The sequence below is a fragment of the Molothrus ater genome, chromosome 3 (assembly GCF_012460135.2).
Source record: "Molothrus ater isolate BHLD 08-10-18 breed brown headed cowbird chromosome 3, BPBGC_Mater_1.1, whole genome shotgun sequence".
In the NCBI taxonomy this organism is placed as follows: Eukaryota; Metazoa; Chordata; class Aves; order Passeriformes; family Icteridae; genus Molothrus; species Molothrus ater.
Window position 1 is genome coordinate 44,349,565 of NC_050480.2, and position 71,629 is coordinate 44,421,193.

General features: G+C 39.6%; 1 protein-coding gene across 1 annotated transcript; it reads right to left on the minus strand.

Annotated features, from left to right (window-relative positions):
- Window positions 1-8,142: 8,142 nt before the first annotated feature.
- Window positions 8,143-51,419, minus strand: NID1 (nidogen 1). Its single transcript, XM_036380906.1, has 20 exons — window positions 51,213-51,419; window positions 44,447-44,746; window positions 43,096-43,325; window positions 42,028-42,455; window positions 40,957-41,106; window positions 39,464-39,715; window positions 38,143-38,343; window positions 36,134-36,379; window positions 35,031-35,174; window positions 33,815-33,943; window positions 30,851-30,994; window positions 30,001-30,123; window positions 22,077-22,301; window positions 21,290-21,462; window positions 19,208-19,334; window positions 15,153-15,324; window positions 14,194-14,351; window positions 12,772-12,895; window positions 11,471-11,583; window positions 8,143-9,991 (listed from the first exon to the last, which is right to left on the minus strand). The coding sequence occupies exons 1-20, from the start codon at window positions 51,417-51,419 to the stop codon at window positions 9,870-9,872; spliced, it is 3,768 nt and encodes a 1,255-aa protein (XP_036236799.1). The 3' UTR covers window positions 8,143-9,869.
- Between the last annotated feature and the right edge of the window lie 20,210 nt (window positions 51,420-71,629).

Genomic DNA, 71,629 nt, shown 5'->3' on the forward strand with positions numbered 1-71,629 from the left:
GGAAAATTGGAGTAAAATGACAAGAAAAGTGACTCGAACTCAGTCCTTATCTGTGCATTGCAAGTTTCAAAGTACGGTTTCATGGTGGAAAAATAACAAATCTCTCTTACTGCTATCAAAATGGGGGATGGAGGGATTTAAAATTGAGTTTTTAAAAAGTGTATTTGAGACTCTTTAATCAGCTCAAGTGTTGAGGGTGTTGGGAGCTACCTGTGCTGTGTGTGAAGGAAGTCTAGTCAGTGATGAAACTCATGAGTTCAGGGATGTTTAGCCATAATTTAAGAGAGCCCTCTTTGAGCTTTTCCTCAGTGATACTGCACATACAAGCACAAAGCAGACTCTTATTCTACAAGAATATTACAAATCAGTGCACTCACCACAATTTCTTTTCACTGATGTCAGTCAGGTTGCATGTAGTCTCTCCCACACATCTGGAGCTTGTAACTTAGCACACTTGAAACCATTCAACAGCTGCCTGGCAATAAGATTAATTCAAAGTAACATTTTCTACAGAATGACTTGAATTTTGCTTTCTTTTTTTTTCTCTAAAACACAAGAATTACAGCCATTTGAGCACTGTAAGGAGACTGCCCAGCAAAGTAATAGGGTTGTGGGATCCAATTACAAGCAACCTAAAAAAAACCCCAAACCTTCTCTGATGTCCAATCTATTTTCCATTTGAGGCAGCTGCAGCTGGATGCATCTTGGGAGTTCAAGGCAGCACACTGATCCAAGATACAAAGAATAAAACATTGTTCTCTTGCACAACTCTGGGAAGCTTCTCAAGTCATGAAAACAAACAGAAAACTGTACTTGAAGGCTCTCCCTTTGGAATTAGTGACTTGCCTAACCACCTGAAATGCTGAATCAGAAATTATTGTAATTTAAGTGATACTGGGCAGTTTTGCATTAAGAAAGTTATACCTGAGCCATGTGCAATGTTATAGCTAACTTGAATATAATAAACTGTAGTTAGATGGCTATTAACTAATTATACTAATACAGTACTTAAAGTTTAAAACATTAGTCACGTTTTACAACTTGATGGTATACATTGGCAGTAAGGAATAAATTCTGAGGTTTGCCAGAAGGTATTACTGCACTCAGAAGTATTTTGCTGCTGAATATTTCAGCATCTCATGACTGGACTCACTGTCTTTTAAACATTCCACGAGACCAATGGCAACCTAGAGCAGAACAAATGCAGAATCTGAAATACAGAGAGATACAGAATATAAGAGATCTCATCTCCAGCATAGCCTGCTGTGATACAGCAGCAGTTCTTCGTTTTCCAAACCCACGATTATCATTCAGATTTCTTTATTAAAATCATTATTCATATTATGCCTTGTTAGTAATCAAAATGAATATTTAATTTACATGTTTCATAAGGCTCCCTTTCCAATGAAAACATTAATCCTGACTTCAACATAGTATCAATCATTTTGATGAAGGTCCTTCTTGTCCTACTGATTTAGTCCCCATCCTGCATTTGCATCACCTGTAACTTGCAGCAAATTCTGAGGGCTGTGCTTTTGAACTTCATGATTCAAGACTGTGGCCTGACAGGTGAGCTGCTCACCCGATACCTAGGTCAATAGCCTTGCTTTTAAACCACCTAAATTATGGAAATTTTCACATCCTACCAGTGAGCTTAAAGCTGCTGATATTGCCTTGTACCAAATATTTGTAAGCACACAGTAATTTGGCACAGAATGTCTCTTGACACTGAATAATGCTGTTAGCCATCAGTGCTCAGCGAATTGCACAAAAGGAATGAGGAGCAGATCCAGAAGGCGTCTTACTCATCATAGCTGTGGCATTGAGACCTTCATATCCCCTCCTGCACAGTCAGTCACTACAAGGTCCAAATTTCACCTGGTGCATACGCAGCTCAATAGTTTGACCCTGTCTAGGGCCCAGCAGAACTTCAGAACAATCACCTGTTTGTGTGTCTCACAGCACCCATCCCAGTGAAGCTCCCTCTAAGTACTCCTGCCTTCCTGTATCCAGAAGCCTTTCAGCTGCAGTTTGACAGTGGGAAGACTCCTGTGTTTGTGTCAGTCCTTCTAAAGTTGAAGTTTGGTGGATTAATTCCCCTCTCACATGGGGTATGAATACAGCTCATTTTTCAAGGCTTCTCCCAGTCCTAAGGCTTTCAGGGGACAGGGGTTGTAGTTCAAAGAATTCAATCGAGGACCAGCAAATGCACAAATAGCTATTTTGTGTGCTGGAATAGGGCTCATATAAGACAGAAATGCCAACAGCCATGAAGAATAACATACTTTCAGAATGACCAGGAAAAGAAAGGACACCAACTCTCCCAGCTTCCAACACACATACTCCCTTAAAGGCAACCTTGGTGTAAAGTCTTCTTACCACCTAAAGAAAGGGCCTAGAACCAAACCCTTCTGGGGAAATGACAAGCAATGGCCACTAGTCACATTAAAGGAATTTCCCATTGGACTTGGACTGAAGTGGTTCAGGGCTGAAATGCTGCCCAGAGAGGCTGTTGCATCTCCATCTTTGGGGATTTCAGCAGCTGACTGGACAAGGTCCTAAGCGATCTGCTCTTACATGGAAGTTGTACCAGCTTTGAGCTGAAGACTTGACATGCTCCTTACAAAGCTGCCTTACAATCAAAATTTCTCCATGAATTTTCTAAGAATGTGTATAGTTAACAAACTGGAGAAATAGTACCATGTGTGTTGGTAATTTTATTTGCCTTTTGAAGCCAAGGTTATTGAGGGTCATGTGTATAAAAGCTATGGTTCTAGAAGAAAAAAATATTCTGGATAAAAATTTGTGAAAGAAACTCTTCCTGTGTGTTTAACTGTTGTACATTTGTTGCTTATTAAAACAACGTCTGAAGAAGGGCTTTTTATATAAGAACATGCTCATTCTCCTTTTACAATTCTTCATTAAAGTAAAAACCAAGCTCAAAATGAAAGAAATAGGAATTGCATAACTGCAGGAACATAAATTTGTCACAGCACCAGAGAATGAAAATGAAGCTAAATTTTCTTGCTCCACGAGTAATAGAATAATATTTCAGAACAAATGTGCAGTCTACAGAGGTTTTGAGACCCTAATGTCATTTCTCACAGGCAGCCAATCTAACAGACAAAGTAAGAAACAGACAGACAAGTATGAGTACCACCAAGTTGTCCTTGAAAAGCTTGGATTCCAGGGAACACCTAGTGAGGACTGAACTTTCACAGGGAGCACATAAATCCCACAAGAGAAGCAATTACCTCCTTTCTATCTTAATCAATGGGTAACATTAAAAACATTTACTGGCATATTCCAGGCTCCAGGTCCATAAAATTAATCAGCAAAACATAGCAGAGAGATGGGTACCACAGGCAGCTAGGATAAAGCACATGAAGAACACAGACATCTGTCATTACTGAAAGTTTGCCTGCCATGACAGAGCACAGACGTGTCTGTCTGGAGGAGATACATCATGCCAAATGTTTTTGGACCAGATCCAAATACACTTTATTTAATAGATACAAGAGACCATATCAGAAGTCATCCTCTGACTTATTAGCTGAGTGTAACAGTAGAGAATGTAGCAGACATGTCAGGATTTAGGCTGAAACACCTATAAAGCAAAACCCATAGGTTCTTCAGGTTAAGGTCAAATAAAAATGACAGTGTGGCCTGTCTATAGGATCTACAGAAATCCTATAAGCACAGAAATTGATTGCAGTATATCAGCCTTGTACTGTTTTCAAGAAATCAGTGCCATGGTCACATTGTCACTTGGGAAACAAAATCCTGGCAGGATACTCTGCCTAGAAGAGGATGAAATGTGTGGCTTGCCATCTCCCATACGTGTATGCTTGAAATTACAACAGACCACTAAAAATAAATTATCAATTACAGTGCCATCCCTTAAAAAATACACCAGATGCATTTTCTCAAATATTAATCACTAATAAGACTGCTGTAATTCAACACAAGGGGATAAATCTCATGCTTACAAATGCATCAAGGGGGACCTCTGGATTCAAGCTGCTGGATAGGTTTACCAGCTTCTTAGCACACTGGTACTTTGCTGCTGTTTGGTATTAAAGGAGGTCCCTGTAACACAGTTGCTGTACAGTTAATATGCACAGATAGTCATAGCTAGAGGACCTAGTCCTAGAAAAGGTGGTGCAGGTGGGTATTAGTTGGGAGTACCAACTTGAGAGAGCAGCTGCACCATGAAATGCCAGCAGTGGCTCACTAGGGTTATCTGGGGCTGTGTCAGAAATGAGGGAAGTTATGCTCAGCATCCTGCTCTTGCTCTGGTTGGGAGCTGGATGGACTATTACTGTCTTCTGGCTTATCTGGTTAGGTGTCTTATCTGCAGAGAACAGAGATGTAAAAAAGAACACCTCCTGCTCTTGGTTTTGCCTTCAAACAGAAGGGTCTGAAATCAACAGTGCCTGAAGTGCCTGGGATAGTATGGTTCTAGTGGGAAAGGAAGAAACTGGAAAGGTTTCTGAAATCCAGTGTAACACAGTTACTCTGCATCTGAGTTTCCCACCCAGCTGAACTGACTGAAAACCTCAAGTACACAGTACAACCATCATCTTGCTAATTGCTTACCCCACCTCCCAAACTTCACACACTTCTGCATCCACTGCCATAAAACCTTCAGCTGCCTTCCACAACATTTTCCCCTTCACTATAACCCTGGGAAGATTTCCTCAATGCCTGCTGTGCAAGTTACTGGGTAAGATCCAGAAGCACCATGTGCCACAGCCCACTGACATCCGTACAGCTGACCAATTTCCTCATGCCGAAGGCCCTGCACTACACAGCTCCTCTGTGTGCTTCCTGTGTGTTCCAGAGACCCCATGGAGTAGGAAACACTACCTGCTTGGAGTGAGCAACACCACCACAAACCAAATGGATTCTGGTGAATACTGAAGACTCAGAAGCCAAAGGCTGAAACACAGCATATCCTGGTTATTTGTGGGAATGGCAGTTTGTCCCCATTCATCAGCTCCAGAATCCTGGTCAAAACCCCCATTAAGTTACTGCAGTCCCATCTGCTTTGCCACAAAGCAGCAGGGAAGCTCGCTCACTGCATTCCACTGCCAGCTGAGCCTTTTGTGTGTCAAGCAAAACTCCAGTCTCATCAGTATCATCAATACGTACATTTGTAGGACGCAATACACTGACCTTTCACCAATTTTACTGCCATGCTGTCCTAAACTTATAAATAAGATAAAGGACAGACTTCAATTAGACTAGAATTTAAACAAAGAAAGTGATTCAATCAGCTCATAAACAATCTCCTGCCACATCCCAGCTGGGCACTCAGGTTCTGGAGGTAATATTTCATTCATACAGACAGGGTAAGCAGGAGTCTTCTCACAACTGTATTCCCTATAGCCATACCTGTTTCACATCCTGTTGGCTTTTTTTTGGTTTTGTTGTTGGCTTTTTTTGTTAGTTTTGGGGCTTTCTGTTTTGTTTTTTTCCTTCCCAGCAAATTCTCCAAGGAATACATTATTAAATACTACACAAAAGCCCCCAGTTTGCATTTAACCATAGGTTAAACTGATGCATTGTGACACTGCCATGGAGGGACCATTATCCTTTAGTAATCATCTGTCATTTTTAATCATATGCAGGCAAGTTAAAAATCTAATATGTTGTGACAAAACTGTACTAGTGGATAACTGCAGAGTAAGCTGTTTGTCAGCCTGGTACAACACACTGGTCAGGATGCTGAGCTTCAGAAAGCCACACTGAATTTTCACCATGAGGAAGGTTATTTGCAAGTTAAAAAGTGAGTTAAATTTGGGGTTTCAAACACCCTTCAGATGGAAAGGTAGCCAAACCATCAATTAAGCCATAAGGAAGCCACCCCTACTTTCAGTAGCTTCCACTATTTCTATTATTTTCTATTATTAAAAGATTGGTAAACATCATTAATAATCTTATCAGTAAGTGTTTTCATGTGTGCTGGAAGATCTGAACAGATGCATTCAAGAAAACATTTAACTTACCTCTGGAATAGCTCTAGGAAGTATTTTGTCTTTTCTTTAAACATTGAAGGAATTGTTCTTCATTCCTGGAAAACCTGGGAATCTACAGATTTTTGTAGCAAAAAAACCCATGAACTGCAGTTACACAGAATCTTTTCTTCAACCAGAGACCGATATGACTACCAGTCCCAGCCTATCAGAATAATAATAAAAATAAAAATAAATATAACATCAACGTTTCCATTATCTCTTTAACCTCAAACAAAATGTAAAAATATATCTGAAATCGACTTGCTCCTGAGGCAAGTCTAGCAAGAAAGAGGACAGAGTAGGTGAATTAGACCCAGATCAGCAGGAGAAAACCCTGTCTAATAGAAAGATACCATTAAGTCTCTGGGGTTAGAAGAAGGAAACCAAAACTTCAGTATTTTCAGCATCCAAAATACTTGTGAACTTTGAAGTGGAAAAACATGATAGACACAGGAAGAATATCCTCAAGTGGATAATGCTAAATATGTCATCAAAAATTGACATTCTTGGCCAGACTGATTAAAATAAGGAACTCAACACCACTGATCATTTTTAGAGGCCAACGATTTAGCAAGATTCACTGAGAAAGCAAACAGATAGAGGAATAGAGAACTCTGGAGTGCCAGCACACAGAGACCACCCAAGCACCACCAGCATAGCTGGCTATGCAAGGCCAACCAGTTAACAAAAGGTGTGAAGAAAACTTGAGGGAACTTCAGCAGACAGCCCATCCTCAAACAGCTCTGTTGGGAGTTCTCAGCAAAGGCAACCCTTTTTCTCTGCTGTTAAACACTGCTTTAAAGCTGGGGCTCTCACCCTGGTACTTGCCTGAGCCGTGCCACAGCCAGGAGCTCCATTGATTCAGGTCCTGGCCAACTTCCCAGTGTGGCTGTGGGCCTGTCTCACCACAGTGCACTTGGCTGGCAATCACAGATCCTGGTCACTATGCCCAAACCTGATTATGATCTATGATCCTGACTCAGTTTCCCAGCTTGACATCAGACCTACCCTTTCCACTGCAGATTTGCTGGTGTTCTGGCCCCTGGCTGAACCCAGCTACCCTCACTGGCACTGTCAGCCTCACTTGGGGTACAGTGGGACTGGTCCATGACTGGAAAGGCCACAGCTACTACTGGCCTCCCCTCCCTGAGGGAACAGCTTTACCCTTGCTGCACACTGGCATTGAGCTACAACAGTTGAATTTAACAGAAGCATTAGCTGAGAAACAAAACATCATGCTAGAGTTTTTAAAAGTTCCTCATTTCTAGGGACTGGAATGCTGAAGTTGTACAAACTTTGAAGTTTTGCAAACTGCCACATCTACACCACTGACATGGATCTGCTGAAGCTTCCCCTTGTTTAGTGCTATCTACTCCCAGATATGATACCTGAGGCTAAAAAACTCACTCCACAGTAATACTGTTTCTCTCTTTGTGCTACAGACTACTCAGAGGCTCGCACAACAACACTAGAAGTTCTGCTGATGTATATTTTCTTTGGTATCTTTGTCATTGCTGATTGATTTGCATAGCATTAGTTTAGTAGTGTTTAGGAAGTTAACAACCATCATAATGCAAGAAGCATAAATTAAAAAAAAAAAATCAATGCATACAGTCCAATTCCATGTGCAGTCCCCAGAAAAGATCACCAACAATCTCCTGCTGTAACTCCAAATGCCACCCTTTGGATCCCATAATATTCTCCTTGCAAAGCACCCTATCACCCAGAAACCCAGCACCATTTGAGCATAGGGATAAATTCTACCCCTTTTTATTCTCCTCTTTGTTCTATATTTTCACTATTAAAAGTCTGAAGTATGGGATAACTGAATTATGCTTACTTGACCAAAGGTTAACAAGAATTTACAACCAGCAAAAAGATTCAGCCAAAACAATCTGAATTGAAGGCCCTATATTCTTCAAGCACTCTCATATGTATTTGTTTTGAAGTATCCTACTGCTTCCAGAATACAAAGCCCCAAAAGCAGTTTTTTTCCGAGTGTGATGCTGCATCTTGGAAGAGAATTACCATATGAGTTAGCTAAAACCCAGAACACAACAAGAAAATATATTTGAGACGCCGTATATCACTTCCTTCTGCAAGCACAACATTATTTTGTAGAGAAAATAAAAACCAACCATTTTTATTGACTGTACTGCAGATACCTGTACAGAGTGTAAACTTTAATATTTCACCAGATATGTGAATACTTCTGGAGAAAGAGTTATCAAGCACCTTCATTTCAACAAATTTTTGATATTTACAGTAAGACATACCTGATTAAGTGTATGAATAGAATGAATTAAGAGTTATAAAAAGTTATACAAAAAGATCTTTAAAATGTTTATATGTTTTGTTATTTTATGATAAATATACAATTAAAGAGGAAGATGTCACACAGTTAAGACCCAGAATTGGCTCTGTTTAAAACTGTCACCATTGTGTCTGAAGAGAGAGTGAGGAAATGGGGATGGTTAGCTTACTGCTCTGATCATGACACACGGTGAAATGTGCTCTGGCAGGAGCCTCACAAGCCCGTTTTCCTCTGCTACAGGTTGGTTTGCAGGCAAGCTTCCTTCCCAACACAGTGGGGAAACCAAACTTCACTTCCAGATTTATTCTGCTAATTTGACATATAAGAATGCATTTAGATTTTCCCTCTCCAAACTTACTGGTGATGACGAAAACATCAACTTCACTTTGATTTTCAGATCACCGTTTTTGCTGTTACTGAACACTGGCACATAAATGGGGCATCAGAATCTCTTTTTCTTTTAAGCACCAAACCAGAGGTGAGCTTTTTGAAAATCAGATTTTAACTGCCATGGTTTCTTATGGTCCATAAAAAGGCATGGCATGGTTTGCTAAAGAAGAAAGATTACTAAGATAGAATTCAGAGACCACTTTGAGGCTTATAGGATCAAACATAGAAATACTATTTTAAAACCTCTCAGAAAACAAATGTGACTATCTCTTTAAAACCCCTTGTCTCCCAATGAATCAACATCCATTCTTTGATGACCTATCAGCAATTGTTCAAAATATGTAAATTTTGTTTAGTGGATTTTAGGGAACTACTCAGGAATCCACCTCAAACAGAAGAAAGATAAATCTCTTAAAATCTAACAAAAACTTCAAATATATCCACTAAACTGTGTTGATTATCTATAACAAATCATGTGCTATAGAAAAGGATCACATGAGCCAGGGTGAGAATTATAATCCTTACAACACATGGATAAAATACTTCTGCTAGTACAGAAGTCAAAAGTTGAGATTCAGGTTTTTGAAGTGGAAGGACTGGTAGTGAGACGGAATGTGGTTGGGCAGTAAATATGTGCTATTGCTGGGTATTCCCCCTCATCTGTTCAACCTTGTGACCCCCCTGATTATTTCTCAGCTAGAGATAATCCCAGCCACAAATATGATGGGCCAACCATATCACCTCTGCAGAAAACTGCTGCTCACTCCAAGGTACAATTCAGTCTCAGGATTTGAGTAGTTCCATTCTCGTTACTCTGTTCTGTGTTTATTTACTTCAATTTTGCCAAGAGACACATCCTCCTTGTCTGGAGCAGATGCAACTATGGCCTCCACATTTACGTTTAAAAGCAAAGAGATAATTTTAGAGAAATAAGGTGAATTTGGATCCAATATGGGCAGCTCTGTCTTACTTAACAGCTACAAAAAACAGCCTCTGTGTGTGCGTGTGTGTCTGCATATGTGCATAGTGGCTTGCTGTCAGCAGCATGGAGCACTTATCTTTAGGGCCTAATTGTGTTGATAGGAGTGAATTGTTTACAGCACATTTCCAAAAGGTGTCTGCTGCTCTAAAGCTTATTTTAATGCTCAGTTTCTTTCTATACAATCTACTCCAACTGTGTTGTCAGGGCAGCGGCAAGTGCGGCCTCCTGGGGTAGCCAAGCAGAGGTGAGTACAACCACCATTATTCACAGTACAGTAGTTATGTCCTGGAAAAAAAAACAGAGATGCAAAACCTTAGAGAAAAGCAAATGCACACCCACAATAAAAGCTGAAAAAGACATGCTCAGGAGACGTTAAGATTTATGGCTATGCTAGGGAAACAAGCCATAATGAGATTAGGAGTAGAAGAAAACTTTGCTTTGGGGAGATAAGAGTCACCGTACCCCTTGTGTCAACTTGACATTCACATGAAAGAAAGATCAAGATATCAGAGTGAAAGAGGCAGCATGAATCAAGTGGGCTGTTCCTAAAATACCCCTCATAAACTGACCACATGGTCACAGATATTAGAATGAAAAGAAGTGAGTGAGTAAATAGAGAAGTGCAATGTTGGGACAAAGTCCAAAATGCTACAGAACATCATCCTCAGATACCAATCATACAAAGACAGAGGAATGATCCATGAAAACAAACACAAATTAATTGGGTGGTTGAGAAAGTGTTAACATTGAAGAGTGAAATGAAAGAGAAGCCAGAGCCAGAAGCAGTGGATCAGAGAGGAAAGGCATCCATCCAGAAAACCACTTGAAACAGACATAAGACAGAGAAAGAAATTACACCAAGATTCTGGATATTATAGGTATAAGCATATACTCAGAGCACACAATATTGTTAAATTTTACACTCCCTACCAAAATGGATCAGTGAATTAACTAGTAATAACAATATAACTGATTTCTTAATTATGACATTTGTATCTATTTTTAAGCCCTGAGCCAAAACCTCCATTAAATTGTTTTTTACTGCATATATTGAGTAATTTGAAGAGAAACTATCCTAAGGGTTTTTTTTAGTCCCAAAATAAAAATAGTACAACTCCTATAATTCCAGCCATATTGTAATAAAAACCAGCAAATGCTTTTTCTTGCGATTTGCTAAGAGCAACATAACTGCACAGTGATACTTCTTCATAAAAACCAAGTTATATTTCAAGGGTATCAGTTTCCTCTCTTCCTCTTTTCAATAGCATATCTGGAAAACTTCACATTCAACAGAGCAGAAGGGCCAGCTCAGTCCAGCCACTCTACCACCTGCTGTTTTCTGAACATTCCATTTTGAACAACACTGGATCTTATTAAGGACATCTGGAAGACCATAATATTTCAGTAGTTTAAACTTAAGAAGTGAATAAGGCCCTAGCCACGAATATAGCATTCAGTTTAGAAGACGATACATTAGCATTTCTGCCAGGTCAGATGCCCACCTTAATCATACACGTCCTTTGACTAAGGGTAGAACAGGCCCCTTCTGCCCCTCCAGTCCTGGTTTCATGTGGGAACTACAACTGCTTTTATGGAAAAGAAACTAAGGGTCTTTTAATTTCTTACTGAATAGAAATCTAAGCACTAACCTAAATCTTCACTACCCAAATCGGTTCACGGCTTATAAACAGGAGCTGCTACTAAGCTCATTTTATACAGTAAAGTGTTACACAGCTGTAAAAACTCAAGAATCGTCTGGATTACCTCCTGGGCACTGAGCAAAGGCTGTGGTGATTCCATACAGTCGTGAGCGCTTGTGAGGCTGGAAGTTATCATTTTCTAATGAAATGGTGCGATCCACTGCTACAACAGCATCCCTGCCACGTGCAGAAGAAAATATACAGAAGTGAGATGAAGGTGAAAGTATAGGGGAAAACAAAACAACACAAAAAAAGCCCCCCCCAAAACCAACAAAAACCCCAACCAACCAGTCAAAAAAACAAAACAAAACGTGGAGAAAAATTTGAAGTTTCTTCTTTTTAACAATTAGGAAGAGATACCAGAAGTAAAATCCCCCAGGACATCACCTTTCCTGGACAAACCTAGTATGTTATGACCTTCACTCTAGGCAGAAATTTATCAGGGAGACACCTTAATAATGTTGAAGGTATTTCCAGTACAGCACAATGTACCTCTACAGGAGGGATGCATGCGTTAGTAGTTTTGGCACACTTTTACATTCTGCTCCTCTGACAAGTATTGTAGTATAGCTGACATTGCAGCTATTAAGCATAACAATTATGGAAAACAATGAGTTTTAGGTGGAGCCTGATCTCCAGAAGGAATATAGCTAGTCATAAGCAATCCTTCCTTCCTAAGTATAAAAGGTCAGTCAAATGACAGACCTGTAGCATACGGTTCCTCAAGCCTGTTCTAGAATAGAAACTAACATCTGGGAAATTCTCCCACAGTAATAGCTACTGCTTCTGCAATTGATAGAGGCATTTGGGTAAATTTTCTGATAGAGCCCATAAAACCATTTATATCAAGTAAAAATATTTATTTTAAAATGCAGGGACTGGATTTTTTTTTCAGAAGTTAAAGTAAACCTCTAAGTCTTGTTCATATGGCAACATTTTAGAGCATTTGCAATAAAGAAAGTGTCATCAAGATAGTGAACACTTTTTTTCCCTTAGTTTTGATTGAACATTCATATAATAAAGGGCATAGAAAGCTGAGAGTGATGAAATATCTGCCCTCTACAATGCAGCTGCTGTAAGAGAAACAAGTTACTGCCCACTCCTTTCCCAAGAATGTTCAGTGTTAAAAGCATTTTCTTCAAGGACAAATCACTATGCTAAAAAGCGAAAACTCAGTTAACTGGCAGCATCAATAGGTCAGCTCTACATATCCACTCCACCCTGCATCAGCTATTGCCAGGAAAGCAACAAAACAGGAATGTATGAGAGGTCAGGCATGAGAAATGCAGTATATACTTCAGTTTCTACCGGGGAGAAAAAAAAAAAGATAAAAGTACTCCATAATCTCTTTAGCAGATAACGTACCTTCTCCAGTCTGTATAGTATAAATTCTTCCCATAGCTTGTAACACCAAAAGGATACTGAATCCCTTCAACAATCTTTCGTCTACCAAGCTGATTAGGGTTCATGCATTCCAGCCTCTTGGTACCTGGATGTAGTGAAACAATTAAGCCTTTGAATCAGAACAAGAGAGCTCTCATCAGGGATGAAAGACAAGCACAAATATGCAAGCATGAACAGTGTGGAAAGTCCTGGAAATCTTTCAGTGCACTGCTTAGTCAAAGCCTTCCTCCGTGTCACATGTGTGCATGTGCCAAAAACTGAATGGATAAATACTCCAGTGCTAATGCTACTCAGCACATCACTGAAATTAAAGAAACACAGATGTCCCATGCAGCCATGGCCAATGCTCACAAGCTGAGATTCCTGCTATGGATTCCAGAATCCTCCGGTTGGTGTGGAAGCTGACAGAAGGCTTCCTCCATTCCGGAGGGATACTTCAACCATTTACTTGGTTCCCCTCCTCTGGAAGACATTTTTGAGAAGTTTGGTGAGCATGTTCCTGAAATACTTTTTGGGTTGGGCCATGAAGGTGAGACTGCAGGAAGAACATCTAACTCATAGATGCAAATAGGGTGCAAAAAGGTCTAGCTGCAAAGCCACTGCAGGCTGGGAACACTACTAATGAATGTAAACACCTGGAGGTTTTTCCTAAGTAAAGTGTTTCAGAACTAGACAAAAAAGGAGAAGATGCAAATGTGAGAACAAGACTGGAAGAGAGAGAAAGTAACTAGAGATAGCAGAAGGTTGAAGGTTGGAGAAAGTGTTTTACAGTGAGAAAGAGAGCCTGGCCATTTTAATTCATCCAAAATTTGAAAGGTGACCTGAAGTGTAAAAGCACCTCCACAGGAAGGCATCCCTGCCAGAGTCTACAGGGCAAAAGACAGCAAGATCCCAAAAGATAAAAATGAAATGACAATTAAAAGCACAATTCCCCTCTACTCACTGTCACAAAACTAACAATGGGTTTGTGGCAGAACTTTGATCCTTTGATCTTTTGTGTGCATTGCTTTTTCAAGACTTGCTTCAGTCAAATATAAGCCAGACTTGGCCTCAGGTTACAGGCCTTAAAACAATAGTGCCAGGATGACATTCTGGAAGGCAGATTAGATAAATCTATGGTTTTCCCTAGTCTTAAACTAAGAACTTCTACAAAGCCCTAAGCACTACGTAAAAAAATAGCCACATACAAGACATAAAGACATAGATCTGTTGCATTCCTAGAAAGTTTTGTGATCAGAATTGAAATCCTTCAGCTTGCACACACTCTCATGTGAACAGCAATGAATAAATCATTAAAGCCAGAAGCTATGGCTGTGCATAATTTCAGGATTGGATATACTTACACTACTACTATTACAAAGAAATATTTTAGCCCTCCTTTACCTGCATCTACCCAGCACAGCATTGAGGAATAAGGATCAAATGTCAGTCCATTTGGTAACCCAAGATCATCTTTAACAAGAATTCTTCTATTTGTGCCATCCATGTATGAAGTTTCAATTTTAGGAGCTTCTCTGTTCCAGTCAGTCCAGTACAAGTTTCTTAGGAAGAAGAAAAAGGCTAGAGTTAAGACAGGGACTTATCTCAAAAGATTGGTGTCATTAAGAAAGTGCTAAGAACACATAAGTAATATAGAGCCCCTAAATCATTTAAATAAGAAGGGCCATATTGCACTTTGATATAGAAGTCAAAAAAGTGTAGTAAAAGCGTAGCAAAAATACTTCTCCCAAAAACAAAAGGAGCAAGCACTGACATAGGAAGAAATGCTTTCCTTCCATTGTTTAGCTTATGATCAAAATGCCAGCCAAAAAGACTTAAATTGAAACAGTTCTGAGGGCCGTTCAAAATGTACATCCACATTTTGAGTTCTTCATCTCACTTCCCATCATGTCTGCTCAGGCTAAAGAAAGAATATTTGGCATACATTTGGGACTCATTTGAAACAATATTTTCCTTTTCAGTGTACCAAGTAAGCAACAATGGAATCAGAATAGTTTATCCTCAGCAGAGATCCCCAGAGAGGGCCACTAACTCTCTGATGTTTTACTATTAATAGCCATTTTTTAATGGTAGGATGTTTTTCCCTGGGATGTACGTTCTGTGCCCAGGAATATGCACAGCCCCTCAATGGTGTCTTTGTTGTTTACCCCTTAACACTCACACAATTTACTCTAAGATGGAAGACCCTGATGCTTGACCTGAACCCAGAGCCTTACTCCATCACTCATCACCATCCTCACTCCATTATTTAATGACCTGGGTTCAGCATGGAACACAGGTCATTAAATAACCAGATAAATAAAATCAAGCTTTGCGCATGTTTCTTGACAACACATCCATACCCTCTCACAGGATCCACGACAATTGCTCTGGGGTTCACCAAACCGGTGTCAAAAAGGATGCGACGCTGCCGCCCGTCCAGCCTGGCCACTTCTATTCTATCCAGCTGAGAGTCAGTCCAGAAGATGTTGCGACCTAGATGATCTACAGCTATCCCTTCAGGGCTCCCCAAGTCTGCAGGAGAACAGAGAAAAACATTCCTAGGTATTATATATATTCCCAATACACTCTCTCAGCCTCAATGATGCATAAGGATAACCTTTAGAAGAAATAAGTTTTCTTCAGCGTTCTGGCTGTGGTCCAACAAAAGCTACTTTATATCAATTGGAAGAGGAACATGCATTTTACCTGAAAGTTTAAATACACAAAACTATCATAAAGACATAAAATGAGAAGTTCCATGCGGAACAAACTTGCCACACAAAGAAATTGTACTTGGAGGGGCAAACATAGGAGTTTATAACAGAGAAAGAAACAGCAGATGCTGTCAAAATCTTATTCTACCATACTTAGAAGGCCATAAAATGGATTTTATAACCCTTAATATTTCTCCTTCTTTAGTACCAGCATACATGACACCCCTCTGACAACTGCATTTATGCTAAGTGATGCAGCAATTAAACAAATCAAACTCTAAACACTAGAGACAATGTTATTAACTAACTGATGCAATCTAGCTCTAGTTCTTTGTTTTTGCAGAGCTATTCTTTTTGGAACACATTTTAGCACAGTATGAGCACAGTTTTTCTTGGACAGTTAGTTGTTCCAAAAGCAACAGGAAATAGCAGATAATGACCTTAGTGCTCTAGCATCTGTAATTTCTAACTTGGATGCAGGATGCAGAAAAAAATTATAAAGCTTAATTCAGCCACTATGAGAAACTGCTCTGTTTTTTTCAAGGTTCCATTGAAAAAGAGCAAGCAGGCTGTGAGGAATTTAAGGAAGTCAAAGACAAGTTAAAAAAAAAAAGAAAATCTATTTTCATTCAATTTCAGTTCCAAAAAAAAGCAAGGAATTTTACATGGTCACTTCCCAAAAGAGGCAAAATGACCCTTTATACCAGCCAGCTGTTTAAAAAAAAAAGCACCTTTCAAATGCTGATCCACACACTGAATGGAATGTAGCCCATTAGCCTTCTTTTAATTCTTAGGTTTATTCACTGACAGCCATTAAACAAACATTATGTGACACAAGCAACCTTTCTGGAGAAAAGGCACTTGGCCCAGGACATCGGAACCTAGGGCTCTCTAGACTTCGCTACTGTGATGTTGCTGTGAGTAACAGTTGCACAATAGTTCAAGCAGCCTCTGCTCTCCCACTCAAGTGGATTGCACTTTATCTGCACACATGACATTTTAAGTTTATATTAATTGCTGAAGAAGTGGAAAGGAACAAACAAGATGTATCTTTGGTTCTGACTCACAGCTCATGGCCAGAGGGGGAAGGGTGACGGGCAAGAAAGTAAATTTTAATCAGGCATTTCTTTACTTCTCCTGAGGGCTCTTGGGCACACTTTAACTCAGTTATACTGACTTCACATTGATGGTCTTTATTTCTCTAAGTGCTTCTGTGGAGCTAAACCTATCAGCCACAAGAAACCACCTCACATATACTTCCGACCCTCACATGATCCTACTTCTTTCCTTGCTAATAGCAGAGTCTGCTGAGGGTGGCCTCATTTTGAGTACAACAGTCCCCAGTGTCTGGGATCAGAAAATTACTGACTAAATGGTAATGGAGGAGCTCCCAGACTCTTTTAGGAAACAGGAGACAGTAGCAGGCAAAAGATTTGCTGTCACTGATTCCCAGGAGCCCCTGCTCCCTGAGTAGTTTCCTTGTTTCAATTTCCTTATGTCAGCTATATGTAGGAGATTTAGAGAAGTCTTAAAGTAAATGTCTCTTCTGTGTGGTTGATAATGAGCCAGAAAAAAACTATACCCCATGGAGGGAGGGGTAAGGGAATATTTCAAAGCTTCATTTATCACCAGTGTTTCCAGAGGCACAAATATGTTCCTGCTATATTGTCATCAAGCCTGATACAGTCACAGGCTCTGTCCCTGAGGGCAGGTTTGTACAGACATGCACAGCTGATAAGACTTTAAGCAATTACTGCAAAGGAAAGCTCTGCTTCCTAACCTGCTGCCACAGCTGCAGAGCTGAGAAAGCCTCCACAGCTGCAGGGATAAAAGAGAACTGGATGGGCTCCACAATTAAACAGTGTTTCTGCAAAGCAGCACAACTTGGATCACAAGAGCTAAAAAAACCAAGCAAAAATGTAGTACATTCCACAGAAATACTCATTAACTGAAGAAAGCAGCTGGAGCTCACAGGAGGAAGAAGGCAGAGATCAAAACAAAACAAAAAAATTCTCATAAGTCTTCTGAGGGGGAGGCATTTTCCTATTTCATGAAATTTGCAAGTTTCAGTTTTGACCTGCATAGAAGATATGCATTTGAATGCTGAATATCAATACTTTTTGATCTGAATCCTTATTGAAATGTCCATTGACATACAAAAACTAAAGTGCAACATCTCTCCTGGTCTCTTCAAGAAAATTATCCACATCCTATGCAACCAACAGAACAATAGAATTCGTGAGAAAGCTTCATACACACAATATTTTTTGTAGCAGATAAAACTCATGAGGTTTCCATGTGGCATTGAAACATCTTGAATTACCTTAAATAATCAATCAAATTTAGCTGAAAACCTTCACAAATAATTTTCAACATTTTACACCAGAATTTTAATTCCTACACACACTCTCATTAGACAGACATTCATATCCATATAAAGTTGTTCACAATAGTACCTTTCCTCATTTTTAAAAGTGCAGATTCTGAAACAAAAATCATTAAAGCAAAAATCTTTTCCCTGCAGAGTTTCTAAGTTGCACAGGCAAGCATAGGATTGCACTGCCGGTTAGAGTCCCTTTCATATTAAATACTTTGGGAAGGAAAAAGAAGTCTTACAAAATACCTCAGCCATCAAGTGGTATAGAAATACGAAGCTCCATAACTGCTGGAATGGTTAGGGATGGCCTTAAGCTCTCCCTTTTTCCTTCCTAGGACAATGCTAGGATCCAAGCCACCCCCATCTATCTGCTGTCCCTAAGAGCCTGACTGGAATCTCACAAACTGACTATTCCAAAGCACAAAGTCTGGACGTGTAGAGAATCACTGTCTAAAGAAAACGAAATCAAATTCATTGCAGACCTTTATAACTGGCTGATCATTTTTCTAAAATAATTTCATATGTTTTTTAACAATGTCTGCAAAGAATTCAAAGCAAAGGTGACCTCTTCCAGTACCTTGACTTCACAGGTGTTCTAGGATCTTGAGGACACTAGTTTTTAAAATGTGCCTCCAGCAACTTTTGCTGTTGTTTTTTCTTTATTAAAAAAACATCTCCCCCCAACCACTCACTTTTTTCTCTAAACCTGTCCTTCCCCTTAGCCCTTTCCACTCAATAACAGGGTTTAACATCCAAGATGCATGGGCTTGCACTTAACCCTAATGAAAATGAACATGGACTACAGTGAGCAGCAGTCTTGAAGAAAAGAATGCAAGAACAAGATAAAAACTGGATAAGCACTAACTCCACAATACCCTCTAGTCTAATTCTCAAATCCTTGAACAACTACAAAGGGTAAAAACCAAACAAGGTGGCTTTACTCACTTTCCATGCTCACTTGAGTAGCAGGTATGGGAAAACCACAGCTGAAATGATTTCTAAGAATTTTTCAGCTGTTTGATCCCCAAGCCAAGGAAGAGAGAGCAGGAGTTCTTTTCAACTTCCATGCTCACCAGCCCTTTCTCAGCAGAGCAGGCAGCTAACAGGTAGAGTTCAGGAGAGAAAAATAATACCACATGTCATAAAATCTCAGCTATCCAGCACCTACCTAGCTTGCCAGAACAAAAATCAAAGACACTGTCTGATGATATTCCATGTTAATGAATAAACACAACACTTAGTCAGCTCAGGCAACACCTAGGAAGTACATATTACTAAATTCAAGTCCAATACTGTTCCTAGAGAAAGAATTTTCTGCAGTTACCTGTTTTGATTATGGTTGTTGGCTCCCCACCATGCAGGCTGGCCCTGCTGATCGAGGGGCCACTGATGTCTGTCCAATAAACCATCTTGTCCACACAGTCATAAGCAACTCCAATAACAACTCTGTCCTGTTGGACAACAGGCAAATTAGATCAGCTTAGGATAAACAACAGTTACTCAGCAGCAGCATTAACTAATGCTTTTAAGTCTCAAGCCTGAAAAAAAACTTCTTGAGGAAAGGTGGGAAATGGGGAGGAAAGGGCAAGTAAATAATTGGGCAACATTGTCAAATATCTTTAAAAAATACTTCAAGTTCAAGGTCCCTTTTTACTATCAGACATCATTCACCATTATTTCAAAGAAGCATTGGAGATACACTGAAAAGTTTGTCTGACATCTACAGCTTCACCTGCATACCCATCTAAAAAAAGTTCACGTTGACATTTTACTCTGTCACCCCTTCCTGTACCTTTTTCCTCTCATTCTTTCCCTTTAAGGGGGAAAAATGACTTCCATCAAATCTGGCTTGCACTAATATCAAAGTCATGCATTATGGCTATGCTTCCTATGTAGCACCATTGGACTCAAAAAGTTCTAGCAAAGTAAGGGTTTAAAATAAAAGTTAGCTTAAATAAGTACTACATAAATCATTGTGGTGGAAACAATATTCTAAGTAACAAGAAACATTTATATGCAGTTTTTCAGGCAGAAAGAAGGTAGGACTAGAGTTTGAGTTTAGAATTCAAACTCCCTTCCCCAGGCAAATCAAAGGGACTATCAGGGTAAAGCAACAACTGCACATGGATTCCCAAGTCTGTCACTGTTGCTGCTTTTTATACACAGCTTCTTAGAAAGATGTCCCAAACCCATGAATTAAAACAGATGCACTTATTCATCACTGTACATAAATTCTGTGGGTTGCAAAACAGTATAAACACCTCTGGTAGCACTTTGCAAATACACAACACAGACAACACAAAGTCAACAGTGCTAGCACAGACCTAAAGTTTCTTTTCAATCCAAAGTTTCAAGAAAGAATTGCAACTTATGCCTTGCAAGTTCTTTTGTCAACATACAAAGTAATTAATTTAAGTTAGATCAAGTAAATAATGAGACTAGGTGACAAGTATTCAGAATCATGTCACCTTCAGCCTTATTACACCATTTTTTATACTGCTTTTAAATTTTTTTAATGTTATTGCAGCAGAACTTTACATAAGGGACAAAACCGTGATTTTGACCTTACCTCACAGCAATTTATGGTACTATTTAATGAAGTGAATCTGTGCAATTTAGCCAGTATTTGATTTACTAACTACTCGGTATAATATATAAGGAAAAAAAAAAAGAGATCAGTATGTTACTTTATATTGCCATTTATTATAAATAAAGCAACACTGGAATGAAAAAAATCCTAGGCCTTGGGCGATGAATGCGATGAAACTGCCAGTGAAAAGGGCTCGCATGTGACACAGGTGGTGGAAAAGAGAGATTCTCAGCATCAGGAATTCATTTTCTAGGAAAAAAGATCTCGAGATGGTAGTAACAAGCACGGGAAAAAGATCTACCACCCACAGGGCTTACACATGGGGAAGGAAGCAAGAAAAAGAGGAAAGAAAAATATATGTGTAGCCAAGAAGTGGAGACAACTGACTGAAAAAAGCCAGGAATAGATTAAGACTTAGGAAAAAACTTTGACCGAGTAGGAATGGAAAAAAGAGCCTTCTCCACCTACTGATACTGTAGGTCTCCTAAACTGTTATACGGGAGTCAGAAAGTCAATAGAAGTGTGAATAAACAGTAGTTTATATGAAGGCATGTGAGATTAGATTTTTGTCTTGTCATCTAAATTGTTAGCCATTCTTTAAAAGGAAATTATTTTTTTCTATACCTTAGGTTTAAGATTTTTAACTAGTCAGATCAGGAAATTTCAGTATCAAATTGGCAGGATACTGAAATTTTAATGAAGAGTAAAAATTGTGTTTTCAACTTATATTATTGAGGTATGCAGACAAACAGTAGCTTTCATCTTTGTCAGGAAATTTTCTAAAAAAATATGGACTTAGTATAGTAAATTACTTACTGGAATATGCAAGAGTGCTTTTGCACCATTTTTCTTCATATTGTTTCCCTCTAGTGGAACATGTTCAATTTTACCACTTTGGGCAAAAAGCAAGTGCGTTCCTGGCGGCAGAGGTACCGTGTCTGGTCGAACAGAGGGCCCAACAACAACAGGGGGAGCGGCTGTGCTCAGACCTTGTTAACAGAGAAGGAAACAGATGGACAAAAAATTAGTCTGTACAGCACAACAAGGTTCCTTATTATTTGCAGAGACACAATTACAGTCAGACTTCTAAGAAGGAAACAGCCCTATAAGCAGACATTAATAACTATAATCAGATGCAGAAAGCTTCTGAAATTTTCCCCTTGGCTGACAGAGAAGGAGCAATTGACATAATAGGTCTTTTCATGTTTGCCTCTGTAATTGCTCTTTGCTTCAAATGTTTAGAAAAATCTATCTTATTTTGCAGCTGAAGTGAGGAAGACGTAGGAAGAAACATCCTTCATTTCCTGAGGACAGTCAGCCATTACAGCTCCCAGAGGGCCTCTCACTGTTTCAAGGCAAGGAAGAAGCTGGAAAGCCTTCTTCTTATTCAGAAGCTTACCACAGCTTCCAGATAGCCTGGCTGAAGGAAAAGTGTGTGTTGGGGTCACTGAAGGGCATGAGGCCTACACCACAATGGGACAGCAGAAATGTGCATTGCTCCAAGCCAGTGCTGTATCTCAGGAAAGGACTAAGCCTCACATTTGGGAGACAGTGCACTAAGATGAAGAGATACTCTCAAGAAAGAACTGCTTCAGCCACTTACATGGTGGTCGGACTCCTGGACCGCTTCTGGTGCCATCAATCTCATTTCCATCCCTATCCACACACCAGCAATATCCACTGCCAGCATGGCACTGTGTGGGTAGGTAATTCCCATGCTCATCACACTGGGGAATGAAGTGACCAATTCTTACATCCCTTGGGAAGAAAGCACCTCCGCTGCCAAGAGCTACTTCCCGTTCATGCTGGCATTTGGTCTTTTCTACTTCTGGGGAAAAAACCAAGAGAACAAAACAAACCCCAGTGAATATTTCTGTTTTAGTTAATAATTACAGTCCATTAACAGTTAGCATACACTGACCACCTACACACAAGAATTCTTACCTCTAGTGGAACATGACACTGTTACAAACCTTGAAGGCATGTGACTTCAGAAGAGCTTCAACCAGTCTGCCCTATGTAAGTGTGACACATTTGCTTTAAACTTATTTTATCTTTCACTGCCTAGTTTGAAAGAGAACAAACAGGTCACCTGCATCTTCCTTCATTGAAGGGTCATAAACAGAAGTTGGAAAACACCTTGAAGCAGATGAGCAACAACATTCTGTCTGACTTTTGACCCTGCTGTCTACTCACTGGCAATTATCCATGGGCCCTAAAATGTGACTAATTAGACAGACCCTACAGTGGCTGAAGGTTTTTTTGTAATGCTAAAAGTTCAGATTCCCTTCAAAGCCACAAGAAAAAACCACAACATGAGGCAGATGCCAAACTCTCTACAGATCTTAGGAGATGAAGCAATTAATTGCTATGATGTATATTAGGTTTTTAAAGTTCAGTTATGAAGCTCGAGCACTCATTTGATTCTTCTGGATCTAAGAAAGAAATTGGAGGGAAAGGTTGTCCACTCCCTGGCAAAGCACAGAGAAACATACCATAGACATTGGCTACATCACATACATATATATTACTGCAGAGACTGCAAAGGAAAGAAAGTTTTCAGATGTCAAATCAGGACATTCAGAGATCTGGCTCTTTATGTTTCAATTTTACAAAATAGTCTGAACTAAAATTTACACCTTCTTATTATATTATCTATCATGTAGTAGGGAAAGTCATCTGGATCAATATATCTTCTAGAAGCCAAAGAACTTAATGAAATTAAAATAATACAATAAAAATAATATATATCCTTCTCCAGACAAAGAAATCTGGCTTGGTTTTACCACACACTTGAGATCCCTGGGAGAGAAAGACATAATTATGGGAGAGTATCCTTTGCCTGTCAATGATTTCTACAGACATTTAGAAATACTTAGCCCAAACTGTCTGCTGAAGTGTCTTTAACACTACAATTCCATTTACTCCTTTACTTGTTTTTACACTGCCAGGATTAGGACAGGATTAGTTTTGTGTGGCTCAGACTAGACTGACCCCAGCTGAGCAAAAAGCTAATCCCATGCATCTACAGACTGTTGTGGTGTAAATCTCTGTCCTGTAAAAAAGAAGGGAGGTTTTTATTGATATTTAAACCAGTTATGCAACCAAAAGCTTTGGACAAGTTTCATGCACCTGGACATAATTAGAGAAATATAAATGACTGGAGAACAGCTCACTGAACAACTGCAATATTTGGCATCAGTTTTAATGTGGGTGGTGGAGAACCTTGAATCAACCTACAAAACCAGGCCCTGTGGGAAAGCCTCCATTATCTGTCTCAGATTTTGTTTTCATGTATTCAGTGTCCTGTGCAGTATGCAGGTAAAAGAAATGTTGATTCCAAGTAAACAGATGGCTTTGCCACAGGTTTTTTTATTCTAAACTTTCATTAAAGGCAGTGTTCACAGAAGAAAACAGGGGGAACACTGAGTATTGCTAAACTACTCCCCATGCATATTTTGTCCAGTGCAGAAAAAAAAATCCTAATTTCATTCCTATCAGCTTTGAGAAACACTATTAACTCCTCCTCAGTAGGATATTTAAAAATGTAGAAACTATTCCTTTTCTTCTTTGCATCAGAAACCCATAAAAGAGGGTATATATCAACAGGTTACAATTTTTAACTCAATATTCTATGTGAATTATGGAAAGGAGGGTGTATACAATCCCAGGTAGGACCCAGTGGTTACACATAAAATATATTAGTGTTATCAGCAACTTGAAATACCAATATCTGTTCTAATTTAAAGACAATGTTCACATTAATATCTGCAGATTTTACTCAGGAATTCTGATTGTATTTTTTAAGAGAACTTATCTTGCAGTGATCAAGACCAACTCACAAATGGTCTGCATATGCACTTAACAACACTAAAGTCAAGACACTTGTCAAACAAAATAATTTTCAAAATTAGTATTGAATTTCTAGAAGGCAGAGCATATGGTTGGTTCTTTCTAAAGACCAGTCAATGCTGAATTTTTACTTACATAAAAATATTTGCAAATACCCTATTGTCACTCACTTTTAGGAATAAAAGTGTAGTTTACTACTTTTTGGCTCATGAAAATCCCTTATACTAGTGATCACTTTATTAACAGTATCAAGTACAAAAAGTAATCGACGTCAAACAGATATTCTGAAAAGAAAGAAAGCCAGGGTTACCATGTTCATCTATGCTGAGTCAATAATTTTAACACGTCTTTCAACATTTTGTTTTGACTCCCTAATAAGAATTTAACCAGTATTAAAACTTATAAATCAAACAAGTGACTAAATTAAAGGATAGTTCAACCAAGCATTTGGAATCCATTCTCCATTTTTTTCTTCTTATCTCTGGATCATGGCCAGGATTACTATGCTTACAGCTAAGAGGCACCTAAAGAAATGTGAGTTGAAACCCAATCCAGTGTTGTAGCCTGTGCAACAATGACGGCACAATAATATTGGATACAGATGACAGTGGGTTGGGATAAATAGTCTGCTTACACTGCTTATACTGTCATACCTTTTACTCAGTGACGGGAGGAGAAGATACTCTGATTTTGCAAGTTTTAAATAGCATTAAATAACTCTCTGAAATTAGTCTAGCTATGACAGAGTTTGAAAGATGAGATTGACATGACAAATAAAGCACATTTCCTGCTTTGATGAGCTAACAGCAGAAGCTAGACAAAATGAGTAACAAGAAAGGGCACATATTTAGGTAGCACCGGGGCCACTTCTTTAGCCAGCATCCAGACATAAACCTAAGAGCCAGTGAATTTCCTTCACTAGAGCAGCCTAAATGTTGTTTCTTCATGAGCCTGCCGTTAACATAAGTACTGTTGTATTGCATCCAGTCAAGACTCTTTAAAGATACAGAACAATTAGGATTAGGAGAGTTCTCCGATCTCGTGATTGGCATGAAGAAAAAGTCCATTAAATACAACTGGTAGTGCCAAGAGCAAATATTACCTACCTGGTGTAATGGTGCTGTTACACCTACTGCACCTGACTCTAGCAAATGGAAAACAAGCCACACCTGTTTCAAGGCTCCATATACAGGGATATACTCCATATACAGCCCTGATTTTCAGGAGGTTCTTACCATTCTTGAAACCCATATTGAAATGCAAGGCAAACGATCATGTCAGTGATGATAAAAATGGTTACACCAGGACTAGTTCATTCTGCTAGAGATGAAACAACCAGTAAAAGCAGGACCTAGGTAATCGTTGGTGATAAAAAAAGCAGGGGGACCATCAGCTTTTCATTAACAGCAGGATCAAGTTACAGTATTTTTCAGTGTATGAATTTAAACATTACCAATCAGCATCTGTTGTAAAATTAAGTAAAACCCCATTCTCCCTGTGTTTTGCTGCAGTGGATGCTTGACTGCTGAAGGTAATACACTGACCTAATAGCTTTGTGTTTTCCTATGGTGCACTATTTATGCCCATATGAGTGTATAATTTTTGAAACTAAGCACTTAATTTGGCAAATAATTAAAAACTGAAAGAAATCATCTGAGTCAGAAGTCAAGAGTCATGAACTAGTGATATCTTTGGTAAATTCCCATATTGCCTTCGTATTGCTTGTAAATTTCCCTATTAAGAAATTTAATTCCATCATTTGGATTCCAGAGGAAGATATACAACCATAGCTTGCATCATTTGTAGACATGAAACAGGCCACATGAGAACAACAGGATGTAAATGTAGAGTTATGCTTCTTGGAATAAACTGTGTAGACAAGCCGCTAAAGATTAATCTATCTTTGAAATTACAACCCAAAAAAGCTATCAGCAGATCACATCTTGGTGGTGTAAGGATTGTGAGAGGGTATAGAAAATAATTCAGCATATACACAGGGAATATACAGGCACAGAGAAGAGTAATAGGCTGGGGAGGTGATTAAAGAAATACTGCATCCAGCTCTGGCAACCACAGTTCAAAATAACAGCGAGAAATTGAATGAGTGTACAGAAAAATGCTCCTAAGACAGAAGCTGTAGAGCAGAACAGAGAATTAAGATGCAATGAATAATTTGTGTCCCGTGGAACACGGTACAAGTCAGACTAAACACATAGAATGGTGCATCCTGAACCTCAGCTAAATGATCATTTTTCAAAAGAATCAATTTGTATTTTATGAGTATTAAACTTTTTTTTTCAGTTGATTAATGAATTACCAAAAGAAATCTGGAATTTAAAAGTCACTGAAATAGATTATGGATAAAAATGAAAATGGAAGTAGCATGAATATGGAAAATGAGATGAAAAATATACATGTACATATTTCTCACATATGTGAAGAAAGAAACAGAATGGAGAAAAAACCAAATTAATAAAGCCATAAACAAATATTCAAGGAATTTTTAGCCATAGATGATTGCTCTTGTAGCAGCCATGTAGAAAATTACTTATGGACTTCTCTTAAAAAGATGGAAGCTGAATAAAAGGATGAGAAACTGAGATGTATGGACTTCTCTTATTCAAATACTTATACTGACATTTTTAATTGCTGTCCTCAGATACTGGAGAAAAAAAAATTAAAAACTCGAATGAAAAAGCTTCCCTTTGTCCCTTCATTTTCCTTTGTAATTCCTCACTTACAGTTTTGTCCTGGTAAGTGTGTTTCTCATGTGAAACTAGTTGCACACAGATGATCAGACAACAGCTCTTAACAGTTCTTAGTTCCAAGAATCCAGGCTTGTTTCTGTTTAGTAAACAGTGTCTGGGGTCTGCAGGGGTAGAAACACTCAGACATCTGGTTTTTTTGAAATGGAAAAATGAAGCGTGAGGAAATAATGAAGTACAGGCTTCCTTAATAGCTGGGAGCAGCAGGACATTCCAGCATCATTAACTCTTTCATTAACATGCCCGTTCACTCCTACAGACATTCCCATGTCTGTGACTCAAATCCATTTTTCTTGTTAGTCTGCTTGTTTCAAGAGTTGCCATTGAGACTTAACAGTAGGTTTCATACAATAATAAAGACACCAAACAAGCAAGTAATTGTACACATGGGTTGGAACTGAGAACAGCAAAAAGAACTGAGTATTTGGATGAATGAAACTTTCCATGCTATTAACAAGCAGGAAAAACTTCAGTTACTACACTGAAGCTTATTCGATCAAAACCTCAAAACCTTAGTGCATAAAAAGGGGAAGAAAGGGTCTCTAATTACAGCTGAATACAAGACAGCCTTCTCTGCAATCTCCATTCTGAAGCAACTCCAACGCTAGAGTAAACTAAACTACTTCTGTGAGGCTTCAGAAAGTATAGCTTGTTTCTGTCCCTGGCAATGATTAACTGATGGATCTATCCATTCTAGAAGCACTAAAACTTTAGCAACAGATGACACCCCAAGGGCAGCTATTGTTCTATTAACTCTAAGAAGGGAGCATTCCCTAAGTTGTAAACATTGCCGTTGCTGCAGATAGCTCAGCAATACAAATACTTTATACTTCAGTCACAATTCAGCAAAAGTGGGACTTCTTATCTACTGAGATTTTTTTTTTTTTTTTTACTGCTCAGAACGTTTAATGAGCAAAGATAATTGATACTGTGTTTCAAAAAGCCTATCTTCTACTGGTAATACAAAACTGTATTAAAAAGAATATCAGTGAGGCATATGAAGACTAACAAAGCCTGGCAGATCTCCACTCACTAAAACAGTAGAGACAAAACTTTTAAAAATATTTTGTTACTGTTATTAAAATTGTGACATGGAAAAATCCCTATTCAAGACAATTGTGTTAAGCACAGAATGTGAAAAAGTGTACAGGATAAATAGGAAATAAAGTAACTACAAAATAATACCATGTGCTTAGCAGTTGAGTAGACACACTAACTACTACATAAGAAAAGGTTTTAAGAATAACAAAACAACCCCCTACTTAAGCAAATCATCACATACACTCAGAAGAAATTAATTGTGTGCCTGTAATAAAGTTAATTGGTTGATTGCAAATATCAGTCTACCAAACCACCTGTTTCATCTACAAAGGCATGTGGCAGACATGAAAGTAATGTTTTTGCCTCTACATTTCTGCCTGAAGAACCAGAAGCTTTAAGGTTTGATTTGCTTCAAGTTATTCACATCAAGTTTCTTCTCTAGTAGAAATCATTTTGTTTTTATCAGCTGGATAGTTAGCTAAATATTTTGACACAGGTCAAAAACACCAGTTAATTCCTCATTCATCTAGCACTAAAATGAAAATACACAATTGTGCATGAAATGTTAGTTAAAAATTATATTAAAAGATGGACAAAGTGGTGAAAGCTATGCCTCAGAATTAAACACCAGAAATCCTCCTGAAATTTATCTATGATATAAAAATCTACAAGGACTGGGTGATTTCACATAACGTGTTACTATGCACATGGTGAACTGTCATGTAAATATGATTTAAAACTAGAATCAGCTTTGTGATGTTTTTTTCTCTCCTCTTTTGCCTTTTGATTTCAAAAGCTGAGCATCCAATTGTGGGGGGAAAAAAAAGTCAGAAATTCAGAATTAGGGAATATAAAAGCAAAATAAAAATATTAAGTCTCAGGTAGTAACATCACACCACACTGACAAGCACGTTGAAGCAAGCACCTCCACTATTAAAAAATAACAAAACAACCCAACCAAGACACCTAAACCCTTTCTTTCCTTCTGGCTCTAGGATATTCTTGTGACTCTTGACTGCACAGTTTGAGTTTCAGTCTCTTGAGAAATGCCCACCAGCAAGAATTTTAGAGGAAGAAGACTTTGGTTTGAATATACTGAGAAGTTAGGGTTTATTTCCTGGCTGAAAGATTCACCATCTACAAAACCTGAGTGCTGTCCCATTGGTTTGCCATGCTTTTGAATTAAAGTAAAATAACACTATCTTGTGCTACAATGTTCCTTCCTCTTTCTTTTTTTTTTTAGCACACCTTCAAGATGAGTTTTATACTTCAAGCTTCAAAGTACAATGGAGAAACAGAAGTGTGAGGGTAAAGAACTTCCTCCTAAATAGAGAATAATCTGGATAAATACAGAAACAAGTAAGTGCCAGCTGGAAACTGTAGTCTTTAGACCACAGGCTGTATGTGGCACGTAGGCATCTAGATCTTACTGCAGACAAGAGCCTCGTGACTTTGGTCTCATTTTTCACTTTTCTCTTGTAAATATTGCATTCATTTGCATTGCCAACAATTCCAGATATTTTATGGTAAGTGATTACTGAGTATGCAAACCAAATCATCCCCACAGTCAAACCTTTACACAAGGCAACTTCAAAAGATAGTATCAGCTTGGGGCTGAAAACTGCTGGGGATAGAATAAACAAAGCATAAAATGGGACATTGAACAGGACATCATGAAAAAGTGATAGCAGTCAAGATACAGTTTTGACACAAGCTTGGTAAAGTCCTAAACTTGAAAGACTTGAGAAGAACAAAGGCAGCAATGTGGAAGTAGGCACTGTGTTTCAGAAGGGAACAAAATTAAGATATATATCCTCCAAATCCCAAATTATATTTCTGGTCCAACTTTCAAGAACTATAGAATTTTACCTCCTAACACACATCGGAAACCATCCCCACGATAACCTGCCTTGCAGTGGCAGCTGAAGGAGCCGAGAGTGTTGTAGCAGAAAGCATCCGGATGACAGCGGCCCTGTTGACATTCATCTACATCTGTAAAAGAAAAGATCAATCTCAGGTGACTGCTCCTTCTGATGGACAAATCAGAGTGATGAAATAAAGTACAAACCTATCACATTTCCAGGCTCCTATTTTAGGGCAACTGATTAGACATACAGACAGTTCTTGGGAAATACATCTAGTACAGAAATGCAAGGGAGATAAAAAGGGGGCCAAAGAAGGGGAAGGGGAAGCATGCCTGTATTTTAGGTTCTCCATCCCAGCAAATCCCAAGATTCCCCTCTTCTAAAGGGCAATAGGCAATATTAACTCACACAGTATTTTAGAGTCATACATGTCCATATTTCCCAAAGAAATGACTTAACATAGCAAGAGAAATAGAATTTTGTTAGCCATGTTTCCAACAGGTAATTAGGTAAAGCTCCCCCACTGCACTCAGACTGACATGAAACAGAATGCAATTTTTTTTACATAATCAGAGTATTACGTTTCACCATGTTTGTAATTTAAACCAATACAGTGCAAACAGTTGCAGCAGACAAAGGTCTGCAGCTGCAGATTCCTGCAGTTGTCTCATCTTGGACCTTCTATGAATCAAACATTGAAGAGAAAGAGAAATCCTTAATAAAAATTTCTGCCTCAGGGACTCAGACTAAGAAATTTCTTACTTGAAATGACAAGTAGATATAGGACACAGCAAAGACCAGCCCAGTAGTGCAATGCAGAGCATCAAAGCGCCACAATAAATGGTGCTACCCACCCTCACAGGCTCGCCCATCTCCGGAGAAGCCAGGGAGGCAGGTGCAGATGTAGGCAGACCCTCCACTGTACACACACTGAGCACGCTGAGGAATGTCACAGTTGTGTGTGCCCCTCTGGCAGTGGTTTACCTCATGCTCCACAGCTGCAGGTTAAATGTGTAAGAGAGGAGATGAAAATCCAAACTTTCCTTCACAAAGTCTAAGCCTCATAGTAAGTTCATACAAGAGAACAACATCTGTGAAAGATTACAGGAGAGAAAGGAAACAAGGAACTGAGGGGGTTTTGCTCTGGGGATTTGGATTTCTTTCTTTTTTTTTTTTCCTCTGAAATCTCCCCTTTCAGTGGTGTTAAATCTTATTAATGTTTTACAATGAATTGACTGTGCTCAGCACCACACAGGTGCTTGTTAATATAGAATGGGGCAGAAAAGCTACCATAGTGACAGATCCCAATATCCATATCAGCTTCGGTTGTGAAAAGGAGTCCTGAATGAAGAAATGTAAGGCATCACACTGAGCTAACTCACATGTTAGCTAAGTGGCCAGTTCACAGCACTGGCAATTATTTAGGTAGGTGACCTGCTACACTAACCTAGTACTGACCCAGGGCTGCAGTCACTTGGCAACAAATAGGAGCTGTGACTCACTCAATGGGAGATAAAAACATTTGTCAACTACTGGAGAGATCTGGGACCAGACCTGCAGCTTTTCATAACTTTCTCATGTTGACAGCTGTGGCTCTGAAAGCACTGCACTACTTCGCACATAAATTGTTTTACGAAGTTGCTGGAGCTCTGCCTATGCTTACCTATAACATCAGAGAACAGGGAAGGAAATCATGGTACTTGAAATAGGAAGAGGTAAAATACTACAAAAATTTTGGGCCTGAAAATAGGGTGTCCAGTGTGTACATCTAGGAACAGAGTTCCAGCTGCTCTAACACTGAGGCTGTCTTTACACAATTATGACAAGGATTTGAAAGGGGGCCAGGACATGAGTCTACAATGTTCATTTCATCACAGCACACAGATGGAAACTACCACAGTGTCAGCAGGGAAATAACAAAAATCTTCTATCAGAGCCATATCTGAAAACACTCATTTTGTCTGTTTCTCTGGAGGAAATGACATCATTGTTAGAATCATTAATATCTTTATTTGATGAAGTAAGTTTCAGATTAAAAAGAAATTAATTAAAAACAGTATTATAAATACATAAGGTAAGAGCTGGACCTCAGAGGGAGTCTCCAAGTCTTTCTGTTTCTGATCCTACAAAGAGGAGGACAAGATTTATTTACAACTCTCTTATAAAGCTACTTAGTGAATCACACAGCTGGTATGAAAAAAAAAGGCTGGTTCCAAAGGAGCTGAGTCAGAGCTGCTATCCCAGAGAAAATTGCAAAAGCACAGAGGGTTGCTGTTGCCCCTTTTGGGGTTCAAATTCTTGGTAGGTTATAAGACCCTCCACCGTGAAAAGATTATCATGACATGTATTTTCAATCTGTTGGGAAACCAGAGTTTATCTTCCCTCTCTTCAGCCTTAAAAATGCAATTTGTTTTTAGTTGAAGGAAGGGATCAAACTGAAATCCTTCAAGCTGGGCAAGGAATTACTTAGCACTTGCTAAAAGTGGAACATCAGCTTCATGGGAAAGTGGTAGAGTGAAGCTGGTGAGGTCATGGCTGGAGGGAAGAATGTTCCCTTTCAGGTCCAAGTCACAAAACTTCAGTTGGACATAACGGAAGGAACATAAAGCTGCTCTTCCACATCTCACCCTATCCCTTCCAGTGGCCTTGGTAGAAGGAGCTGCTTTTTCTGACTGTTCTGTGAGAAAGAGAATTAGGGTGCACTGTGACTTAGGGAACAGACGTGAATTGTAATTCATACTGGAGCAGAGAAATTTGGCTTGTGAGAGAGTGTAATACACAGCATGCAAAGTCACAAACTCCGGGAAAGTAATGCTTCTGTCTGCTGTAAGATGAAGGCTCCTCACTCTTTGCTGAAGAGCAGTCTTTGCGATAATGAGCAATGACCTGGATGCATTAGCTGATCAAAGGGTAGCTAAACTTCCACCACAAAGCTGTCACAACAGAAGCAAAAAATCCTCGGCTGTTATCACTTCTTTCCAAAAGAAAGAGGAACTTCCAGCCATACTGGTAGTATAAAGTTTCCAGCCATACTGGAAGAGTGTGTATAGATTTTTTTTGGTACAGAATTACAGATTGCAAAGAAAAATTCTAACAAGAAAAAACATAAATCTCCATCCTATCCTGACAGTTGCAGCTCTAGAGGCAGAGTCATTATTCCTTTTTTGTCATTTGTCATTATCTCTCTTCTATCTACCATTTGTAGATTCCTTTTTCCAAAAGGAATTTCTACAACTTGAGTGAAAAATGGGGCAAAGAGGAAAAAGAAAAGATATCGCTTGTTAGGAGAACCTTAGTCTAGCAAAGAGAGATTAATTCAGGCTTCCTCCAGAAAAAGTTGTTAAATTACAGAAAAATAAACTAGTTTAGGTGACAACTACTGAATTCGATATTTAATGGTCCATTAAAAAAGAGCTAAGAGCCAAATTGCAAATATTTTAACAGTGAAGTGATCTGAAGCTACAACTCTTTTTCATCATGATAAATTATCACTTCGGAATAAGTCTGCAATAGCCAAGACACATTGGTTTAGAGCTGTACACTATCTTGTCCAAGGGATGAATTTGTAACTGAAATCTCATCTGTTAAATTGAACTCTGGATTAGACATTAGCAGCAAAACACAAATCTCCAAAAAGTCCAAAGCACAGCACCTAGAAAATGCAGGAAAACCCAGTAATCATGAGCTGCAGCACAAAGTCCTGAGCCCCACTCATGCTAAAAATCAGCACAGATCATGAAGCAGAGTTTTCTATCCCTGTGAGATGGATCACAGCCCAAAGGGTGGTGGGCAATGCTTTTCAGAAACATGAAACTCACCAACACAAGTCTGCCCATCTGCTGCAAACTGGTATCCCCCAACACACTCGCAGCGGTAGGTTCCCGGCTGGTTGTTGCAGTCTGCATTGCTGCCACACAGCCCTGGCTGCTCTGAACACTCATCAATATCTAGGGTGTTAAAAGGATCACAGTTATTACAAAAATGCATTTAATATGGATGCCAGAAAAACAGAAACTGGGGAACTCCAGGTTAATAGCCGTCTTCTGTACTTCTCTCTATCCATGGCTTGGATAGACCATACCTCTTAAGAGATATTAATAACCTGAAAATAAGTTTTGAGGTAACTGTGACCTCAGTTAGTCTGCACCAAAAAGAAGAAAACAAACCAGGAGAAGTTCTATCGTGGAGTAATAAGGGGATGCCACAGGAAATTGCAGAAGAAAGAGAAGCCAAAGAAAATGCAACCTTAGGTGATCAGAAGCAATGATAACTACTGGGGGAGCATGTACTCTAGGAAAGGCTTCCCCCTTCATTATCCATAGACATCTCTAATCCACTGCTGCCCAGCTCACAGCATCAGGGGTCTGGAAGGGACAGAGTGATGCCATTGTTTTCACTAGCAAGTTGATTAAAAGGTTGGAGTGGAAGGAGAGTTGTGCTTTGGGTTTTAAAAGCCCCAAAACTTTTTTAGGTAATAGGAATAACAAGTTTCATTAACACACATTTTTTCTTGAAAACACTTATTAGTGCTGTGATTTGATTGCAAGGCAAAAACCAAACACACTAGGAATACAGAGTAGAACGAACTGGGAAATATGAGTCTTTTGGAACAGAAATGGATTTTCAAAGTAGATTGTGAAAAAGATAATTTCAATGAATTGCACATATCTGTGCTCTGTCGCATGTGCATTTCCTATTTCTCATGTCCCTTGAGAACTTTTAACCTAGCTGACTCATTTTAACCAGAACTTACAATACAGTAAAGTTCTCACAACTAAGTTTCCACATATTTTATAAAAAGATGAACTGGGTGGGAAAGATGCTTTGCAAGATAGGAAAACATACTCTTCAAGACAGACAAACCTGCTTACTTTGATTATTGAGATACATAGCCCAGCAACCCTCTAACCTTAAAATCAGCTTCTCAGGGCAGTTCATTTTGCTGGAATGGCTAGTCCTGAGGGTCAATATACCCCAAGCAATATAAATTCTACACTAGCTTTCATTTTGCAATGCGTTGAAGTGTTTTGATACCGTAACAAACGTTTCCATCTCCGCGGAAGCCAATCGAACACTCGCAGAAAAAACGATTCCCAGTTCCTGGACGGCACACAGCATTGGTGTCACAGTTATGAGTGCCAGTGTAGCAAGGGTTCCGGTTAATATCAGCTGAACCATCTGGCAAGAGAGACCATATTTAGCCTTGATGACTCTGTCCAAGTAATAGCACCCAGTTAAGGCCAGGAATGAGGTTCCAGGTTTAATGTGCTCATAATGCACATTAAACAAGGAAACACATTTTTTGCATCAGGAAGAAAGGGCCTTGCAGGTGATATCTTAGATATGTATTTAATAGCACCTGTATTCCTTGTTACTTAGTACAGAGGACTACTGAGTTTAAAAAGAGCCCCAAAAACCTCGCTAAAGAACAAGATAGAAAGAAAATTCATTTTCCAGTCACTGACACAAGACTCAAAACATGATTCCCAGCAGCTTGGTTTATTCATTTAATTAGCAGAACTTTATTTTATAACAAACAAAAGTGAACACAGCCTGGTTTTGTACTCATCTGGTGTGCATTTTCAAATAATCTCCTTGCTTTCTTTCTGATATTAGTGGAAGCTTGGACAGCTCATCTAAAAAATACCTTTCAAAAGCAGCCTACAATTCAAAGATAAAATGCTATGTTTCAAGATAAATTATAGAAACTCATCCGTAAATCTCATTCCCCTCTTTTGCTCTCTTCTCTCTTTTAGGGGGGGACAGTGTCCCCCCAGAAAAAATGAATAGAGGAACTACAAATAAGGTAAAGATGAACAACACACTCCATGCATCCGAGTGTAAATAGTTTCAAGGTGGTGTATTGAGAGTATTTCAAGGAATTAGACATAAACCCCAGTGACTTTCAACAACACAGCATCACTTAAATTCTCTTTCTCAAGTAAAAATACAAATTTTCAATAATTCCATTTCTCTCCTTGACTGGTGGATCTGGACTGCTACTAAATAATGAAATTAATTCATGTAACTCATTAACACCCATCTAGGGCAGGCTAAAAAAAAAAAAATGGATGACTGCTCTTAATTGCTTACAAAAGAGAAAAAGCAAAAGTTGTATACCTATCTAAAATACGTACCACTGATGGGGCCAATGGAATTGCTCATGGCGTATCGCAGGATCTGCTCGTCCCTGTTGTACAGGACAAACACGCTGTCCACCGAGAGCTGCTGAGTGGCAGGAGCAGAATGGGGGGAGTCATCATGGATGCATTCATCAAAGGAGATGGTCTGGCGCCACTGATAGGCACCCGTGTAGGTGGCAGCCACTCCATCCCTTTCTGGCTCTGTCACCGTGTACTCCCTCGAGGACGATGAAGTGATCACTGTGACATGACAGCAAACACACTGATCAGAGCAGAGACTAAAAGCACCCTGTCAAATGCTATCTGTAGACTTGGGATGCAGTCTGTGTAGTGCAAATGGGAATTTCAAAGGCTAGAAGCTGTGAAAGGGGATGCATTTCCATGCAAAGGAACGAGCACTGGAGTATACTTTGTTCTCAGGATCACAGTTTTTAGAAATGAGTAATTTGATATATTTTGACATATTTAAAAAATTCAACTTGGTGGATTTCTACGTAACGAAAGGAAAATTCAACTCAGCAAACTCAGATTGCTTTAGGCTCCTTTTCAGATCCCCAAGCTAAGGACAGTCATCTCACCAGCCTAAACTACACCCACTTTTTAGTTCATTGTAGGCTACTAGCCTTGGATTTTAACAGAGCCCTGAAGAAGCTGCATGTCTGAGAGCTCCTGCATGCTTCACAATAGTTTTCTGTACTAGGAAAAATTGTGAACAAAACTCTTCAAAAAGATCTGGGCTTGTGGATCTTCCCACTGTAGGAAGGGTCCTCAGAACACCAGTATTCTTTGTTTGGACACCAGAACACACCTATATCAATCCACTTGCAGCAGCTGGCTAAAGCTGGATTTCTGCTAAGTCCATTAGATATGCCATAGGACAGCAGATTTGCAGCTGTTTGAGTCATCTCCCTCCAGCCCCTGACTTTACCTCCATGGGAACAGCATTTCTGCCAAGTAGACAACTGTTCTGTAAAGCAGATACTGTCCAAACTCTCAAGCCGTTCAGCACAAAGCAGAAGCTTCCTGCTGCTTCCACTTCCTCCTCCTCCCAGTCCAAAACAACAGGCAAAGCACAAGCAGGTTCATTACTGACTACCAAACTCAGACATTAGTGAAAATAAGGCAGTGATGATGTAACCACACTATTTTCTAGCTCTAGCAACCAAAAGTGCACCCTTGGAGAAAAGTGCAGTATCTCCAGAATTCATGTGCACGTGGGTGCGCCACAGGCTGCTTCATCTGTAGTATTCATCTCTTTGATGGCTGGCTGGCCAGCAGGAAAACTCCAACCTCACTTCTCCACTTTCTGTATTGAAACACCCACCATTTTATCCAGGAAGAGGAAAGCAAAATAATTAAGCAAAACAAGATTGTCCTGTAAATAGTGAATGAAGAATGGTTCTCTTAGGAAACCTAGGATCGGTGAGAAAGCAATTGAGAGAGAGGAGTACTGAAGAGACAATGCAGGAAACTGATAAGGGAATTAAGAGGTAATTTCCAATTGGTTGTTAAAATTCAGCTCAAATAATACTGATAAATGCTTGCAGAGTCATTGTAATGAAGTTCACGTGAGACACAGTGGTAAACAATGGGTTTAGTCTCAAAGATCACAGCTCACTTAATGACATTACCACAAAAAGCTATACACCAGTACAGGACTAAAGGGCTGTGGATTTACAAAGAAAACCTTTACTCCTCGTACACTGCCATCAACAGCATTAAAAAAAAAGGTCAGCAAAAAGGGAAATCAAGAGTGTTTTGCAAACAACAGTTCAGAGAAAGTTAAACCTGTATGTTTTTGATGAAAATATTAGAAATATTTGCACTGTCCCACTCAAAACCCACCTTCTTTTGATACCTTTTCCTAAGGGACAAAATGCAACTTTCTAAAAGTCAAAGGGTCCTAAATACACTTGTTAAAAAGTAATAAAAGAATGTTTTTCAGATTGTCCTAATCTCTGCTTCGTGCACTTTCTCATCATTTCATCCTTATGGAACCTTACCAGAACTAGAGGTGTGGTAGAGTTCGGTGTAGGGCTCTATATGGACTGATGACCCAGATGGGATCTCAGGTATTCTGCCCTCCATTTCTGTGCTGATGGTGAGGTGACCATGTTCATCAATGCCACTGAACTTCTGCTTTACAACCAGCTTCTCATTGTTGCCAAGAAAAGTTACTTCTGTTTGCCGTGTAAACTCACCACCTAAAGAAAGATAATTGGTTTAACACTAAACATAATAGAGAGGTTTCCAATTCCTTCTATTCCAAATATGGCTTCTAATAGATAAAATATAAATTACTATTGTCTGCAAGTGTTGATGTAGCACAATTGCTAATATCTTGTGATTCTAATGAAATAACTTTCAGAGGCATTCTGATAATATACTTGGATACTGCAAGCAAATTTTTTTAAGAACTGCGCATAATAAATCATAAATCCTTGCCCTGAGGCATTCTTTTTAATAAAATTAAAAAGAAGTTCTGACTAAGCTAATAGCAGTAGGCCTTATCCTACCATTTAAAAGGACATTTTAAAGAAAATTTCCATTAGGAGTACAGAGAGTTAAAAAAATCAAAATCCAGTACATCTGTTTCGAAATCAAAACCAAGTGGAATGTATGTTGTAAATTTCAGAACAAGCTTCAAACATACCAAATCCAAGAAAATCCCAAACTAAAAAGTTGTGTTCAACTGAATTTATATTACAAGTCTGTAAAGGATCAAATTTTCAAGAGAAACACATGTTCTGCTAGAACAGATTGAATCTACAGCTTGAATTCACAGCAGCATAACCAACCAGATTTGGCCTTAATCTCTTATGAAAAGCTCAAATTGGGAGCAGGGGTTTCCCTCAAACTAGCTAACAGAGTCATTTGCATGCCATGCAGCAGCTGTTTCTGTTAAGTGCTTCAGACCCTCAGGAGGTGAGGTTACTGTTTCTCTTTTGCTCGGTTGGTACAATCAGAGATTTAACAAGTTAAAGCTCTTGAAGACTTAGGAGAAGCTTTTTATAGTAACTATGTACACTCTACTAACAATTCCCCCAACAGATCTTTTTAAAAAATCACTTTCTTGAAGAGAAACTGCCAAGTCAATCTTCTCTCTAACACTTAGTTGTTGTACACTGAGAGTAAATTAAAAGGTCCATTGTCTATGTATTGTAAACAAGAAGAACAGTGAGAAATTTGATTACAAAAAACACATTTTGCAGCTCAGAATAGATGTGTGTTTTCACCCTATATTGATTCTAAATACAAATTTCTTTTCTATCAAGATAGAGGAAAACATAGCAATTTTGAACATTATTTTAATTTAGAAGTTACCAGTAATGCTGAATCCATTTTTATATCCTTGCTGTTCCACAGCAAACATCCATCCTATGATACCTCCAATAGAGGCAAGAGGTAGTAAAGAATACCCCAAAGTCTCTGGGATTGTGCTGATGGCAGTGTAGGCACGTCCTTGATTCATCACAACATAGGAGTGGAGATCAGTGTTCTCAAATACAATTGGGACAGGGTTGTTTCCTACAAAGATTCTTCCTCTGACCTTGCCGTTGACTCTCTGAGGAGAACCTGGCAAATAATACAACACATCAGAACCAAATAACAGCATTCTCATACTCTCCAAGGAACATGTCCAGAGTGTTTGCAATGTTCAGTGCTTAGTGTTGAAATAAATGGCAAAGAAATACTCAGAGTTCAGACAAGAAATTGCCACGTGCTCACTTGCTTATGTAGTCACATGCAAGTGTCTTGTCTTATGTGGATGATTAAATGGTCAAATTTGCCTCAAGAGATGCTCTTTATCATCGTTGAAAGTTCTGTCTGCAAAGATACACCGTAACACTTATGAAGTTATCTGGCAATAAGTGGCAGACAAACTCCTTAGGATCACACTTCATATCGATACACACTGAATGCAAATTTGTTCATTCCCTATTAAGAGACTAATGTCATTAGGCATTAGAATAATTTACCTGTTATTCTAATCTATTACATTTCTTGGCTGTGAACTACTGGCCATTTTGAAGACTGTCAGTGTTATACAGAAGTAGCTATTTTGGATTGCTAATTTTCTCCTGTTTATAATTTCCTACATGGAACTTTTAATTTCACTATTATCAGATCCTTCTTTTCTTTCTATGGAAAATCCAATTTTATGAACTGACAGCTAAGTATTAGGTTTTGCTTTCCTGGTTTATAAAACACAGTCTTGCAGTAAACTATTTGAGTTGCTGAAACGCATCTGTGCTCTGAGCCAAATCACTATGAGGATTACAAGTGTATACATAAGAAATTCCTTTATGGATTTTACACGGGAACAAAGTTTAAATGGGTATTTAACAGAAATCTGTCAGATCACCCTTTAGTAAAGCAGCTTAAGAATCAAAGAGGAGCCATGCTCTTTGGTTCAACGATCAAAGTTAATTTGCTCATCACTTTGAACTGCCCATTTCTAGAGTGAGGACCATATCAGATTATAACACGTTGGAACTTCATGACTAATTCTAGGAAATACCACTGGATGTTATGTTTTCTTTTAAATAATGTCAGTTACAGAAGAAGTTTATTTTTTCCAGAAAGTCACATTAAAATGCATAAAGCCTATAATTGACCACTCAAAATAATTTGCTTCACTCAAAAAACCATTTTAAAAAGTAGAGCTCACTGATTCAAATGCCTTTCACTATATCCCACTGATAAGTCTTTCAAAAAGTTTCTATCAAGTCTTTTCTGGAATTGAATACAGGTCACGTCATTCAAGACCTCCATATGTAATTGTTGCTTATGTTTCTAAATTTCAAACCAGTTACCTTCTGCTACACACTGTCTGCCATTTCCTTTGTAGCCAGCAATACAACTGCAACAAAACCCACTGGGATAATCCTTGCAAAGAGCGTGAACAGAGCACTGGTGACGGTTGTTAGCACAGGTCTCTTGGACATCTGTGTGGTAGCGAAACACTGTGGAAAATAAGACCAGACATTTATATTTCATGCACTTACCGTGGTATTCACATATCACTGGACTAGTTTAAAAGTATCTCTGGGCTCACTTGATCAGATTTTTATTTTCTCTTTAAGGAAAGCAAACTATTGCAATTGATATTAGTTAACCTTGCAATAGGCAGACAACTTCCTACTATTTTGTAGTAAACCTCAGGGCTTCAGCTGTCTTTTGTTGAATTATTGTCTATTGTTGAATTATTTAGTTGGAAAACTGTTTAATTCTGACTTCAGCAGATCTATATTTACACAGATCAGTTAAAATTCCTGTCAAAGCTAAACACCTAATTTTTATTTGTCCTTGTTTCTGAATCAAAACAAAAAGGGGACTTTTTAACTTTAGAACAAAACATATCAGTACAGTACCCAGGACCATGCAGCAACTGATGCACTCTATAATCCTAACTGTTTTACCTTGTTATTTAATGAAGATCGCAATTCTCACACCTGCTTCAGGAAAGAATTAACATCTGGGCTTGCAGTCACACGCCTCTGAAATTTCTAGAAATGCTTTATTAGAACTTAGAATTGCTAGTTCCACCCTTCTAAGACTTGAGGCCATGAAAACCTAGCCAAAAAAAATTACGACAGCTTCTATTCCCAACCTCTATTAAGTCATCTGTATTCAGCAACATATCTGAGAAAGGTCTGTGAGCTTGACTAGGGAACTAGTTTACTAAACCGGCAAAAACTGCATCCGAGGTGACATCCAAATTAACTACCTCAATAAATAACACAATCTTATGACAGGTGTCCAGATTTTCAGATATTAAGCAAGTGCGAAGGAAACATTGCTTTTTTGGTAATTTAATTTCCTTCACATGTCTTTTTTGCAGCCTGTCCAGGTTAAAAGAAGCTCAGCTGTACCAAAGACCTTACCTATTCCAGTTTCATCAAATTCTTCCACATCTATGACTTGAGGTGGCTGTGGGGGGAACTGCTGGATCCGAAAGTGGCGAGGTGGAGCTTTTGCTGTCGGGAAATTTTGAGGACTGTAAAAAGACTCAGTTGAAGGTGTTCCTGTTACATCTTGGTATGAAGTCAGAAAGTCTTCTGCAGCTAGCTGAGGAACACTGTATGCGACAAGGTGCTGATCCTCTTCAGTGCTGTCTGTGCTACTTGTGATATACTGCTGTGTTATTTCAGTGGAACCATAGTCAGACATAAAGGGCTTAGAAGTCATCTCCTGGTCTTCTTCGTTGGGCTCTACGCTCTCCAAAATATTGCTGATGTTGGCAGGCATGATACTGTCAGATGAGCTACCAATCTCGAACACCCAAACGCCCTGCTTCCCAGCATTGCTGCTTCTGTCAAAGAGAAGCACAGGCCAAATAAAACAAGCTGTGTGGTATTCCTAGCCTACACACAATGTTATCCTTCACTGCAAAGTGTCAGGACAAAGCTGTCTAATTATCTTACCTACATTACATACTTACCTACAGGTACAGTTTATTCAGCTGTGGAAAACCCCTGACAGTTTGGGTAACTTTTTTTCTCCTCATCCAAAACACTGTTGAGAATTTCTAACTTTCTTGTCTCCAAAGAAGACAAGATCAGGAGAAGTTTTTAGGGCCACAAAGATCTTGCTACCACTTACTAAAACTTTCTAGCTCATTCCCTTTCCTGATAGTTCACTCTTTCTTTCAAAAACACAACTCACAAAAGCAACCTGCCCAGGATAGATTATGAAGAGTTGAAGTCTAAGTGGTACTACTTATAGAAGAACTAAGTATACTGGAATTCCTACCAGTAACAATGGGAATATGGACTTTTAACAAATTCCACCGAAGTCCTCAAGGGGGTGGATATTTATCACTGGCAGATCTTGTGACTTCCCATGCAATGGCTAATGGGATCTTATTAGTTCTCATTGATTCATGCTACGTTTAAGAAAACCATGGAACTCTGATGTTTTCTTGAGGAGTTTAAACAAAGCAAAAAGCATACTTGACAAGCTTTCTAATGCTGTCTTCATCTTCTGCAATGACATTGTAGGATCCTGGGTTTTCCCAAAAGTAGTAGTTTGTAGAGGCTTGACTGAAGCCAACGATAGCAGGAATATTTTCATTGTCCTTCTTGGAGTACGTGCTATAGAACTGCAAGCTATCTTCTGGATAAAGGAAAATAGCATAGGAACTGGAATCAGAAGAGGCTAAGACAGCCTGGAATGTGTTCCTCTGTGGAAAAAAAAAAAAATTAACACACTTTTACTCACATCAAAATAGTTAAGAAAAAGTAATTTTTTCTTTTTAAATGCAAAATGAAAATCAGAATTTTCATTAAAAAGAAAAATTTATCAAAAGTAAATTAAATCTGTAGGAAATAGTCAGATAGGCTGCCCAAAGCATAACAACTTTAAGTTCTGCAGTGCTATAGGACGCTATTTCATTTCCTTAAAATAACAGATGTGCTAGACTAAATAAAAAAATCTGTAAACAGAATGTTTGAAGTTCAAGCTTCATGTTGCTCAAGTAATTTCCCACAGGAACACTACTGCCTGCTGTAGGAACCACTGGGACAGCACCTCAGACATCAGCTGTTCATTGCTATCAGGGTGCAGTATTATTACTATAAACACAATGCTTGTGCCAAGTTCAGCAAAAGAAATTGGATGTTGACATAAAAAAAATGTTTTAAGTAATGTTCTCATCAACTTTGATAACTATAATACAGACTTTATAATCAACTTTTATAACAGTATACAAAGTTACATATCCTTGCAGGATAGTACCCGCATGGTTTAAAAAGGGAAAAATGATTTGTGAATAATAACAAAAATAACCTTTAGCTGTTTCTTAACCCAATACTAACTACAAAACATGAGCTTTTGCTAAATGCAATATCATCTGTTCAAAATGGGCTTAAGTTCCAACTAGTCCATATAGTTATCTGATTTTACATAGTTTGATGTCAAAATTACTTAAGAGTCTTTTGAAAAATGCATGCCAGCAGGATTACATTTCACAGAGAGAGGTCAGGATATTCTGGTTCAGTTATTATCACAACACACTTAACATTCAAATAAGAGTCATTAGGAAACAACTAAATCAGCTATGTAGTTTCAAGCATTATCTTTTGAATTAATAAAACATTATTAAAATAAATCTCAAATAAAAGTTGCGGAAACTTCTATTTTGCTGCAGCCTTTTCGATGATGATGTACATTCTTAGGTCCGCAGAATTAATTTAAACACACAGAACTTCAAGCCTTCAAAGCAAAAGGTTACAGTGTAACAACAGTGTAACACTTTAGCTGAGCATGTGTCCAACATGACTTAAAGCTCTGATTAACATTCACCTTTTCTTCCAAAGCATGATCTTCTCCTGGTGCCTGGAAAGGAGCCACAAGCTTCCAGGTAACAATAACAACACTGCTGGGATCAAAAGCAGTCTCAGGAAAACCTCTTTTGATATAGTCTGATGCAAGTTGCAAGACATCTGAGGATGAATCTTCTCTGTAGTACACATTTCCACGTCCATCTGTTGTGTCCAGATCAGCCATAAAAGGAGCAATAGCCCCAAAACTCACTGGGAATTGACCAAGGTATTTTTCTTCACTTGAGGGTTCATTCACTGCAATAATCCCATTAGTGGTAATCTAATAAAAAGATGAAAATTATAACACAAATTCTGTTCATACAACTGTCTCCCACACATGTGCTCCAGATCACAATATTTTAATTCCAACAGAAACTGAATCAAAAGTCAGCTTTGTATTTAAAAAGTAACTGTGGTTTTTAAGCTTGTGTGTTTTTTATCCCATGTCGGGAGTCCTGAGATTTCAGTTGCCCAAAATCAGAGGTCAACTACACAGATGGAACAGCCTTTTTTCCCTAGATAAAGATTTTAGCTATTTAAATTTCAGACACCTATTGTCTCTTCTAACAGGGACATACATAACCCTCCCACCAATGCTTCAGAAGCTGATAGAATTTCTGAGCAAAGAATAAATTCACACATAGATGCCAACCCAAAAAAACTACTCCATGCTTACATATTGTAATAGCCTGGGTGAAAGTCTTTTGGGAAGACATACAGATTTCTCTTTGCCTGGCCAAGGCTGCTTTGGTTTTCACTTCACTACAGCCACCCTCCTAGGAACTTCTCTGCTACTGTGCAAGGATTACAAGCTGCTGCTCCCTCTGAAGATATGATGTGAGCACAGAGCACAGCCCTTATACCAGAGGCTATAGAGCCTAAGAGACAGAATTTCCACAGCAGATATAGGCCACACTATAAATTCCTTTACAGTTGAGTGCCCTGACACAGTCTGGTAGGAAAATGGGTCTAATACTTGAAGGGGGTTGGGGGAAGGAATTTACATATGTAAGTGAAACTCTTGGTCTGCAAATGCATAGGTACTGACTCAGGGAGATGCAACCCATCATTGAGATGAGGATTCACAGTCAGCCACCTCTGATTAAAATTGAGATAAATACATACATATATAGGTGCTAGGGCACACCCAAGTGTGACAGCCAAACTCCACTGGCAAACCAGAGCTGGTTCTCACACACACAAGCAGCGAGCAAGACCTTGAGGGTCTGCACAAAGTGCTCACACACAGCTTTTTGTGCCTAGCCCTTCCACCAGCTGTGCTTGGCACTGACTCAGCCACATACAAATCCACCTGCAAGTCTTGGACTACCTGCTAACAGGACACATCTGGCTACCTGCAGGCAGCCAGGTGCTCACTCTAGAGCTGCTGCCACATACACAAGTGACTCAAAATGGGAGAGAGTTCCCAGAACTGTCATTATAAGCTATGAAATTAAAGCTGCAATCTCCCACAGAAAGGATTCTTGTAAGTCCAAGAAGAACAAACTGTTGCTGGATCTCTTTACACAGTCAAGATACTGTCAACATGATAAAATCTTTACAAGTGCCTAGAAGTGGGTCAGAATGGCTGCTGACTCAAACTCCAAGGCCACCTAGCCCAGTAGCCTGCCAGCTTAGAGATTCAGCAAAAGAAGACATGCACATACTTCTCCAGTGTGCCTCCAACTGCATCTACCTCCAGGGATTCCCTGTGGTTTGACTGTTTTTCCTCAGTGGATGCCTTTCTCATATTTGTTGAGTCTTCCCTTAACACATACAAACTCTAGGCATCCACAAAATCCATAAAAAGGAACTCCATGAATTTGTGACTCAGGTCTCTCCTACTTTCGTTTGTTTTCAGTCTGGCTTCCACCTACATTTGATGGCCCTAATTTTTGTATTGGGACATAAAAAAATCCTACCCAGTCTCTCCCGCTATGTAATTTCTCCTCCAGAATGACGACCCCCAGTCTACTCATGCACTCCCTGGCTAAGAGCTGCTCTCTGTCTTGACAATCACTCTTCATTGTCTCCACATATTTCTTCACCCTTTTCCACTCAAATTTGTAAACAAGGAGGCCAGTGGGAACCCACACATATTCTTCACAGAGAAATTGTGGTCTATGCAAGCCCATCAAGGATGCTGGCTACTAGTGCCTTGGCAACATCTTTAAAATCTGGACCCCCACTGCTGCTACACACAGTAAATCAGAAAAAAGTGTAGTACAATCATGATACAGAGCACTCCTCCAGACACAAGAAACACTTATGCCTTGAACTCTCCTTTGGCTATCCAGAGGGTCAGAGCATGTCACAGACCAGTGGTCAGTCAGCTTGGTGTATAACTGGATAATGCTTATCAGAAACCATTAGCTAAACTTGGCAAAATAGTTCCCACAGTAGATCAGAATTTATTTTAAATTTTAAAAGTGCCTCAGCATATGCCGACTGTATTTTCTGCAGATGTACAATTTCATTTGTAGCTAGAGCGTAAAATACTAAAAAGTTAAGATCATGTAAAAAAATAGGCGAGTTGGCTTTATGCATGAACAGTATATCTAAGGTATATAAGCAGTAAATAATCTGTGCAAACACGTTGGGAAAGCAGGTCATGTTAGAAAGGGGGAGAAGAAGCTGAATGTGAAAATTTTTATACTACTCATTCATGACTTGACAGTGACCAAAGACCCTAAGGTGAGCTATAGATCTGAGGAATAAAGAACTAAAAAGACAGCATGGGTTACCTAATTACAGACCCTGCAACTGGAGTTGGATATATAAGAGAAATCTAGTCCAGAAAAGTTCCCAGAACTCCTACAACATCTGTACACACTAGAAAAGGCTTCATATTCCTATAAAGCAAAGCTAGAACATGACCTGAAAATAAAAACCCACCAATTATACTATACCACTGGAAGACAGGATGGAGAGTGGTGGACATTTAAATCTGTTTGCTAAGAACTTTTAGCAAAGAGATGCACTCCCTCTTTAAAGTTATAAATTTAGTGGAAGTTAAAATTTTCCTTCTGCTTTCTTACATTTTTTTTGTACACAAACAGCCCTACCCTCTCCTAAATCCTCTTGTGAGAGATGACTGGAGTTTGAGGTATTTTAAACAAATTCCATGGTGTTCATAAGATCTGGTGTATGTAGATTTTGCAGCTTCATGATCCCCCATTTATGGCAGGGATTAAAATAGCATTAAGAGAAAATACAATCAGGAATTGTTAATACTGCAGAATAAAGAAGAAGCCAGAAGAAATGCCCCTCCTCTTTTCACCTCCTAGTGACATGCATCTAGCTATACCTTTCCTATTTGCTAAAAAATCTAGTGTAAAAAGTAAATTTTTTAAGGAGATGCAGACCTCATTTTTTAAAGGAGGTTTTTAAGTGAGACAGTTCAGCTTTAAGGGAATGTTTCTATAACCCAGAAAACATTTGCAAGCCATCACATGAAAATAAATAAACAAGCTGCTCAATTTGTGCAGTGATTTTTAAAGCAAAAAAAGAAACTCACCAATAATGAAAAAAAAAAAGGTTGTATCTTTCAGATTTAACAACACATTTATATTGACAAATACAGTGAATACTCCTTTAACTTCACCCTGCTTCTTTTGAGGTCACAAACATGGCTTTAAGTGTGAATCCCAAAATAAAAAGAAGTAATTTTGGGTAAGTACTGGGTTTCATCAAAGCATCATTCCTGTCAAAAGGGAGAGGGGGGAAAAGAGGCCTCAGGTGGGCGTTGTCTAAAGACAAGCTTTAGAGTAGTCTTTCCTTTTAGGGTATAACACTATTTAAATTGACAGGAACTAACATAGATATATTTTTAGCATGTTAAACTTCTGGATTACACACATAGTTAGCATACATTTGTGGTTTGTAGCAGAACCAATAACACACACACACACAATTATAGGTCCACCTCAAAAACCAAGTGAGAAGAAGAATTCAAAGTAAGGAGTATTTCTGTTAAAAGAAAAATTGTATCTCTGTATGTACAACAAAAAATTAAAGTTTCTAACAAATGAGGCACTTTCTCCCTGTTCAATGAAGAGGCATGTTATGGACTTGAATATTTCTGAATAAAAAAAATGTTTAGAAAATTTGAATTTATTTTTATAATGAAGTGACAATTGACTTAAAGCAACAAAGCTTTCCAATACAAACATGACCAACTATTAATTTAAGGAGGTAATAAAAGTAAGGATTAAAAAAATTGAACCAAGCTTGCATTAGAGGTGTCTCAATTCTTTTCTAAATGGAGGTAACCCCTAATCCTTCAATTTTTCCACACCAGTGAGTTTTAGCGTAAACTGAAAAAGCCTTAATAGAAGTGTGCTATTAAAACAAAACAAATGGAATAGTACTGGTTAGTGATAGAGTTCAACGCTATAAATTTTACAAGCAAAAGCACCATATTGAAGATTACAATATGTGAAAGTCTGTTTCCACTTATATGAAATAAAAGTGTTCTCTTCTGTCTGTGAGGGAAGATTTTGTTGCCAGGGATTTTATGACAACTTGGTACTAAACAATCTCTTCACAGAACGCCTTGCCTTTCTATTAATGTGTGCAGCTAACTTAGCTTCTCAACTGTTAAAAAAGATAGAAAGAAAATCCACATAGAATTTCTACATAAAATCATGTGCACTAAATGTCAATTGTATCAGCTTGATAATATTTACTACCAACTAGCAATACATCGGATACTCCAGCCAAGCAAGATTGTAGAGCTTCATAAATACACATTGCAAATATACAATAAAGACATGTATTGTGAAAATGCATTAAAAACTGCTCAGTGCATTTCCTTAACAGGTATGCTTCTCCTCTCCCTACCCCCATGAAGTCTGTACTGTGCTTCTGTTCTGCAATGCTTGCACATTGTTCAGTGCAAGAAAAAGCCTCTGCATAGCGTATAGACTGATACTGAAATGCCATTTATTAAAAGTGCCCATTCTTAGTACTGAGAGATGCTGGCAGAGCCCTGGAAGGGATTTGGAAATAGACACTACATGGGTATTCTTTCAGGCAAAAACTAATTAGAACTGTTCCTGTTTGAGGGCAGGGCAAGTAACAGGGTCATTAAACTAAAGAAACCTAGACTGGTAAGTCAATTTACTGCTCTTTGAAAACTCTGTCCTGTCTCTGTGGCTTACCTGACATACTACTTGTCATCTTTGCTTCTCTGTGGCTGAATATAGAGTCCACTATGTTTCAAGAATATTTTTGTGCTTTTAAAGGCATATTTTTTACTTGGTTTGACTAATCAGTGACCAAATTAGAGTACAGAAGGCAAGACAATGAACTAAGGGTCAAACTGAAGTCTGAACTCCACCTAATACTTCATCTCAGTCAGCTTCAGTGAACAACACCCGTTTTCTACACAAGCATAACCCAAATCCCTCAAAATTTTAGATTTCAGATATGATGTCAGGATTTGTCTAAGTAGTGGCAGTATGGACAATGAAAAGGAGCGTAACTTAAGTGTCAGCACTATTACACCTCAGTGTAGCATCAGCAAGTTATATCTTGAGTGAGTACCCATGAAACAGACTCAAGTGCATGGGAACTACATCAAATTTTGAATGACTGCAATCACATGGAGCTCTAGTTTCCCAAGTGTCTCCATGTAGGTTAATCCACTGAGTTGCCTCTTAGATCCATGATACTAAACCACACTGCTTTATCTGGCCAGAGAGGTGAGATGACATTTACCAGATTAATACACTAAACACATTGTGCCTTCCCTACCAAAACCTTTCTAAACATGCTACTCAGCATGTTCAATTGCTAGCATAGGTGGGGCTTAAGGGGAAAGAGGCAATGATAAAGTGTGCGGTACCCTTGCAGTGTTCTGAAGACATGCTGCCATTTTAAACTGTTCTCCTTATGGCTGCTTTTGAGCAGCTCTGCCCCAGACAATCTGTTTTCAATCCCACCTTCAAATACTGAACACCCTCCCCACCAGCTATACACATGCACACAGCACTCTGGGATGCAGATTCAGCTGTGAGACATGCACACAAGGCTGAGATGTGCTTGCAGCCCAAAGCCTGCAGTTACTATGGATATGGACTTCCTCCTCTTTGATCACTCTTATTGTCTCCACATATTTCTTCAACCTTTTCCACTCTATAAATTTGTAAACAAGGAGGCCACACATATTCTTCACAGAGAAATTATGGCCTGTACAAGACCATCAAGGATGCTTTAAGACACTCAAAGCAACGAACACCTGAGAGTGCCCAAGACATTGAGGAACAGAAACATCTCCCAGTGCTTAGAGGTGCAAGTCTTCTTGCAGGTTAGGCTGCTGGCTGGACACCCCATTTCAGTTTTGTGACTCTGGCATGCTGAAACACACAAAGCAGACCACAAGGAGGATGTTTCTGAGCCGAACACTCTGGATGAGTACAGAAAACGCCTGGGGATGGCATTCACTCCGGCTAATCGATTGCATTTTCTTTGCGCTCCTACTGTCTGTTGAATTGTCTCCCAGCGGAGGCTGTGCACCTAGAAAAATCTGCCCCCGCCATAGTGTGAGAAGGGAATTAACACGGCCCCGATATCTGACTGAACACAACTGGAACAATTAAGTTCTTTGGGCCGACCTCTGACCTCGGCACTCACGCAACCCACACGGAACCCACAAGCACCACGGCGCACCCACCCAAAGCTCCCCGAGGAGCGCCCAGGAGCGGTTCCGACCCGCGGGCAGCCAGAGGGGGCCCCACACTCACATAGAGGGAGCGCACAGCCGCGCCGTAGAAGTGCAGCGCCGTGCTCAGCTCCAGCGCCGCCGAGTGCACATCGTCCCCGGGCTCCAGCGCGGCATCGCCGCGCTCCTCGCCGTGGGGCAGCAGCTCCAGCGGCTCTGCGGGCAGCGCCAGGACGGGCAGCGCCAGGGCCAGCAGCGCCCAGCGCGGGCAGCTCGGCGGGGCGCGCATCCCGGCGGCTCCCGGCGCCCGCGGCAGCGCCGTCCCGCCGCTATAAGCGCGGGCAGCGGGGCCGGCGGAGCGGGGGGGCCGCCGCCAATGGCAGCGCGGGGCGGGCGGAGCGGCGGCCCCGGGACCCCGCGGCCGCTCCCACAGCCCGAGCGGGGCGCTGCCGCGGGATCCGCCACGGGGATCGCCCCCGGGAGCAGAGCGGGGTCCGACCCTCGGAGTCCTCCGGGGGCGCGGGGATGGGAACGCTCAGCCGCTCTCGGGATCAGTGTCGCCTCTGGGGCGCGAAACTCGCGGAGCGAAGTCGGTGCGGGGTCATAGGCATCCGGCAGATGCTTTCAAAGCACCGCGGCTCTCCGCCAGAGCCAGTGGGGTTTCTGCGTTAGCTTGGAAAATGTGTGCTTAAAGTGACTCCAGCAGCTGCAGTACTTCCCAACAGCCAGAGCACCGAGACCAAATACCAAAATCAACATGAAACAAAAATAGGAATCCCCATGCTATCTTCTGATATAGTTTTGATACCAGGTGCTCATTGTCGGGGGAAATGAATAAATGAATTGGAACGTGTTTCATAAATTTACACCATCCATGTCAGAATTGCATTTGGTTGTAAGACAAAACTAAAAAATAAGTAAAACAAATCTACAAGCAAAAAAAATTGCTGATGATATGAAATACAGAGAAAATAAATATGGTATATGTAAATATTTTACTTCTGACTATGTCTTCTTGTTTTATAGCATAGTCCTGGCTCCCTTGGAACACTCAGAAGCAAGTGAAGAATGGTTATATTTCATATATTTTTCCTAAAGCTACCAAGTGAGGACAGCAGTATTTAGGGATTAAATCTTGGCCAGTAAAGAATATGCTGTGATATGTCCATAGAAGGCTTACAGCAGATAACCAGCTGAAGAAAGGCAGCTGAAATGCTACCCACATGCTTTTTGTGTGGCTTTTTACTTTAAACGCTTGCGCTTTTTTTTTTTCTTTGTAAGAAAGTGTGATTTTGCATTTGGCAAATTGCAACAGCATAAGACACTCCTGGGTAGAGCTATAACCATGCCAGCCTAAAGGGGAAACACATCTAGTCACCATTATTACTAACATCTATTTACTACTGGGTTCTGTATGTCAGTGAAAACAGTCACTGAGACAAAGTAGCATGGAGGTCCAGGAGGAAGACGAGTCTGCTCTCCTTGACATACTCACTGTACTTTCACCTGCAACTTCCTTCCACATTTTCAGAGCTTCTAGGACAGTAACTGGTGGATTCATGGAATCCATGGCTTTATACATCCAGGAATATGTGGCTAACCACTGCCACAAGAGCAGCCTTTTGGCTGGATCACCTCCATATCTGAGCATAGACATACAGACAAAGATGACTCAACATCCAGCTAAGGCATCTTTCCCCTCATTTGACAAAGCAATGCTTAACCACAAGACAACTGTAAGTTCCTACGTTGTATGTGTGCACTAGCATACCACCAGCTGCCTTCACTACAAAATCATCTTCCTATTACAAACCTGCCCCCCATCATAAGCCCATTTCCAAATTTGCAGAACCCGTTCTTGTGCAACACAGTTCCATAGCAAAGAGAAAGCCTAAATTAACCCCCATGGTAACATATACACATTTACAAGAGAATAATTTCTGTTAGGCTTAATGTTTTCCACAGCCACTGTTGTTTACTACAACAGTGAGACTCAACAAAAGGAAAACATAACCAAAACAAGAAGAAAATCCTGAGGGGGTAACATTTTCCTGTCAGATTTACTTGATTTCCTAGTATTATGTCCAGAAGTTAAAGGACAGGGACTACTGAGAAGCTAGAAACTTAGTGTAGTAAATTTGAAGGCTCAAGAGTTAAGTGTCTTCATCTGCATGTTTAAAACATGGGGTAATAGCCATGTTAGGGTAAACCCTTTGTCCATTAGTCAGCATATTGAGATTGTTTAGTCTATACTTACCTTAAGAGGATTTCAATGTTTCTCTTGTAGTTGCAAGTTTACCTTCTATACAGCTCCCACTGTGAGGAGTTTTAAGCACTGTTAGTTCTAAGACAAGTAAATAAGTGTCCCATTGTCCTTTCGAGCATCTTCAAGTAAGGACCTAAAAAGGGGGATGGAAAAGAATGTTTGCTTATATTGTAATTAATTGGGAGATATTGATTGGTAACTCCAAACAGAGTAGAGAATGCAAAAGACTCCAGCAAGATTTAAAAACAGAGGGAAAGTATTTAAATGCAAACTGGAATGTTCCAATTGAGAAAGACCTTCCAGAAAGTCTTTCATAGCTGTTAAATACCAGGAACTCCACATTTCCATTGGATATTAAATCAGATATGGCAGCAGTTTACAAAGCAACAGTACTCCCTGAGCAGCCACTGAGAACCTGTACAACAAACAAGCTGGGTTCATTTTGTTACAAGGAGATGACATTTTCTAAAGGTGTATAATGACACTGCTTTTCCAGAGATTGCTTGTGAGATCAGAGGTGTCACAGAAAATTCACCACTGGAAAGAACTGAGACTGAAACCAAAAATAAAGATCAGGGGACAAAAGAAAATTGCTAAAGAACTGAACATATGTACTTGATTAAATTATAATGAGGAGATTTGATTGAGATCATGCTTCAAAGATACATATCATCTTCAACTTAAATATCTGAAGAGGGGTACCAAACAGATGAAGGAATTAAATGGGTGAGTTTGTGGATTAAAGGTGACTAGGACACTGAAATAACTAGAAGAAATAACTAAAGAAACCATGTATCAGCAAATGCTTCCTTACCATGGGGTCTATTTTCAGATAAATCATAGATGAGGCATAGTGGAAGCAGAATGATAGAAATCTTTGAGAAGTCCACCCTAGGTTGATCAGATCACTAAGCAATAGACCTTAAGGAATAATTCTGCATTTAACAACAAATTGAGACAGTCCAACAGATCTGACTTGAGCTTCTATGTCCATACAGTGCTAAAATAGCTCACAGATATACACACATGTTGCCATCATATTGCAAAAGTTCCATACCGTCTCAGTGATTTCTCATGTGCAGCTCCTCACAGCACAACCAACAAACTCCAACTCTCCCCTCACCCAGCTAACCCACTCTTTTGTAGCACTCATCTTCTTATTGGACACAGCTGTAGCCTATTAAGGGCAGGCTTGTTCCTGATCTTTGGTGATTGGTACAGCTGCAACTCCTCAGGTGTGAGACGACCCTCTGCACTATCTTTATTTTCTTACATTCTATCCCTCCACACATGCACGCATATATTTGAGCATTTCACTGTCTAAATGTGAGGAGACTTGGAAAAGGGGGTGCAGATATGGAGAAGCCTGACCTTCTCAAGCCCCTCCCTAGGTTCATTAACAGAGAAAACAGAGCTAGCCTTCCATTTGCTGGCATGACTGGAGTAAGGAAAGTAATGCCCTGGGTCTCCCATGATGATATTCTGCTGTCCAATGACAACAAAGTATTTCAGTGGATAGATTAAAGGACAGAGTAACCATGTGCTCATAAACTAGAGAGAACTGAGTATTTGGGATACTGGCAGGAAAGAATAGTACTGAGGTCTGCTCAGAAGGAGCATTTTTTAGAGGGACAAGGTCATGGGAATCAGAGAGTCACAAGCAAAGGCAAAGCTCACAGGAAGATCCTGGAGTGCACATCATAAATTTAAATCACTCTGTTTTAGAACTTAGTGTTCATTGTTCACTAGAGTGGAACACAATGAGATTCCTTCTGTAACTCTACATGAGCCAGTATCACCAGGCAGGGCACATAACTCTGGAGCATCTTCAAAAAAAGTGCATTTTGCAGCAGAACTCTCTACAGAAAGAAACTAATTCTGAGGCACTCTTACATGCTTTTGAGAAGAGGTTCACATGAATGGCAATATTAATTCTTGGCCTCTGCATTAGAGCAGAGTATAGCAGATTGTAGAATCCCTTCTTTTTCTCTCATGCAGAACTATTGCAGAGCAACAAAAGGGCAGCATTTCTGCAGGACAATCTTCTTGGAAACTCATATCCTGTTCTGGAGAAGAGCTGGGCAAGAATGGGAATGTGTTAACACTTGGCCAGTGACCTGGTCAGTACAGGAGAGCCACGCTGCTGTAATACAATGGTACATAGCAGCAGCAGATTCCTGCCCTGGAGCAGGGCAAGGAGCGTGGGAGAAACAGAAGTTCTTAGACCCTTCCTAGGTCTGGTGCAAGGAGACACTTTGTATTTCTGGGGTTCTCTTAATTTATTTCTATCTCTCATTATTAGAGCTGGTAACTATATTAATAGGGGACAGAAAAAAACCTCAAAGAGGAAGTAATACTTGTACAGAGTCACGAACACTTTTTTCATCCCAATTTAATATTTAGGAAAAATTAGATGGAAAATGGAACAGAAAAATATCAGTACTGTAAAATGGCTAGACAAAAAAAAAGCCTTACAATCCTCCCACCTGACATGTAGTCATATGAAAAATATGACTTTTAAATATATATATTTTCAAAATATTCTTCTTACATCCTAATGTTTGATCTCTTTCAAGAACAGATTCTCTAATCCAGTAAGAATTCCAGAACTTCTCTGTAGTAAGAAAGAATTGTAACAGGGCCAGAGAATATATAATTAGTCTCCTATTTAAATATTCAGCTCAGCAGTAACTACTACATCTACTCCAGGTCTTACTGTTTTGTTATTATCTAAAGGTTTTTGCTTTATGCCATAAAAGTCTCCAAACAGACAATAAAAATTACTTCAGAGTTTTAAAAAATGCAGCGAAGACAGGAAGACAAAATGTACAATCATTTTCTCATACACACAAAAACCAGTTGCAATATGAAGGAATATTGTTTTTCAAACAATGGGAATGGGATGCGGAAAACCAGTTTGAATGGGACAGGAAGACAGCTATGGAAAAGGTATCATTTACCACCTATCTTCTCCAAGACTAAGGAAATAATTACTCTGACCCACTGATAATTGTATCAGATTTCGGAACAGAGATATTACACACAGGTAAAATACATATCCTTGTAGTCTGGCAAAGTATTTAGTATTGTACTAGTATTCAGTACATCTCAAGTTAAACACTGCTTCAGATTGAATATGCACCCAAACCAAAGGCAATGATAAATGTTGTATTCTCTTTTATGTGGCATCCAGATTTTGACTGTGAATTTCAGGTGCAGATGCAACACATAAAAAATAAATGCCACATTGAGTATCAACAGCAAATCTTCTAGATGACAATCAGAAAGTAAAGAGAGGCCAAGCACTCTGATGCTTGTGGAGGCTGAAAATTCTCTAACAAATGGTTACATCCTCAGCTTTTCTACAAACATTCAGAAAGGCTACTAAAGACTGAAACACTGATACAGTCTTTCCTGTGACAGCCAAGCTATTCTCTCACATCAGTTTCTTGTGTCTGCAGAGCAGCGAGCCAGCCTCACAGAGCCTGGCTCTGCCTGGATTCTCTACCTGCTAGAATAATATATCTTGCAACAGTTGTCATTTAGACAGAATATATGATTTCTCAGATGGGTCTGAATGTTCACAACAATTCAGACAAGACAACCTGTTTTCCCCCATGATTATTAAATAACATTTTTTACAAGGAAAACATCTTATATGTGAAACTGATCTTTCTGGAGTGGAAACTATTGCCCAAGTTAGTGAAATTCACTCAGGAGAATCTATCATTACCTTAAGTGACTGTGAGTAAAACACAGAAATTGACTTTCATTCAGGATAGGTGGTGCAGTGGTGCAGCAAAGGTCAACAGTTTTAATTACTGCTTTTTACAAAAGGACCAAATTAGGGAAGAAATATTTAATCAATATAACACCTATTCTCATAAACTGCATGGTCTCAAAATTAGGTTGTGGTTTATCCTTACATGTAGATATATTTGTGAAAGCCTCGCAGAGAGGAAGAACAAAGTTCCCCACAACTCCATGCTTGGCTAGATTGAACACTAGATATTAATATTTCCTTTAATGAGGCTGCTTGTAAATGTTTTCATTTTTGGTCAAGGTCTACTGGGAAAGAATATTCCTCCATCCAAAGAAGAGGATGTAAACATTTCCTGATGTCTCCTGGTCAGCTGCTCAAGGTTGGCTACACCAAAGGCTTTTTGCCTTCAGGAATCCAGTCAGCACACCCCAAAGCTTCCTATAAGTTACTGAAATTTAGCTGTGAGCTTAACATAATTTTCTGAGGGGGGGGTGAGGGGGTGGATGTCTGTGCTTAAAGACAAAACTTGCCTGAGAATGGCTGAATCATAATCTTCGACTCCAAGAACATTGTCATCAGGCAAAATTTTGGAGCGACAATTCTGTCAGTCACTCACACAAAATGGTAAAAAATTGGTGGATATCAATTCAGTAGTTTCATGCTTTATTTTTTAAATTATTTTTCTTCTTTTTTTCATCTTCATAGGTTTTCCTGTGTCTTGAACTGAAATTTTAGCTATGAGATGACATAAGTATAATAATTTATTCTTAGATTAGACATGTGTGAATTCAAGAACTGACTGTACATTTCCAACCGAAGACCTAATTTGTGTGCTTGGGGGCAAGTTATGTTTAAAATGTTCGACATAGCACATGTAGATGGCTGTAACACACCAAACATTTCAATGCTGAAAGAAGATTTTTTTTTTTGCTCCTTTTTAAAACTGTGTAAAGACTGTGAACTTTACCCTGACTTGAAACAGTCCAGATTCAAAAAGACCCAGGAGTAATTCCATGAATTACAGCTATTTATCCTTTCTGACCCAAGGATTTATACTGCTGTTCACTTCACTTGGAATCTGCAGACTAATTGAAGCACTCACTTCTTCCCAGAGTTTAGTGTTTTAGAGTAGGATGTAACACCTATAGTTTTGCCACAAAGCAACAATAAAACATGGGGATCTGCACTAAAGTCACTCAGAACAGAAACAATTGCATTGCCCTAGGGAAAAAACCAGGCTTGATTCACACACCCTGGGATTGATAACTTATTCACTGGAGAAGTGACAGGGTGAGAGGACGATAAGTCTTTTCTACAAGAGGTTGCTGGAAACAAAGTCCTTGTGTATCTACTCTCCCAGCTGAGAGAGAGACAGACGGTACTCCCTGAGGCCAAGCAGCAAGGACTGGATTGTGTCCAAGCTACTAACCCCAGACCTTACTGGAGTGTCCACCCTGCAGAGCAGTTTAGCCCTCAATCTCTGCTGGGCTACTGCAGCCCTAAGACACATCTTTTTTCATTCTTCCCCCTCTTGCCCACTCGTGTTCAATGTGTCTGAAATAAAATGAACCATTACAGAGACCAGCAGTGGTTTAGTTAAAGCACAAAACTAAGGGTGTTAAAGCACAAAACAAAGCCTGTGACATGAGGGAATGTGCAGGTATTTGAAGTCGCAAAGCCTTTGAGCTAGCTCTGGAGGATGAGAAAGGACAAGAATAAAGTCTGGTTGTGGCTTGTGTCAGCCTTTTGAGCGTGGTCCTTGGAGCAAACTGTTGCCAGACCACTCTGTGTTTTGTCATGGAAAGAGCCTTTTGGGGCAGGCAGGAGATCAGCTTGCACTTGGGCAGATATTCAGGTGTTCAGTGCATGAGGGAGATCCTTGGCCATCTCTCATTTAGGGGTACAGAGGTACCTGTGTATCTGCATCAGAGTTGGGTTTCTCACCTTGTCAAGGGGGAGAGACAGCAAGACTGTCACAAAAAAAATGTAACAGCTACATCAAACCAGCAAAAAATGTAAAAGCTACACTAGCATATGAAAGGTTACCAAAGCCTTTTCAGGCAATTACTGGTTCTTGCTCTGCAGTCACTATTGGACCCCCAACTAGATGACCTCACCTGTCCCGCCTTCTCTCCCTTGAGCTCTCTGAACCCACTGTCAACGTCCTTCTCCTTTACCTTTTCCCCACAAGGGCCTTTAACACTGTACTGGTTATCTGTATCTTAGTTTCCTTCCTTATCTTTTTTCAGAAGAGTCTTTTTATTAACCTTATGGGATCTTAGGGCTGACCCTCTTTATGGCTCATTGGCCAGTTCTCATTCCTTGAGTTCTTTCGCAGAGGAACTCATGCCTGTTTCCCTTTAATTGTAAATCTTTTATGAGTCCCTCAAACTTCCTGTATGAAAAACATTTGAATGTTTTCCAGCAGCACAGATCTTTCCAAGTTACTCAGTTGCACAGTTCTGCCAGCATGGTTTATACTTATTTACGAGTAAGGCCACTATACTTGACGAAATAACTTAGGAAAGAAAAGGTATTATCCAAAACAAAACCATGTCTGGTCCTTAATTCTCTATTTTTCTTTGAAATAGATAATAATTGTTGATTATGATTTTATGTATTTAATGCATTTGTCCCTTAAAATGCTCATCCTATCCAGCAACACATTCATCTTTAGAGCCATTAAATACAATACAAAATTCTCATTTAGACACCCTTATTGAACTTGTCACAGCTGGTATAGTCTGAAAATAATTGGAGATTAAATTGTTGAAAACAAATAATTGGGAAAAAAATATGTACTATATTGGACAGAAGTTTTAACAAAATTATTGATTTTCTGGTGGATATTAACCTTTTTATCATCTGAGGAAGAAGAATAACTTCTGAAGAATGAGCCACGGCATTTGAAGAAACAAGAGCATTGCACTCTTTCTGAGGGAAATCTGCTGTTCTTTGCTTCTTCCATTTAGTAAATAAAATTCAGTTATTTAAGTACTCAGAACAGAACTTTGTCTTATCCAAAATATTTTTTTTCCTGTGGCTTATTTCCTGCAACAGTGCTAAAACATAAAGCAGATTTTTCACACAGCAATCACGGTACAATATTCTCAAAATCATGGTGTAATAGTTTCAACAGCACTTTCCATTTGTCAGATCTCCACTCTTCCAAATTTCAAAACATTTTTGATGATTTAAGAAACATTTATTGTTTTTCCACTTTCCAAAGAGAAAAATTCAGGTATCAAAGAAACACAGTTTGTCCACCTGGCAAATCAGAAGACACATAGGAAAAACTCAGTGAAGATTTCCTAGCAAACAGAAGCAGCTTTCTAAAGTGGAGCAGATCATGTTTCTACCCAAGAAAATTCAATTTCAGCTAATTACCCTCTCTATGGGTGTGGAGTTGTGTAGTTATTCCTAAAGCTCACAAGCCTCACCAACTTGAGATCCTCTGTGGGCTACCACATGGCAAAAATTAATGAAAAAAACATCCCAAAGAAAAATCAGGAGTCAAGTTTTTTACAGTGAATATGTAACAAATTATTCTGTTGCTGGCTGCCAAATTCAGCCCCATTGGGGAGGATATGACTGACAAATTACAGCTTAGTAAGCAGGGAAAGATACAAACACTTATGCAACAATTTTCATTCTGTGTGGTGGAGGAATTATCTGCAAGCTGTTTCTCTTCTCCGTAAATTGTGCCATTACTTTGGAAACAGGATGTATGCTTCAGAGTAAAGTAAAACAAACAGATTAATTCAACAGCATAAAGCCACCCCTGACAGCGCAGTATTGTTCAAACAACCCTCTTCTTCAAGGACAGCAAAATACAAAGGTAGGACAATTAGAGAGGAAGTTCTGTTTAGTATGATTCTTGTCTGAATAAAACCTTACCTTTGAAGTTTCCAGAGCATCGTGTCCATTTTGCTTGGCAAACTATGACCAAGAATAAATTAGTTTTCTTTCTTGCTGATGCTTCTTTCCAGATATTCATCAGCATGCCCTGCATGTTTCATGCATCTAAGTGTTCTCCAAAACTTGGGAACATTTCTGCCCGAGTATTTGCAACCTTGGGGCTTATATTCAACTGCATATAAGTTACATGTACAGAAGAACTTACAAGTACATTGTCCTAATTTCACTGCCACTAATGGTAATAACTTTCCTACTTTCTAAGATTTCTGAGCATTCCCTACAGTGTATTATAGTTTTCAGACTGACTTAAACAGCAATCTCTCCAGACTGCTCAGCCTTGCCTGAGGTCAGGACATTTTTCATTTCCAAATAGCCGATCTTCTCTGAACATGCTTTCCCCTCTTGGTACCAGACATAAATATTTGTTGCATGTGCTGCTTCAGCAGAGTAACAACTCAGTTACTGTCCCAGTATCTGAACCAGCTGCTCTCAGCTGCTCCTGGTGTGGCAGAGCCAGACCCAGGACTAAGAGGAAGCCTGTTGGACTCGGTAATCTCACCCCATACTTTCAGAGTGTCTTTTTTTCAATTACGAAGGAACAACCAGGGAGAAGAGAACCTGGATTTCAGAAAGGAGTCAAATGAGAGAAGAATGGTGGGAAAGCAAAAGAGAATTTGAGTCTTTTAAGTCAGAGGATGCAAATATTAGGCCTGTCACAACCAGCATTTTTTTGTGCAAGTTGCCCCGATGACTTCAAGAAGGGGACTGGTAATGAAGAAAAGCACAACTTGGGCTATCCAGTCCTGCAGGCAAAGAAGCAAGAGGTGGACTGCTGCCTAACCATGTGTGCACTCCCAGCCATGCCAAATGAAAGCCAGGGTCTGCTGATCCTGCTGGTCTTGGCAGCCTGAAGGATAAAATGGATCTCCTCTTTGATCAAAGATTTCTCTTACCTCCCGCAGTGCTCGGCTAAGACAAGTGAACTCTGTAAATGAGCATCTGCTGGTTTTAAATAAAAGAGAAATGCTGCCACTCAGTAATAAGGAAGGATGCTTGAAGAGATGAAAGGTATAGGCAGGCCTGTCTTGCTAAGAGCAAGAAGGGCACTGGTACTGGTGCAAGGAGCAAAAACCAGGTGAAGTTAGTTCCAACCAAAAAGAGAGCAGCACAAGAACAGCACAGATGCTAAGAGGATTAAATACTGTATTTAGAAGTTATCCCTTGTTGAGCTTGACTCCTGCTTCCTATGTCTAGTAGTTTATTTCTGTCTTCAGATTCTATTCAGTGAGAGTTAAAGACTTGGTGTTGCAGGCTTTCACAGCTGGTAAACCGCAGCTATAGCAAAGCAGAAGCTGAGGGCTCCAGCAGCTTTTTCCCTGGCAGAGGTCTCCTAGCTGTAAAGCCAACCAGTAAAGGTTCAAGCATATGCTGTTCAACACGAGTGGGATACAGTACAGGACACTTTTATTACTGCATACTTTGCAACCTCCAAAAGGTGACTTTTCAAAGTTGGCATCAGGATTGCTTGTGAATAGCCAAGAATCTACAGTATCACAGGGGAAGTGAAAATTCACCACAAAGGATGCACCATGCAGCCAATGCCTGGAGGAGACTGAGTGGAAATCTCATTGTGGTCTTCAACATTCTCATGAGGGAAAGAGGAGGGGCAGGGACCAATCTCTTCACACTGGTGATCAGTGACAGCACCCAAGGAAACAGGATGAAGCTGAGTCAGGGAAGGCTAAGGTTACATATCAGGAAAAACTTTTTTAACCAAAGGGTGTTTGGGCACTGGAAAAGGCTCCCCAAGGAAGTGGTCACAGCACCAGCCTGACACAGTCCAAGAAGCATTTGAGGAACACTCTTGGGAACAAGATGTGATTATTGGAATTTCCTGTGCAGGGCCAGGAGTTGGACTTGATGATCCTGATAGGCCCCTTTCAACTCAGCATGTTCTATGACTCCATGCTAAAGGATGTAAACCTCTGTTGCGCAGTTCCACAAAGATATTTCAAAATAGAAACAAGCAAACTGAACCCCCTGCCATGACAGACTGAGTGCAGTGGCTGTGTCTGCCAGCGTGTCAAGCCTTACACTTTGAAAGTGAGACACACCACAGCCTACCCCCCAACCTTTTGGAGCACTCTGCTGCAGGCTCCTTCTCTAGGGAAGCTGTTCCCCTCACGCTCCCAACATCCTGCGGTCAGAGATGGTGCTCACTATCACTCATCATTAACCATTTCACAGATTTTCGGGCTGTGGCGGGTGGCAGCTCGCACAGCCTGTGCCGGGAAGGAGCCACAGGACCCCAGGCTGGCACAGGGTACTCCCAGCACAATGCTGCCCTCGGGTTTGTATTTTTTTTTCCATCGTGCTCGGGTGCAGAACAGTAACAGCAGCACCCTCCGCTGGCCCCTGCCATGAAGGCAGCCGCAGGGAAGGGGCTGATCAGAGCTGCTGCTAGACCTGTTGTGGTAAATCTAGAGAAACACACCTTTTTACCAGACTCATTAATAGGTCATGCCCTCTGTAAGCGGCCCCCAGCTGCCTCCAGTCACTAGGCACACACACGACGTAAAAGCAAGGTCAGGGACTGTAAACCTTATGCACAGAAAGAGCGCTTAATTTTAGTGTTAATTACAAGACTCTCAAACAATGTTACAATATATGAAAATATGTAACCCCCAAACAGACTAATCTTAATTAGAACTTTAGTTAAATTACCAATCTTATTTTGGTGCTTGTAATTAAAAGTTAATATCTTTAATTTTTTTATTTAATTATTAAAATTATTATAAATTATTGCCATTTATTTTCTTCCAAGATTTCTGGACATTGGATATGTGCAAAATTCAATCAAAAAAAAGGCACAACCTATGCCAGTGCACCTGAGGAAGACCTGGTGTCTGTGTGCATGGCAGCTTCCAAAAATGTCTTTTAGAAGTAGACTGATTAAGCACATACAACATATTTTAACTTGTTCTCTTTTTCTTTTAAGATCACCTGTGTAATCACATTAGTGATTTAAAAACTTTTATTCTGTGTAGTTACAGAAACTCTACTTATATTGAGGTGTCCAATAATAAAACCATAAAGGTCCATGTTGAAAATTATGGTCTACCTAAATCAGTTCATAATCTGGTATATGATATCACTCCCACCCCCTCAAATAATTATTTGAGGGGGTGGGAGTGATATTTGCTTTCTGTTTAGCATATGTGCATTCATGCAGAGTAGCAGTGGTTCCAAGAGCTGGCTGATATAGATACTTTATTCTGATTACTCTTACACAATTGTGTAACCAAAACCACCTTGACTGAAACAGGGAAAGGTCATTAATATTTTCTTACTGTAACTACATGGATGTGGATATTTATATGGCATTTAAATGGATAGACAGCATTTGAAATACTCTCTCCAAGTTCTACATGTGAGTAGGTAGATACTAAATACATCTGCAGTGACTGGAGTAATTCTTAGCACAAATTTCTGGACACCATAACCATGTGTCCATGTGTAAGAATTCTCATTGGATTAGATCTTTAGCCAGTATATCATAGAAAAATGAGTGAGATGGATATATAAAGGGACTTCAACAAAGAAAGGAGTCATATTTTCCAAGACAGAAATATGTCACTAAGTGGGGGGATAAAATCAACATTAAGTGTCTCTGCCCAAAAAGACAAGTGGCGGCACTGTTAGTAAAGTTACTTACTCCAATTCTGGTAATGTTCAAGCTTTTTTTTTAACAAATTGTCAGCTTGTGGGTTCCTAGGAGTTTAAAAATGTACTGATCTAGTACTAGCAAGGCAAATTTTTAAAAAATCCTCATAAAATTGCTGAACTGTAAAAACTGTTAAAAATTAGGTTGATGGTAATAGGAGCATAGAATATATAATGAAAGCTAACACACTCAGACTGCTAAGTTTATATCAGTGAAATCCCTCTGAAAGGTTAGAATTTGTTACTACTGAGTGTTCAGGATTTTCAATTACTTTGCATATATAGCTGTCTATCTCAAAATTTCATAGAAACATTTATATGTCCTTAGTAATCTCAGGTTTTATGGTGAATTTCAAAAGGCTGATATTTTTCCATGTTCTCTGTCTTGCAGGAGAAAGCACAGAAAGCACATTTTGGTTTTTTTTCCAAAATATATCTCATGCCTTCTACCATTTAAATAATTTTTTATATACTGCTATAAGGGTTTTATAAAGAGGATGCAGTGTGAAAACTAGCTTCATGTTTTCATTTTGCTTTAAATAGAAATTACTCTTTTCTATAAAGTTCTGTAAACTTAATAAATAAAAACTATTTAGATTTAGTCTGTCTTCTGAAAATACTTGGAAGACTGAATTTTTCTTGTGTTACTCACTTACAGAGCCCTGTGGGGGAAACTGACCATGCATCTTCCCTACTGTCTTCTGACTACCAATTTACACTCTTTTTTAATGCAAACATTCTCTGACATTACTATTTTGCTACTCTTAATTAACAATTATTGAGAAACATAACAAAACAGATAGGTGGTTAGAACAGATTTGGCAAGATTGTAACCAAATTATAACCAAAGCTGCCTGCTGAGAGACAGAGGCTTGCATAGCCTACCTTTGAAGATGCAGTCCTGGATATGAGCCAACATTCCTTTCTTTCTTTCCCTCTCTCTCTCTTTCTCTCCTTCATGTCTTAAAAATATTTTTTAGCACAGAACAACAGGACACACAGCAATGTAAAATAAATGGCCAAGTGCCATATACCTTGAAGGACTAAAATTTTATACCTGTAGTTCTCAAAACCCCCAATACTTAGCAGGATATATGCTGGGACAAACAGTCCCAAGAAGAACTGCCAATTACTTTTGTCCCAGCTTTTGATTTTAGCTGTCATTGACGCTGTTGGCTGAGGCCTCTTTAGTACATACACCTCTTGCATTTAAAACTATAAATTATCTTATGCAAATCTGAAAACATTTCATACCATTTAGTAAAACTCAAATTCAGCTGCTCAGTTTCTTTCATTAAGGTAGATTGAAATTCTGTATTTTTTTTCTATTTATTAATCACATGGCTGTACCACTTTTCCTTAGCTCAGATTGAGATAGTCATTACTTCTTAAAAAAATATGGGGCAACAAAATGTGAAAAATAGCCCAAAACCCAGCAGTTTCTGATGAAACATTCCCTGCAATGACATGGTTAAGAAGCAAATACAGCTGCATGCAGGAATACACCTCTTAGAACATTTTAATAGCAAACACGATTGAAGTCATTTTACTGCAAAGTTGTCCATTCTATAAAAGGATTGGAAATCTGCCATTGGGCTATTCTGTATTTTACTCAAAAATAAACTGCAGTCAGCACAGCTGGAGGTGATAGAAGTATGTCCAGGCCAAATACTCCCTGCTCTCCATCCCAGCTGTTAAATCTTTCCTTTCACAGCATGTACCACTCTCTCTGCAGAATTTCTCAGCTCCCCCTGTACTTACAAAGAGCTGATATGATTTGATGCAAACCCTCATTTTACCAAACCTCAGCTCACATATCTATTAAACCTTACAACCAACCATATCACATTTTAACAACCCTGGCTCCTCCTAAAACATTCGTTGCATTACCATTTTGTCCTCCTAAGCAAGGACCCTGCAGGAAAAACTTTCACTAAGGTAAAACTACAAAACACTTGCAAAGGTGTCCAAAACCTCACAGCAACAACCTTAATTCCATCATGCCCTATATTTAAATAGTTAATATCTTGTTACTTAATGCTATGACATTATAAATTATTACCTAATTATAATTTAAATTATATTTAGCAATATATCAAGAATAATATTAATATAGCTATATAATGTGTTTTTCTTTTATAATTATAATTTATTATAAATTTATTGTCAAATATTATTATTAAGAAATTATAATGTAGTTGTGCTGGTTTTGGATGGGATGGAGTACATTTTCTTCTCAGCTGATAGAGTGCTGTATTTTGGATTTAGTACAATAATGCTGATTAATTGTTTGCTGGGGTTAAGCCACAATAATGGCCAAGATGCTTATTTAATATAATAAACTTACATAGACACGGTTTTATGAAAAGAATGAAAAGACAGAGTTTTTGCTATCCACATGATGGTATCATCAAACAACTTGCTTGTGAGAATTTTACAAAAAACCCCAAAGGTTACAAAATGTCACTTACTGTCTCCAAGCAGAATTTTTCTTTAATGTCGTTCCTGTAAAAACATCTGCAACTCTCTTTCTTCAAACGTTCTAATTTCTCTTTTCTTTTTTTTACTTTTGATTATTTTCTCTTTTTTACACTTTTACCGCTCTGCTCCACCCACTAAGGCAATTTTTTCAGCTGGGCCATTTGAAGTCTAATGCACCTAATGTTCTGCATGATAAAACAAACATAAATTACTGGCATGATTATTGCACTCATGAAAAGATCATATTTTATTTTACTGTGTTTGAAACAAATGCAGTTCCGTTTATGGACATACAATATTACCTTGGCACTTTTCCCCCAATAAAACCAACATTTTTTTAAGCCAGATACTATTTTTTCCACATAAATGTATTTTAATTATGTTAAGGAGGAGGAGATAAAGCTCAGTCGATTTCTGCCACTGAGGCACAGTTCACAAGCAAGTAAACCCTGCAGAATAAATCAGGACGGTGCTGGTTACTGCTTTGCAACAGGGGTAAATACAGAAAAGCTGCCGGTCGGGACAGGAAACCGCCTGGCTCAATGCAGCTGGCTGGGGGACATGAACCTGTGTAAGAACCTCTGTTCCTCTTCCAGGGGAGCTTTATGGAGAAAACAGGCTGGCAGTGCGGAAAAGTAGATGCCCTCAGCACACACCGAGCTGGAGGGGAAAGCAAGCAGCTGCAATCCCTGTGTCCATCTCAGGTGAACAGAAGAAAAAGAAGCAGAAGGAAAAAGAGAAAGAAAAAAATAAACTAACTAAACAAAACCCCAAACCAAAAACCCCCACCCTAAGAAAGCCGGAATTCAAGCCCATCACCGAGCGGCCGATGAAGCTGTTCCCGTCTCTCCTTGCCCACGAGGGGGCGCGGTGGCGCCGGCAGGCCGGGAGGGGGCCGGGGGAGGGCCCCGGGCGGGCCGGGGGAGGGCCCCGGGGGGCGGTGGCTGCGCCCGCCCCGCTGTGAGGGAAGGGGTGCGCGGGAGCCGCCCCACCGCTCCCCGCATTCCTTGTCCTGCTCCTGGGGCAGGGTCTGCCCTCCTGCCGCCACTTCTGGCCCTGTCCCCGCGGCCCCGGGCCACACGGGGCGGCTCCCGGAGTGAGGGGCTCTGAGCTAGCCTTCCCTGTCCCTTCCTGTTGGCAGACGGGGACAGAGGGACGGTGGCTTGAGGCGAGAGCCTCCTCCGTAGTGTCCTCACCTCCTCTCCGCTGACAGAGATGCCCCTCGGAGCGGGTGGGGACTCAGCAGATGGCAGCCTCTGCTGGCAGATTAGGTGCCAGCTCTGTCTCGTTGGTCTAATCGGAGCTGGAGGTGCTGCCGGAGTGCTCTGCACTGACAGCTCAGACAAGTCTCCTGCCGGCAGGGAAGTCCCAGCACAAACACACGAGGGTGACACATGGGGTACGGCATCCAAAGGATCCATGTGCAAGGCGAGGAAGGGCACTGTTGGCTCAATCTGACTTAACAAAAGTTGAATGCAAATTTGCTTGCAAAAGGTTTGTTTACTACTTGGTTTTAGCCCAGGAAATACAAATGTATCTCAGGTCTTCCCAGATATGCTTAAGTACAGATTCACTAATGAATCTCAAAGAAAGCTCATCTTGTAGGAATGCATCTCTGAGCTGTGAACTTGACACGTATCTCGGAATTCTGTTCTTCTGCTCAGTTACATCACCTTGCAGTGGCAGACAAGGTCCTTTGCTTCCAGCTACAGTAGCTATCCCTCTCCACCCTGTTTTTGTATCCCAGAAAGGCTAGACTGGAGTCCTTCACCAACAAACCTGTCTTCATCAATACTCCAAGGACAGCCCTGTAGCTGACAAGTTTCTCCAGCAGCCACATTCAGAGCACAGCCATGGCAACGCAGTTTCAGAAACTGAAGGAGCACCAAGCTGCTCAGGCCTGTCTGTGAGCACTTCCCAACATAACCCTCATCTTCCTCCGAGCTAGCCTGGCTGTCGGCACTAACTGGCATAGATTTAGGACACTGTAGTTAAAAACCCTCTTGAGACATTAAACTGAGAAGGCTTAATCAAGATTCTTGACTTTTGCTTCCACAGCTGAATTCTCAGCTGCTTGAATGAACAGACAATCAGAGCTGAATCAGGTGATCTCTAACATGGAGGGGTTTGTTAGCTGTGAGCCAGAGGCTTTGTATTGTCTAAGTATCAGAAGCCAAGGGAAGAAAATTAATTAACTCACTTTCCTGGATGTGGCTAAAACAATCCCTTTTCAAATGGACTTTTGTTATTTACCTGTCAAGATTCTTGTGAAAAGAAGAAAGAAGACATGTTCCCTGCTAGAAAATGTCACAGGTAGTATGAAATGCCCAGCACTGGGCCAAGTAACCTTTAGCACTCAAATCTTCCTTCCTCTGTTACCAGTACACATCTAATCCACATCTTTTTTCCAGTCAGCTCATACACAACTGACGGATCTGTCTAAGGGAATCCCCAGTGAAGGGAAATGCCCAACTGCTTTAGTTCCCTTTTGATGGGTTTTTCCAGTGGAGGCTGGGAATGGGTGCAAAGGAGTAAGTACAGTGTAAACTGTGAGTCAAGGAAAGCAGAAGAAGGCTAGCAAAGGAGAGGATATATTCTGCTTGAGCTAACAAGGATTCAAAGTGTCTTTCTGGGTTATGGAGACATCCAGAAAACTGAAAGCTGCAAAGAATGATTTAAACAGTGAAAAGCAACAAATCATTTTTGATTCTTTTCAATCTTAGATCTCAGTTTGCTGAGTCTTGCTTTAAATCCCAAGGAACATGCAACATAGACAGAAATTTCAGCATGTCCAGGACTTTCTTAACCAGTCTAGAATCCAAACTACTACTCTAAGCTTCACACTGCTCCTATTGCATAATGCACAATGGAGAAGTCTGCAGGACAGCCTGAAATCAACATTCAATCAGCCTAATAGTGACAAAGCTCAAAAATGAAACACAGGCACTTTTATCCAGATGCTTCTGTTTTCAGAATTTGTCTCTTTCAATCTTCTATTCACTGAGTTGTGTATTTTGGAAAATTTTCTTCTGGTCAAGTATAGGCTGAAATTATGAAACCATGCTTTTCTTGTTTTAAAGGTATTTGCATTACTCTGATTAGTTTGTGTGGTGAGCTCTTGCCCTCAAAGTGTAAGTATTACTTTATGCGAAGCCAATGAAAGCTTTGGCTGCCTTAAGGATTATGGGTTAAGGCCCTGAATTTGTACTGTTTTACGCCACTGTATGACCTAAATGAGATTAGAATAATAAATCCTGATTTTTTATGAGGGTTTTATTTAGACATGTTTTGAGTATGAGGTCTGTGTCAGGATTAATAGTGAAATGTAACATGCCCAGGCACAGAGAAAGCCCAGCAATGAAATGACATTTTTTTCCCTTGAGAAAACTGGTTCCCAGCCCTCTGTTTGGCTTTAACAGAGTTACTAAATGTTGAATGGCAGAGAGACGCTGGATCCCAAAGATGGTGACGTAGACCATGACTTGGAGATGAGCCCATTCCAAATGAAGGACAGAAGTATCCCATCAGCAGTATTTTGCAAGCCTAACTATGTATGCTCTGCAATGCAGTAGCAGTGAAAAAGCTTCCAACAAGGTTCTCAGAAACCAAAGACAAACGAGAAATTACGGGTTAGGATTTATTAGCTAATTCATCTATCATGTTGAGCAGGCACTGGTTTAGGTGCATGCCCTGTTGTTAAATCGGATTGCTGAACCCATTCAAAGAAAATGTCCATTTTTTTCAGCATCCTGGCCACCGTGTCTCATCAAGAAATGTGACATCTTGTCATGTAATGCACCACATTGCATTGGCCTAAGTATTAGATGCAGAAAGTGTGTGCTTAACACCACATAGTTAAATTTCTCTGTTCTAATGGTCACATTACACAAGGCTTCTGAGGAATTTGTATATTCAAAAGATTATTTAAAGTGAAATGAGACGAGTGCACAGAATTGAGCTTATACTTTTGTGGGGCACAAAATGAAAAAGGAGGAGGTGTAAGTGTTGTGACAAACTTGAGAGAATTAAATAATCATGAATTCTGTGGTACCTCTACCCTTTGCCTGATTCAGAGTATTAATACTCCCACTCCCCAGCAGATACTTGGCAGATCTTGTTCAGCATCAGATTTCTGTCCCACTTGGGTTTTTTTTTTGTGTAGAAATAGGAAGAATTATTTACTTCAAAATGTTGTTGTTGAGCTTTGTAATCATCAGTCTCATGGGGTGCAGAGCAAAAGAAAATGTTGAACCAGAATACCAGTTTATTTTTGTTTGGTTTGGCAAGAGGCATGTCTATCTGACAACCTCTACTGGTATGTCTCAGCTGGGGTGGAACCGAATAGAAA

What these genes read in the sequence shown, in the direction of transcription:
- NID1 (XM_036380906.1), bottom strand. Translation starts at nt 51,419, where the DNA reads ATGCGCGCCCCGCCGAGCTGCCCGCGCTGGGCGCTGCTGGCCCTGGCG. An exon ending in CAGACAGTGTGTAGCAGAAG is followed by an intron (nt 39,716 to 40,956) that starts GTAACTGGTTTG and finishes ATTATTTGCCAG; the next exon opens with GTTCTCCTCAGAGAGTCAAC. An exon ending in CTTTGCTCAGTGCCCAGGAG is followed by an intron (nt 9,992 to 11,470) that starts GTAATCCAGACG and finishes TTTTTTTTCCAG; the next exon opens with GACATAACTACTGTACTGTG.